This window comes from Gavia stellata, chromosome 9 (assembly GCF_030936135.1).
Source record: "Gavia stellata isolate bGavSte3 chromosome 9, bGavSte3.hap2, whole genome shotgun sequence".
NCBI classification, from domain to species: Eukaryota; Metazoa; Chordata; class Aves; order Gaviiformes; family Gaviidae; genus Gavia; species Gavia stellata.
In genome coordinates, this window is record NC_082602.1 from 8,179,609 (window position 1) to 8,251,697 (window position 72,089).

At 39.4% G+C, this 72,089-nt stretch overlaps 1 protein-coding gene across 2 annotated transcripts; it reads left to right on the plus strand.

Moving 5' to 3' along the window:
• Window positions 1–5,109: 5,109 nt before the first annotated feature.
• CCDC6 (coiled-coil domain containing 6) lies at window positions 5,110–57,638 on the plus strand. 2 transcript variants are annotated; one of them, XR_009484097.1, is made up of 10 exons: window positions 5,110–5,418; window positions 26,040–26,189; window positions 34,667–34,795; window positions 39,700–39,803; window positions 41,535–41,695; window positions 44,256–44,412; window positions 47,706–47,806; window positions 51,627–51,751; window positions 54,101–55,058; window positions 57,159–57,638. XR_009484097.1 is itself a non-coding variant. In XM_059821265.1 (9 exons), exons 1-9 carry the CDS (start codon window positions 5,110–5,112, stop codon window positions 54,290–54,292), a joined length of 1,428 nt encoding a protein of 475 aa, XP_059677248.1. In that variant the 3' UTR covers window positions 54,293–55,453. The 2 variants fall into 2 exon arrangements, 1 of the variants encoding a protein (XP_059677248.1); XM_059821265.1 differs by lacking the exon at window positions 57,159–57,638 and having other exon boundaries at window positions 54,101–55,453.
• The last annotated feature ends 14,451 nt before the right edge of the window (window positions 57,639–72,089 follow it).

The window sequence follows — 72,089 nt, forward strand, 5'->3', positions numbered from 1 at the left end:
GGGTCGCCTGGCTGAGGCCAGGGCAGGGTATTCGCAAGGAGCTAATTTTTTTGTGCTAGCTATGTGCATGACGTATGAAACAGCTAGCCCGGAGCTATTGCATCCTTGGCCCTGGGGTTGTGCACTGGGACTGCCAAGGGGCAATGGGAGGGGGTGGATGCAAACAGGACCTCTGTTTTCAGGGCAGATCCCACCAAACCGGGGCTGGAGGAGGAAGAGCTCCTGGCTCAGCTCCTCTCTAACCCCAGAGTGAGCGAGGGAGAGAAAACATGGTGACGATGATGAGGAAAATATTCTTGCTTGGTTGAAAGCACAGCAGTTTTCCAACAGAGACGCAGACCCTAAGGTAGGGAGAAGGAAGAAGGGAAAGTTAGACCCAGCCTACAACAAACGGCTTGACATGAAAAACAGTCCATTACTGGGAGCGAAGAAGGTTAGTGAAGGACAGAAAAATGAGCTGCTCAAGAAAAATCTACGTACGTGCCATATTTTTCATAACTGCTGATGCTAAAAACAGTGTGCTAATTGTGCATGGCTTCATTTATTTGACCCTAAGTCCTGGAGGAAGGCGAAGATTTATAATAAAAGTTTTATTGGTACTTTTCCCATCACGCTAATGTTCAATTATTGAGAGGCATTTGGGCTATAAAACAGCAACTCAGAGCGATCCCCTGTTCACCAGCTTCCTTGGAAGGCTTCCAGAGGCTGGATGTCGTTATGGCACGGCCCAACCAACAGAACCAACCTAGTACGAACTCTGTAAAAAATCCCCTGGGAGAGCAAGCATACAAAAGCAAAGCCCCAGAGCTGAAGATGCGTTAGCTACTGGGTGGCTGCCGCGCAGCACGTTTTCATAGTCCGATACTCTATTCTGCACAGAGACTTCTTTTCTAATACAGGTTTCAGATTAAGTAATTGTTGGTCAGAAAAGCAAAGCAGCATGGCATTATTTTCGCCCGAATTGCTTGTTAGAAAACATGTTTTATCCTGCATCAACAGACACCTTAATCCACAATATTAGCGAATTGGGGTTTTTTCTGCTCATACAAATATCTTTCAAATTGAGGTTTCTCCCCTTCAACAAACTTTCCACAATGGTAAAATCTCCACATATGGAATCCATTTTCCCCTTTGAATATTCCCTTGTCTAGAGATCACAATTTTTTTTTAATGCTGCTTCAGTTTATTTTCCTATCAATATTTTCCATTAATTGCATTTTAATATGACTTTGTCTTTCCTTTATTTTTATTTCCCCTCTATTTCAGTACTCTGAGTACTGTACAGAATTTTTCCTGGGGTTAATTAGCTTCAGTTGGTCTTTTTGTCTTCAGTCTATAACTACTGAATATTTTAATAAAATTGTATTGTTATAGAAGGTCTTCCAGCTGATTAATGGACCTCTGGAATTATATTAAGGATTACATTAAATCTCTGAACATACCTCTTCTAACCCCTCATGCCTAGCAATGTATTTTATACAAATATTTCTACTGTTGATGTGAGTTTATGAAACACTGTTTCTAATTGCCCATTACCTCCTGTAATGATAGTTTCTGTGAATAAATCCCTGCCTTTTTATTGCTTCTTCCCGACCTGCGTATCTGCTCTGCTCTTATTACAGTGCTGGAGACATTTTGAGATTCTTTATTTGGACCAACACCTCCCCTTGCCCCCTTATAGTTTTGCATTTCTTTTATGTACAATAAAAAATACTGGGGCAAGGAGGATGGGGACCTCGTCCTGCAGGCGCTGCGGTGGTGACAGGTTGGTCGCGGTGGCTTTTGCTGCCATGTCAAGCCCCTCGCCACCTGTGACGGGGGACAGGGCCCTGGCAGCGGCGCCCCGAGCAGCCTTGCAGCCGGGCAAAGCCGCAGTGCGGGGCAGGCTCTGCCGCGCGCCCTGAGCCTTTAAAAGGGGGTTTTGCTAATGGTGCTTATACCACATAGTCGTACTTTTTAATTGGTTTAGTTAACATCTTACAGATGTGCAAAGCATGTGATTTTTTTTGGGGGTGCTAATTAGGGTAAAATTTTCTCTCCCTGTTTAATCTATTAATTTGGAGTAGTTGGCTGTAATTGTAATTAAATATAGGGGTGATATTTTTTAGATGACTGAAATGCTGTTATGACAAGAAGGATGCCATCTCAGATCTAAACATCAAGGGCCCTAGAGTTTTCCTCCCACTCCCCCACTGACTCAGTGTTTGTCATTGGGCAAGTACCTCAGCTCGCTACCTCCCTTTCTTGCCTTCCAGGGCTATTGTGCGAATTAATTAGATAATGTTTCAGCACGGCTTTGAACTGTAGAGTGCTACAGAAGTGCCAAGTTATAATTTATTGTTATGAAAGCTGGCGTGCTGGCTGGGAGCGAGACCTCTGATGCAACCCCAGCAGAGAGGGACGGCGAGGCGGCGGAGGGAACGCTCCCCTCTCTCCTCAAGACCCCTCCTCTCCGCACCCGCCGCCGGCAGCACCTTCAGCCTGCTCTAGAAACGTTTGGCTGAAGGCAACACCAGCAGCTGCATGGTGTGATCCTGGGGACGCAGGCCCTGGCTCAGCCGACCCCTCCTGGCTGCTGGATTGAGGACATCGCCTGCACCTCCCAGTCTGTTTTCAGGCTAGTTTTTGTGTCCGAAGGAGCAGTGGCCATGTCCTCTGGAAAATAATAGCGCACCAAATCAACAAAGCACTTAAGATTAACATTGATAGGTCTGGAGAGTGGCTTAAGGTTAAGCACACCATGGGGCTTGCTGGGTAAGATTAGCCTGGAGCAGATGCGTGTTTTGCTGATGCAGGTCTTCAAAATATTTAGGCCTTGATTCAACAAGACACTCAAACATGAGGAGTCCCACTGAAGGCAATGGAAATAACTGGCTGATCAAAGCCGGGCAGCCGGATGAAGAAAGAACATTAAGTTACAAACATGTTTGTTCAGAAGTGAGTTTGCTTTGAGGAGCACGTCTGCGTGCGGACGGAGGTGACAGAGCAAACTGGCTTGCCCGCTGTTGCCAGCGCTGCGGAGCGTGGACATGAAATAACGCTTCCTCATGATCCGGCTGTGTTCAGCCGGCTTCCCAAGTACCAGCAGACCTGTTTAAAAGCAATTCTCTTGAATGGTAATGACCTGTCCAAAACAGTGCTCATTATTTGTTGAATCCTATTTTAATCCCTCGGGCTTTTTATCCCAAAGCCTGTGCTGGTGGAGTGGCTCAGCCTGGGCGCTGCTGTGGGGCAGAGGAGCCAGCGGCTGCCCCGGGCGGTGGGGCTTGTCCAGCCCTGCAGACCCAGGGGTCCCCAGGGGTTGCTGCGGGGGCATTTTAGGATGGCACCTAAAAGCTCTCACAAGAGCTGGTCTGTAGAGACCTGTGCATCTATAGCAGCATCTCTTGATGCCAATGCTCTTCTGGCTTGGGAGAAATCCTGCCCTAACGAAGCCCAGGGATGGGAAATCCAGCTGGGGGGGTGCAGCTGCCCAGGATGGTGCTGAGCGTCGCTGGTTCTGATGGCCCTATTGCATTTTAATGGCATCACTGGGCTCAGTGCAGAGGTAACGGGATGCAGGAGTACGGCTCGGTGTCCGCAGGGCCGGGCGGGTGGTGCAGGACCTTTTCTAGTCTTAAAAGCCCTGAGCCCATGAACCCCGGCAGGGCCAAGGCGGAGTTGCAGGGCTGTGCCAGCGCTGAATGGGGACCCCCATTCCCCCCCCGCCCCACCCCTCATTTTGAGCTTTGTTTTCATGGCAGTGTAACCTGCCGGGTCAGGCACACGAATGGGCGTCGCAGAAAATGGTACTCATGTCTGAAAACTATGAACGTCCCTTTTACTGCTTTTCTTGTGATTAAGAGACTGAAAATAAAATGACCTGCACTTATATTCCCAGACAGGCAGAAAGAATAATTACTTTCCAGAGATGGAATTCCTTCATATATTATAGCCATTAAAAAGAGTAAAATTTGAAATTTACTGTGGCAGGGGAAAAAAAAGGTAGTGCAGTTAGAGATAATGAAATCCTTACTTGTCATTAATGGAAAAATTACTGTTGTTAAAAGACCCCTTCATAAATAATTGAGAAACCAATTATACAGTCTTGGCGACTAATTTATCCAGGAGCAATACGGACCACATTATGCCATATAATGAACGGCACGTACACTCCGTTGTACCTCACGACAACTCGTGCCTTTATTCAGCTGCTCCACGAAGAAATAATAATTAACAACAACTAACGCACATAGTAATCAGAAAATACATTATCCGAAATGAGAGATGGGCGTTAATAGATCCTAATTTAAAGCAGTTTTACAGCAGTAGGGAGGCCTGAATGAAGACGCCGCTTTGCCCCTGCGGCGTGAAGGGGAGCAGGACTGGGGGGCCGGGGCCGCCACCACGCTCGCCTCGCCTCGGGGCGGTGGGGTGACCCGAGCCCCATCTGCCCGCGGGGCCCGGAACCGGGGGGCTATTAGCCGCTCCCCACGCGCGGGCAGGCGAAGGGGTCTCTGGCACCGCGAGGTACAACTGTGGGCCCGGGGCAGCCCTGGGGCCTCTCCCGCCCCACGCGCGCCATGCGTTCACTGGGCAGCGCTGCCGACGTCCATGCGTTATCTTATAGATAGATACATTTTATTTTAACAGAAAGGTTTTCGGTTGTTTGAATGGCGTGTAAAGGAACCCTCCAGCCTTGCGCTGCGATCTGGAGCAGGGCGCTGCGGGGCCGGCCGTGGGTTTTCCGACACGCTCACGGGGCTGAGCGACGAGCGGGTTTTCCCGCGTACTGAGGTAAAAACCCCAGGGGCTGCGCGCAGGCTGTTTGCCATGGACAAGTTAATATTCAGACCAAGCCTTCCCCGCAGAAGCCGTGCCACCGGGGACGTTTGAACCGGCGCCACAGCGGAATAACGTGGCACTTTTCACGCCGCTGACATGAAGCCCGGCGCGGTCCCCGGCTGGCGGCGGCGCCGGCGCCGGCCGGCAGGCGGCGCTGTGGGCGGGCGGCGCGGGCGGACGGCCCCTCTTGGCGCGCGGGGAGGCCGCGGCGCCGGCGCGCGGCGGGCACCGCCCCCTGCTCGCCTGGCGGCGCGGCGGCGGGCGGGAGCGGCGGCGGCGGCGGCGATGGCGGACAGCGCCAGCGAGAGCGACACGGACGGCGCCGGCGGCAGCGGCGGGGGCGGCGGCCCGGCGGGGCCGCTGACGGCGGGCGGCCCGGCGGCGGGGCCCGGCTCGGGGGTGGCGGGCGGCGGCTCGGGGGGCAAGGCGGGCGGGATCGTGATCTCGCCGTTCCGGCTGGAGGAGCTGACGAACCGCCTGGCCTCGCTGCAGCAGGAGAACAAGGTGCTGAAGATCGAGCTGGAGACCTACAAGCTCAAGTGCAAGGCGCTGCAGGAGGAGAACCGCGACCTGCGCAAGGCCAGCGTCACTATCGTGAGTGCGGGCGGCGCCGCGCCGGGCCCGGCGGGCGGGCGGGCGGTGTGTGTGGGGGTGTGTGTGGGAGGGGGGTGCCCCGCCGCGGGGGTGTCCGCGCAGGGCGGGCCCGGCCGTCACCGCCATCCCCTCAGCCCTGCCCCCGGCCGCGGCCTCGCCGCCCCGCCGCCGCGGCATCCCCCCCCCCCCCCCCACCCCCGGGTGCGGTGGTTGAGGCGAGTTTACCTCAGGCGGGCCCGGCTGTCACCGCGGCCCGTCGCGGGGGGGGCGGGCCGGGAGGCGGCAGGTGGGGTCACCCCGCGCCCTTCGCGCCGTCCCTGGGCCCTCAGCGGGCACCGGGCTCCTTGCGGGACCGGGAGGGAAACCCGCGAGGAACCGAGCTGGTTCCCCCCCGACCCGCGTGGCCGGCCCGGCGCTCCGCGGGGAGGCGGCCCCGCGCCCCTGCGCCCGGCTGTCCGAGCGGCGAGGGCTCGGGAAGGGGCGGTTGGGCTGGGCTTTGAGCTGAGGAGCGGTAAGGGCCGTGCAGGGGAAGGGCGATGCTGGTGTTCCCCGAAGTTTCTCAGAACAGAGATTTTCTTCGAGTATGAGTAATCTGCGGAGATTACGGATTAGCACTTCAGCCATTACCTCTTCGGCCACTGTGCAGAAACAGCGAGTTGCAGGATAGCGTCTTAGTCGCGAAGAAGCGTTTGATTTATTTGTACTGTTTTGTTAGCTGTGGTATTTCAAGAGGTTGTTTAAAAACTCATTTAAAATCAACCCCTTAAAAACAACGCGAGTAACACACACCGCTCTGTCCCGAGAAGAGCTCACCTACTGGTTTATAAGCACTGAGAGGATAACATGGAATTTATCATCATTTATATGATGCTGTTAAGCGTCAATCCTCAGTAAAGCACATTCGAAAATGCAATAAATATAATACTTTTTTCTTCTCTATGAGTTGGGAGCGTAGGAGTTTAGATTAGGGTGGGTTTTTTTTTTTGCTAATTCGGTGGTTAGAGTGATCGTTCAGGTGTTGTAATGATCATGGCCTGCACGCAAGCAAAGTAGGTAGCATGTTAAAGACTGATTACAGGTAACCCTGATACTTGTATATGCTGTCCTGGGCATCACTGCCAGCGCAGAGGTGCCTGGAGAGAGACCAATCCCACCTGCATGTGCTTGTTCTCTTCTCATCTGATTTTTCACAGGGGTTGCTTTATTACAAGCATAATACCTATTTTATTGATAATCAGTTTTTTCATTGTCGATATATCTAGCAAAGAAATGGAGCTCATTTAGGCAAACCTCTCGTCTGTTCCCAGTAGTAAGCATTCAGTGTCTAGCAGGATGTGGGCCGGAAGAGTGCATGAAATACAATACAGAAGTAATTTATTCAAGGATGACAAATACAGTGCTGGTCGGGGAAATGTGTATGTTGTTAATACTTTACGAGAGGAGAATGTGTCTTAATTAGGTAGCAGTGGAGTGCCTTCTGATGTTGAAAGGGGCTAAGACATCTTCTCAGTCAGACATTTTCTCTTTGCCTGGTAGAAAGGTATAGCATCTTTCTGAACCCCTGGTAGGTGTATAGTTTGTAAACAAATTGAAAAAATGCTTGCGAGATTTAAAGTTCTTTTGGTGCTGTCTCTAGGGACTGATTACCTTATATTTTCATCGGATATTAATTTACAAAAAGGAAGTATTTTTCTTAAATCTAAAACTTGGTCTGTATATTTTTGATGTCTTGGATAAAGAGAGAAAAGGCGTTAGACTTTTATAGCAACTTGTAGGCTGTCTGGAAAACCAGCATCTTTAGCAGACGCTCTGTCTTTGGTATGCTAAACTGTGTGCACGACAAAGTAAACCTCTTCTAATTCGGCAAGCGGTGAAATAATGAATGCAAAACATTCTTTTTTTTAATGAATGCAAAACAACTTTTTTTCAGGCCACGGAGACTTTGTGCTGTGGTTTACATAGTCCGTAAGGTAAACACATTTGCAGTCAAAATACTTTGTCGTGTTGCTGTAGTATACAAGTGACTGGGGATGAACTTTGTTGGAATGTTGAAATGTGTGCCATTTGCATGTAAATGTAATTAAATACAAAGTTTTCTGATTTTCTCCATTGTGATTCTAAACCTTCGTCAATTTAATCCTCCACCAGCCAGCTCAAGCTCCTTGCCGTGTTGTTGTGCTGGCAGACGGGTGCTGCATACCAGTTTCCTGTTGTAGACATTGTAATGTCACGAATCAGCTTTGATTTTTATCAGGTGTTGAGGATGAGCTGTGAAGCGCAAATGAAATAGCCACAATAGCAGGTGAAATGACTAAACCTGTGCGCTGTAGGTGAAGGTGACTCCTTGAACCACGCGGCTCTTCAGGTGTGAGCCTTTCGCTGTCGTTTGAGCTGTTGTGCGAGTGCCGCAGAGGCTCTTCACTTCCTTTAGCTCCTGCCATCTTTAATGGTTTGGAGTATTTTCCATTTAAGGTTTACCAGGTAGAAAGCGGTCATCTTCCTCCTTCCTCTTGTGTCCATGCTGGTGTAAGTGTCAATATGACATCTTTGTTTCTGTGTTTATGCATAGTATTATTGGTGTCAGCGTGGATGCGTACAGTTTGGGAATGATTTAAATAGCTTGCCTCGTAGGATCCTATTAGTTCTATTTTGTAGTTAACCCTCGTGTCATAGGGTTGAAAATAAGTGTTAATTAAGTGTAAGAGACCTATGTTAAGTAGTTGCATTTGGAAAACTGACTGAGAAGAGGTGTTGACTTGGCAGGCTTGTGTGCTCGCTAACTTCATATGAACTCTCATCTAAAACCTGTAAAAACAGATGCTGCTTTAATACTGAAATTGGTAAAACTAGCTCAGACTAAGTGTACGTCCAAAAAGATGTGCGAACTCTACTCCTTCCAGTAGCCTGAAATGCAAATTAAATTATGTTGTTGCTTGTGTGCAAGACTGTGAAATTAAGTAAATACACATGATAACTTTATCTCGCTTGCTATTATTGGTAACAAACTGTGAGGGAGGGAGCAAAGCGGGGAGAAAGCTAGGTAAATTTGAAGTGTTACCTAGCAGTGTGAGAGCATTACATTACAAGATGTAGAGTTTCAGATCAAGTATTAAGAAGAAATAACTAAGATCACTTGACCCAGTTGCAGACAGTTCTTTTATATGTATTTAGTAATCTTTAACTGTATGATCTCATGGTATATTTCTGCAAGGTCTTTTTTAGGAAATGGAACGGATGGTGCCTAGGGTGGTGAAAAATCACACACCTGAAAATCTGAGATGCTGTGTATTTGAGATGTGAAGTAGTGAGTTTTGGTTATAATGCTGCATTACCAGAAGTGGATTTCCTGTGTAAACTTTCTTAATTTTTTGGTGAAAAAGGTCTACCAGGGAGATGTCATATTTAACGGACTAAGTCTGGGACAGCACAACTTGTCTCGTTAAATAACAGTACCTTTAAAACTGGGGGGTGGTGGTGGGTTGACTGCTTTTCAAAAGATTGAATTGTTGCCTGTGACAAAAGCTGAAATACTTCAGCTGGGTGTAGGTATGTTTTGGTCAGGAAGTTTCTTTTGAAGTCGGTAGAACTTGGATTTCTAACTTCTTTTTTCTACTTTGCAGTGTTTGATACAACAAAGTTGTCCTATTTCAGTGAAAGGCATGTAACCTTTAACTGATACTGAAGCATTTTGGTTATCTTTGTTGCTGTTTTGAATTGACAGGCCTCATACAAACGAGAGTGCTTTTAATAACAAAAAGAGTTTTCGTCCCTGATTGCTACAGGTACATACATGCTTACTCTTGGATGGTAAATTCAGTAATTTAACTCGTGTAAATTGGCTTGCTATAGTCAGGCATCTTCTGTAGTGTTAGAAAATTAAAGTATAATAAGCCTCATTCTGTTATTTTTTTTTAATTGAGATTAAGATAGTGTATTTGAGAAGCCTTAATTTAAAAATGTTCCTGCTCCAGAATGCTTGATGTTGCAGTTTTAATGCTTTGTAACATAGATTTTAAAAAAACAGCTTCTCTTCCCCCCGCCGCCCCCCCCCCCCCCCCCCCCCAGTTTGCTTTGTAGGGAAGGGAATTATCCTAGAAATCCTGATGTGTGGTGCTGTGTGGATCCCCAACAGGATCATCAATTCAGATGAGACAGCCTGATCCAAAATGCTAATGGCATCAGTAACACTTGGATGCTGTTTTTTCTGGGCTTGCCATGAGTTACCACTGTCTGGCAGTGAATGTTACAGCGCTTGCTGGCAAGGGGTGCTGGGACACGGGACTGCTGTACGCAGCTGCTGTGGGTTGCGAGTGGCGGTATTTTACTGCGAGACCTCTGCTGCCCTTGTCTCTGTAGCTCAACCTGCGGCTCTGCACCTTGGCTCTCAGCTTGACTTTTTTTATTCCCCAAGCACTAGCAGAGGGCAGTTGCATCTCCTGGCTTCTCGGTCTCCTCTGCGTTTCTGCAGAGCAATGTGAACAGCCTCCCACCAGTTGGGAGAAACAGTGGAAGAAAAAGCCTTACTCAGCTCTTATTTCCTTGCCCCTTCTCACAAATCCTGGAGAAATTTGTTGCTTTTTGATAACAGCCATGTCCTGAAAACAAACAGGCTTTCTGGGACTTGCAGATCGGAAAAATCCTGTGTTACATTCTAGACTTGTTACAGTTTTCTCAATAAACAACCAGAGTTAGATGCTGGAAATAAATATGATTTTAGCGTTTTGTTCTCAAGGAAGTGTGCGGTGGGATTTGTGTGTGTGTGTGTATGCATGAGATCTGCTCTCGTGGGTCTTCATGGAGAATGTCAGCCTGGATAGATGGTTTGGGGAAGTGAAGGGGTGTGCTATGTTATCCAAAATCCCCTGCAAAAATGCTTTTTTAACAGCTTTTTTCTTTCCTGGAGTTTGCAGCAGAATTTCAAAGCAGAACACCTGTTTCAGTACAGAATATGGCTATTAATAGCAGAAGAAAGGGCAGGATAGGCTAACTGAATCGCAACATGAACCTTTAAAAGGTGCTCACTTAAGGGCAGGGGGATGAATGAAAGAAATCAGTTAGTAGCAGCTAGAGGTAAAAAGCAAACTAAGAAACCAGAGAGATTAATATTTTAAAAGAGGTATCTGTAAGCCTGTTATTTACTCTTTATTTGTAGGTCTTGCTTGTGTGAAAGAGGTTGACTTGCTGTTTTGTGATGTCTTCTGTAGGTATAGGAAACCTGCTTGGGGCTTTCGTATCCAGCTGCGTTGTTTGTCACTAGTTTGTAGCTGGACTAAACTAAAAGTCTAACTCAAAAATAACTTATTTTAGAAATGCTTTGCTTACCTGCTTTTTTGAGGAAAGACAACATTGTTGCTAAGATTAGCAAATTTATGCACAATGAAACTCCATCCAAATTTTTTCAGGAGGAGCGGGCATGTAGGAAATGAGTGTCTTGTATTTGAATTTTACGTTTGCCTCAGATTCTCAAGAAATTTCTATTGAGCTTGTACAAAACATCTGTAAAGGAAAAAGGAAGCTTAGTAATGCACTTCAGTGTTAACTGTTTTGGCCCTTAGGTTAACACGGTAAAAGCAATGCTACTTGCTGCGCAGCTGGCAAACTAATTGTGGAGAAGTATATTATTGTCTGCTTCCATGTGGTAGTTACGCACAGCCACTAGCATATGAGTTCCCAGGGAAAAACATTGTTGATGCGGTGGTAACAGCATGTTACTATTTGTCTGTGTTGTAGGCCTTCTTCAATGCTGGTTAAAAAAAAAACACAAAAAGAAAAAAAAACAGAGGAAAACTGGTAATGTTTCTATCCTGTGTACAACTTGATTCATACAGTTAATAAATGAGAATGCTTCAACACAGGTACAGGTGCTTGTACTTTCAGGGAGGGTTACTAAATCATCTGCTTTGATTTGGGTCACATCTTCGTGTTTCTCTGAGTTGTTCCTGCATTGAATCTTGTAACTCACCTTGAAATGTGTCTTTGGGAAGGGTGTGCAGTTTTAATTTGAAGGCTCACAGAGATGAAGGACCGTTATGCTTGGAAAGGCTCTGGTGTCCTGCCTCTGGTTCTTCCCGTCAGCTTCATCGAGGGTGAGCTGTTGGCTCCTGCTGTGCCTTTTGGCTAGGTTAATGAGTCTTCTGGATCCTCTGCTTTCTCCTTGTGAAGATACAGGCTGTGATAGGCATCTTCTAGTTTACTTCAACAAACTGAACTAAGCTTTCAGGCTCTGAGGTGCTGGAAATCTAATCTACTGGATCAAAAATGCTGTGGGTATATGATGCGCTCGTCTAAACACACTTTCCTCCTTCAAATCTGCCCAAAGGTTTCTGATAGCTTAAGTTGGAACTGATAGGCTTTATTTTTCTTTTTGTTTTGCGTCTGGTATCATCAGTTATCTTCCATGAGCTTACTGTTGTGTGCTCTGGCTAATTTGGCGGAAATGCAGTAGCATGCCTGTGCCTCTTCCAGTTCTGATTTGTGCTGCTGGGTTGTCCAGTAGCACTTGATTTGGTGCTAATAATTGTGGAGCCATAGTCTCAGGAAGGGTATTTCCCTTTTTCTGGGATTTTTTGAGGCTCTCTTCTGTAAACCCTCTGTTTTGCTTTACAAAGAGGTACCAGCCCCTGAAGTTTCCCCCCCCTGCCCCGTATCAATTTCACCAGTGCTACGTGCAGAAGCGAAGATGAGCTGTCTCTCTGTTGGACCTTGGGTAGCAGTCTGTGTTACAGCTTCATGTGTGAAACTAATACGGAGTTGTTCTTTGTGGTGTGGTGTTGGTCCTTTTTTCAGAAGCACAGCTTTAGTGGAGCTCAATTTGCTTCAAATGAAACAAAATGTGAAGGTGTCTGTTCTCTATTATTTTTTTTGACAGTCTTGCTAATCTCAGTCTCCCAGAGTTTATCAGAACTGACTTACTGAACACACAGTGAGTATCTTGAACAACATCATGCTTAGTACGTGTTGGTGTGAAATTTCTAATGAAATTTCCCATTGACAAGTGTTTTTGAGGTCAGTAAGCCACTTTGGAAATCCTGATGTATACTTCAGTTCTTTTATAACCATTTTTAAATAACGTATGGCATATATTACTAAATCAAAAAGTCATATGGGTGCCATGTACACATCCTACACCTTTGCAGTTATCTTTATTACAAATAATCCTTGGCTGAAAGATGAATCTATGCTTACCTGCAACAACTTGTTCTCTATAAAACCATGCTGAATGACCCTTTTAATGTTTCTGTCCTTTATATGGTAAATTAATTTGTTTCCAGCATTACCACTGGGTTGATACCAAACTGATAACCATCTCTGTCTTGCTTGCCTTTAAATATTACACAACAGCTCTACTTTTTTTATTCCGTTACTTTATTGATGTTCCCAAGTTTAATAATGGTAGAATGTCTTCAGTCAGTAGGTAGTACTGGTCTATTGCTCTGAATTACTTTGGGGATGGAAGTGAAATAAGAATTGGGATTTTGGAGTACATTTGGGAATTTTTAATAATGCGAAGGTTTTGGTATTTCTGTGGGTTTGCTATTCTGCATATAAAGTAATTTTGCTTTTCTCTTAAATGAACTTTCTCGTCGAGGTTGTATCTTGAATTGTGTGTCAGAACCGACTTATAGTTAGCTTTTATTTTAAGAACGCTGTTTAATGTTGGGTTTGAACATTTACTGAGACTAATGGCCATTCTTTCTTAGTGTGTCTCCAGTGGCTTTAAAACATTTTGAAGGAGAGAGTTGTTTCATATTTTCTGCATTGTGCACCTAACAGGTTTGCATTGACTGAAAAAAAGATATATTAATGTGTACTACTGCTGTATATCTTCTAGAATTTTTTTAATGATTGTTTTTCACTAGTACAGTACAGGGCACTCGCCCAAATGAGTATTCCCAATAATGAGAGTTTTGCATCGTTCATAACTGCTGATTTAGATGGTAGAGTAAAATGCTAAGTATTTTTAGAGGTTCTAGCACTGTTGCTAATCCCAGTATTGGAAAGCTAGTACAGACAAGACTTTAGGATAATTTTTAAATCCTGGAAGTTCTGTACACTTCATTTTAGTTGTGATTTTGACTGTAATGGAGTTTGAATTTTATTGCTGATTTCAAAGGATGAAGGAAAGTGATTTTTTTAAATTTTTTTTTTTTTTCCAGAGTGGGTACATGGTCTGTGGTTTTCTTGCACTTTTTAATTCCATTTACTTGGCCTCATTGCTTGTTTCCTCCTACTGCTGATACTGACCTCACTTAATATGGAAGTTGTTTTCAAAGTCCTTAGTTTTAAGTGTTGGTATACATGGGGTGTATCTTCATCTGAAGACTGTCAGTGCTAAAGCTCCTTGTAGTAAATGAGGAAATAATACTGTTGTGTGGCACACAGCTGTGGTGAGCAAGCTTACACATCTGCTAGAGACTTCAACAGAAGTGTTTGTTTTCGTGCTGCACCTTGTAAGGTGTGCTTGGGTGGGATTGCAGGTGGGGCCTGGAAGAGCAGAAAGCGCTCGGAACAGTGACTCCGCGGCGGCTGCAGAAGAGGCTGGTCAGGCAGCTGCGTCTGTGGGGTGCTGCAGGAGGACGGAGTGCCCGTTTCTCACAAACAGATCTTGAAATGTGGTTGGAATGAAGAAAGAAGACAGTGCTCCTCCAAAGGAGTGAAAATTGTCAACAGTAGACATCTGATGTATTTCAGCACAGCCTGGTAAAAGCTGTGAGAAAAACAGTTGCTTTGCTGCTCTTTTTTGGGCTGGGGGGTTGAAGGAAGTTGCTGAATTTAGCAGCAGAGCAAGAGGTGAATCCTTTCTGTCTTTCTCTTAAAGAAAAAAAAAGCTGAAGAAGGAGAATAATAGGGATAAAATGTACAGATTGAATTGTGCACAGGATTTGGGGTCTAAACAGAATGACTGGAAAAGAGGCAAAGGCATATTCTAGAAGAGAGGCAAAAAATACAATATGAAGCAAGTTCCCATGGATCCATAACGGAAAACACTCCTGTGATGCCTTGCTTCCAGCACAGCAGCCTGGGGACATCCAGAAGGGAACATCTCAAGTAACACTTCTTCAGTCAAGTCCTTCTGTCTGGCTGAAGAGGTGTCTAATTAGGTGGACCACCATTGCCCCATTTCAATATATGGCATGAGAGAATGAAGTAAAAATGAAGGCAAGACATTTGAGGAGAACTATTTCACAGTGAAAAGGCAAGTGTCTAAGTAGGAAACTCCAAAGCACGAATTACAGATGTCCAGGTTTCACATCTTTCTCTGTGGGGCGCAAGGTCGTATTGATGAAAGCTGAAGCAAGATGTTCACAGAAACATTGAAGCGATTTTTAACCCTGACACTTGAGTTTGTAATTGTTTCAACTTTTCAGTTAAAATACAGACATTGTAGGCTAATTGTTGCCTATAGGAACAGTCCTTTCAGCTCCTGAGAGTCCTCTCTTCCTTCATGTCTTCCATTGCAGCAGTTTTGTTCCTGGAAAAGAGGGTTTTCCCTCAGCTCATCAACTGATACTCTATGGATGGAGAAACTCATAGGGTAAGGCCTTTCCTCCCCCTCTCAACTCTGAATTTTACTTCGTTTGAAATTTCATCTTCTGTGCATTAATGTTACACACGATCTGTGTTTCAGTTTGGGGTAGGCTTAGTGAGGTAGATGAGTATCTCTTCAGCTATGCTGTAGGTCAAAATGGCCTAGTAGTGTTTCAGCTATCTGTAAAGTTTCCTCAGGTGTTTTAATTCTTTAAACTGCCTAAAAATGTGATGTTTCTGCTTATTACTGTAAAGCTAAGGTCTTTTTAGTACCTCTGTTGTTGTTGATGCTAATCATATTTAAAAATCCTACCACATATATAAACAATTCCCACAATGATACACTTTGGTCCTAAATAAAAGTATAAATGTTTCTTAACAAGTCAGACGTGATAAAAGCCAGAAATGTTTAATGGGCTGTAGTATGAATTTATGCTTCTTTCTGTGCCTTCCAGTTTAATTTCTACTTTTAACAGAGGATGTTGGAAGGTTTTTTGGTTTTTTTTTGTTGCAGTGGGATTTCCACTTTGTTTCCCTTCACTTTGAAATAAACAGCAAAAGCAATTACTATGAATTTTGCAAAATGTAGGGGGTTTTAATCACTGTTTTTCCAAGAGCTTTAAACAGTATGTGTTTTTCACATCTCTTAAAAATGAAGAGCAGAAATTTTGTCCTGGCTGGTGTGTCAGGAATTAATTCATTAGGCAAAAGCCCTGTCCTCACAGACCCTGAAATCCTGGTTAGGTCAAGAGGAGGGACACCTCCAGAGTAATTTTCCGAGAGTAAATGTAACCTGAGGTGTAGATCTGCAAAAACTCCCTTTTCTCTGACACTTGAGACATGTAACTGGAAGTTCTTGCTCTGTGGGTGGAAAGGTCGGTAGGCATTTCCTAAAAATTTCTGTGTTAGACCTACTTCTCCAGTTCTGTACAAGGTGAATATTCAGGGATGATTGTATTCCCCCCACCTCTTGCAAACCTCTGTTTGTGGAGATCGGAGACAGAGGAAAGGAGATGTTTTTTCATATTCCTCATCATATTTTCGTCCACTAAATTGATAGACTCATCTTGAAAGCCTGAAAAGAGGTTGGTTTCAGAATACTGTGGTATGTACTGTAAGATGTCCAAACTGTAGAGAAGGAAAAAGCAAAGTATTACTCCACTCACTGACTCCTAGGAGGGGTAAGCAAAAACACTTGTTTGCTGTGGTGGAGTTACAGCTATTGTGTTTTAACAGTGGGATGGACAGCGTGGTGTTTACTTCGTGAATATGTTGTTTGGAACAAGGTATGATTATAATCAATAACAAGCTTTGTTTCCAGCACTTGTGGATCACTGAGGAAGCGTTTCTCTAGAAAGCCGATGTGCGTAAGAGGAAATTAGGAGAGATTTTAAAAGCAGCGCTCTTAAGAGGTTAGTTACGTTGAGTGACTAGGGACACCTTGCTAGTGTGGGGAAATCCCTAATGCTTATCTAAGTTGTATTTAAACTAGTCATTTAAAACAAACAAACAAAAACCCAACTAAAAAAAAAAAGTTTTTAAGAAAGTGAATCAAGAATTAGATGGTGAGCATCTCATGCTGTAATTTTGAAACCCCAGACTGGATTTTGATATGGTAGTCCTCCTTCCTAGTTTTATTAAATTTAAAGGAAGGCAGGTTGATTGATGTAGATATACCACAGGTTATACACACCTGAAAGAAGGATCTACAAGTGCTGAAGGCCACTTGGATCTAGAAGAGAAGGATGATGAGTACACAGGCTGTTTGAGCTCAGGACCCAGTCTAGAAATGAGGAAACTTGCAGTCTTCTGCTGGGGAACAGGGAGGGTTGCTGATACCCGTGACATGCGGTCGGCACTGCGCGGGGGATGCTGTGCAGCAGTGGTCTGACACATTCTGCCTGGAAAAGCTGGGTATAACAGAATTGTACTTTGACTCTTATTATATACTCTGATGAAGGAAAACAAGTGTTTCATATTTGCATACTTGCAGTGATTCACCTGAGCTACATAAAGTGAGGTGGGATTTTCATGAAGATTATTTGGGGGGGTAACAATTAAATCTCTGCTCCCTGCTTTTGTTTGTGTTCTTTTGCCTTTGAATAGAGAAACAATTGTGACAGCAAAGCTACTTTTAACAAGTTTGCTGTGGTTGTGTTTTGAGCAGAAGTTTGTTATTTCAAAACACAGCTCAGTGCCTGTTAGCACCAACGTACATACCTCTGAACAGAAGCTGTGTAGTAAATTAGTCACCTAATAGTCTGTTCTTCTGCTGAATCTTTTGTTTTTCCTGCTCTGAAACTTTGGGAGTGTGCAATATTGAGTTTGCTAGTTGGTCAGTCCAGCAAAGTGTATTTTACAGTTAATGTGTGTGTACATCGAAGATAAACGGTGATTTATCACTGGGCAGGAAACAGGCAAAAAAAGTATTTAAAATATGGTAGCTTAAGAAGCGTTTATGCATTAGATGTCTGATATTACAGAATAATTTGGACTTATTTGCTGCAGTACTACATTTCTTGTAGGTTCTATTACTGAGTGGTAGTGTTGCTGAGATTTAAGCTGTTGTTGATTATTTGTTTCTAAGTAGCACAACAGAAACAGATTACATTAAACTTGAGTATTTTAGATGCAAGTCAAACAAAACCACAGCATTTTGAAAGGGTGGTAATGCTAATGATCATGCAGGGTATGGAAAATAAATTTAAAACAAAACAGTATATGCTACAACAGTAGCTATAAGCAATTTGATCTTTTTTTTCTATCTTTTATATCCAGAAACCTGCATGTTCAAAAATTCAGGCAAACTAAGCATGAAACTACAAATCTAGTTATGCTTATGTGTGCATCCTTATTACGCTTTTCAGCAGCTTTTATGTTGAGGCCAAACAAAAGCAAAACCTGTTCCACGTGCTTCTGTATTCTGTTTGTTTTACACTTATTGATTAACTGGCAAACTATTCACAGTACAAAAAATCACCAGTAAAACAGCAGTGTCTCTGGCAGTCAAAGAGTAAAGCAAAAACCTTTTTCAAGCAGTCATTGGTGCAGTATTAATACAGAGAGGTATTTCAAACTTTGATTCAGTGTTTGGTATGACAGTGTAATTTTATTTTCCGTTTTGGCTGTCTTTGTCAAAGTAAAGCTTTAGTCAATCGGTACAAACTCTCAAAAATGAGGAAGACCTTAGCAAAGCACACGTACCTTCTGCTGGAGTGGTGTTGCCTAACCTTTGTGCTGGGAATGGTCACTTGCCTCTGCTGGGCTGAGAGGGAGCTGTGTAACGCAGCCCCATTCTTACTGCCTTCCTGGCCGTGTTTGCACATGCAGTCATTACGATCCTTCTGAGGAACATTTAATGTGTATTTTGAAGAAATATTTTTGCTTGTATGTAGTGAGCTTGAAGACTTAGAGGAGCTGGGCTTGTCGCTTGTGTGCGCTACACTCATTTTACACATGCATCGGAAATCCGCTGCTACTGAAAACGCAAGAAGTGCAGGAAATGTGTACTTCGTGTGCATGTGCAGTAATGAGATGGAGAAACAGCTTCATGAAATAGAGCCATTTGGAAAGGTCTGTGGGCTAGATTTAATTTTCCTGCTAGGTCATTCCTGCCTTGGCCTGTAACTTCTGTTGGCTCAGGTTACAGCTCTTGTGTACTGCAGGCAGAGACGCCAGTCCTGATAACTGTCTGGGAGCTTGTTCTACATGATGATGTTTAAGTGACTGAAAAATAAGTGCTATAAAGCATATGTCTAATGAATAGTCAGATTGTTAAGGTTGTAACATTGAGCGCTCAAAATAGGAAATGTTTAAATATAAGTTTGCCTGTACAACCTTGCTACCTTTCCTTTGTGGTGCTTTATTACCATATACTCTTTAATTACATTAAGACTTGCATAACTGTGTGGTCATGATTAAACTGCTAAGTAAAAGTTATTTGAGGGTTGGTACATTTTTTTTTTTTTAGACCTCCTCTTGACATTTCCTTTGTCACAATGGCTTTTTCATGTGCTGCATTTTTATTAGCTACGTAAGGCCATTTTTTTGATACAATAAAAACCCTTGAAGAGAGCATACTGTTTTTTTATCTGTTTTGAAAAGAGGCATTGAAATTATTTTTAATTATTTTAAATAAATTCAGGAATTGACTGTATTATTTATTAATTTCATATAGCTTGTTATACCTTGTTTGTAATGAACCAAATGCATTAATTTTATAAGTATTTATGTTTGTGAAATGAGCCTGTTTTCATAACGTATTTAATTTTCACCACTCGTGTTTCAGTTGTGCAAGACTCTTGGAGGTCAACATCAAAATGCAGAGAGGGAAGCTATTTTAAGTGTTTACAAATCTGAAGTGGAATGGAATTGCATACCATCAAACAATTTACTTCACTGCTGATGCTAAGAGATTATTTAGCATGTACGAATACTACTGAACTTTTGTGTTTAGGAAGCTGGTCAATTCTGAGGGCTCCTTTAAAGTGCTATTCCTTGTGTGGCTTTCCAAGCTACAAGATGTATGCACCCATGTCTTGAAGGTAACTGAATTTTTGAGAGGAGGTCTCATAAGGCTGCATCAGTGATGCTGAGCTGAAAACATCTGAGCATGGTTAAAACTGCCTTGGGAGAAAAATGCATGTCTTATGTCATTTGACTCAGCTTATTTCTCTAGTCACTGTGTGGCCATTGCACGTTCATACGGCAATATGCTGGATTACTTGGTAGGTATTGAGTGAAAAACTTGCTGTGATTGGAGTTAGCAGTAGGAGTGTTGTGGCAGAAGCATTTTGACATGTCCAGCCAAAACCTAATTGACCTTTTAAAAAGGAGGGGGGTGGGGGGATGAAGGCAAGAGAGAATTTCCAACTATAAATGGAGATTAAAAGGAACTGTGTTTTAACACTTTAAATAATTGCTTGTCATACAGATATTCCTTTATTATTGTAATAAAAACCAGGTATCTTTTTTTTTCCCCCTTACAGCAGAACTCATCTACTGAATAACTGAAATGTAGTAGGAATTGTGCTTTGAGGCAGTTCTGCACGTGGCTTTAATGTTACATGATAGGTAACATTTAGAGTAGTTGAAGTTACGAGGCTGAGGTTCAATACTGATTTTTATTTTTTTTCTTCATTAGTGTGTTTTGGAAATAACATCTGGTAAGCCTGTAAGGTGCGTTTTGTTTTTTTTTTAAACAAACAAAAAAACCCCTTTCCTCATGCACCAGGTTTGTGTTTTTTAAAAAAAACCAAAACAACAGCTTGGGGTTCTGAAGGAAACATACCAAGGTATTACTTCTTGTTTGTTTGTTTTCAAATGTATGGGGCTTCTAGGAGATAATTGTATACCCAAAGATAAAACTGCAGTTCTGCTATTTGAGTAGCTCTGTCACTCCTGAAAATGCATCTTGAAGAAGGGAAAAGGAGAAAAAGAAAAAATGAAAAAGAAAAAAGTACTTTTATGTCAGAACTGAGAAAGTGACCCTGGGGGTTGCTGTAGATTAAACAGGAAATCACACTACAAATTGAACCCAGAACTTGCGGTTAAAGCAGTGAGCTGGAATTCAAGAGCATTCACTCTCTTTTCTCTGCAGACAGGCCACCCAACTAAAAGTACCATTACCTGGGGGGAAAGCCGCACCCACGTCTTGCTGGGACTTTGGTGGGACTTCCTTGTCCTTCAGCCCTTACAGATAGAAGCGTGCTGCTGGGCAGTCGTGGTAGTTGGCAGAAGTGTGAGCCGTTAAGTCTCTGAGTTACTGTTGACTCTGGTGGTTCATGTTTCTCCTTGTCTGAAACACACATTGTGTGCACTGTGTTCATTTCAGGTGCGGCTGGAAGGTTTGTAGGAAAAAATAGCTCCAGCCTGGAAGAGCTGCAGTGTAAAAGTTCCTCCTGTAAGGGAACAGTATCAGCTCACTGGAATATTTATTGCATTTGTAGACCAGTAGTTTTCCGTACCATTTCAAACTGGTGCCAGAAAGTATGGCCAGAGCTAACTTGAGTTAGTATTGCTAGAGGAGGAGTGCGTACTTAAGGAGAATTCGGAAACTTAGATTTTATTTTATGTAAGAACTGCATATTCTAAAATCATGCCATTGTGACTTTCTGCACTTCACACCCTTTTTACCTCATCATATTTTTTAGTAGGACTTTGGGAAAGGCTGCTTTCTGAAGTGACAGCTTTAGTTCAATGTAACACATGCAGCAACTGAGATCATCTCTTCCCGAAGCTGCCCCAACCTTTCAGTCTATATTCAGTAACAAAGATTGAGTTTCTAGTGTGCAGCAACCAGATTAAACTGCTCTTCAGCTCCATCTGCAGGCTTATATTGTCTATAGGGTCCTGTCAACAGAAATTGAACTGTAAAAAGATGGATGAATGGTAAAGAGGTCATGGTGGCTCTTGCCTTAAAGATGAGGGACCTTCAAGAGTGGATTAGATCAAAACAGTGCCTTGTAGACTGTTTCAAACAAGATCCCCTGAAATCTAGTGTCACCTCTATTCTGGGTGCTACTGGAGATGCTTTGTCAGCATGCAAGGCAGGCATGCTTGGATGCGTGGCATCTGGCTTTCAGGTGGTTGAGCGTAGGTGACTGGAGCAGTTTGTGAAATGCTTGTTACTGAAATTGTGTCTGAATTGAGAGCTGAAACTAAAATGCAAGAACTTGTTCATGTCGGATCACTGATAATGTTGTACTGATACTGACTAAGGAGTAGGTATTAACTGTGATTGTTGAACCTGCTTAATTACTGTGCGGTATCAGGAAGGTTTGTGAAGCTTTTAGGAGAACTAACCGTGGGGAGAAGGGAGTGTGGAGCTGTGAATTTTTTTTAATTATTTTTTTATTATTCTTTGACTGTGTTCAAGCTGATGCCTTATTGGAAATACTGGATTTTGCTGGTTCATAAAATACTGCCACTAGAGCAGTGTGGTTGGGGTACAGTCCAGTGGTACATGCAGCAGCTTCTGCTTTCTTTCTGTACTAGACGCAAGAGGCCAGAGGGAAATCTAGCAGTGTGAACTTGGTCTGCTAAAGATATATTTACAGGAAGAAGAACTGAGAGCAGAAAAAGATTTTAACACTAAACTTCTCACAGTTTATGCTAGTATATGCAGCAGCATGTGGAAAAATAACTTCTAATGAGATTCACTTCCTAATATGATACTCAGTTACTATATAAAGTTCAGGAGAATTATGTTTCTTAATTCCTTTAAAATTAGCTCATTGGATTGTAAGCTCACAAGGACAGGTTTTTACAACACTTTGTGCATCAGCTCTACTAGTGATCAGGATTTCACATGCTACTGCAATAGAAATAATAGGATTTTTCTTCCTAGAAAATGTAAGAGGTTTTGTGTGTTTTATGTGTATGAGGTGCTTTCCCCCCCCCTCTTCATTCTTGATTTCTTGCAAAGTAACATGATAGACTTTGCCATTTATGGTCTTGACCACAATAATTACAGTTTTTCTTTAGTGGATGCATCCATGAAATGCTCTGAGTTAGCTATACATGGAATTTTGAGACACAGGAGACAGGTGGATGTGACTGTGGTTATGCAGAAAATCTGTGGTGGAAGTAGATTGCTTGTTTCAGGTTTCAAGAGATTGACTGATCAGGTGTTATCATTTTATATCACTCAGTGCCTTAGCAATTTATTTTGTAATATGGTACACAGAACAGAGTGAATTGCTGTTAGTGTTTTTGGATGTTGAATGTGATATGGATAATAGAGAAAACCCAAGACCTCTGTACCTTCATAGAAAACCTACTGTCTCTGATTTCCATGCTTAGTTTATCTTTTTTTTTTTCTGATCATATCAGACCCTCTTTTCAAATGCAGATACTTAATAAAAAGGCAGATTGTCCATATGGAAACACAATGTATACGTGTCCAGAAAAATATTACAGTGACAGAGTCTGTGTAGGAAATAGTATTAAAAACTGTTTTTTTATGACTGTTTAAAAACATCCATTTGATTATGGGCTAAATCAGTAACAGGTTTCAAGATTTTAGGCAATATTAAGGTAAACATGGATTATTTTATTACTTAAGATAATTGAACTATCTCCAAGTAATGAGTAACAAGATGAAGGGAAAGTTTCAGAATGAAATAATGTGGATTTAGAAGAAATATGGTAATGCATCATGTGCTTTTGTACCCAGTCCTAATAATTGTGTGATGGGTTTTTTTTTTGACCGAAAAGTTTGTGTTGAAATTGCTGACGCTTGGGTAATTTAGGTGGGATTAATTGTATTAAATATGATGTGTGGATAATCTGGAACTTACAGTTTATACTTAAATTTATAGGGTTCCTGTTTGTTCAGTTGAGAAATATATTCTTTGTATAATGGAGGCAGATGTAATCATACTCAGCTGAATGCAAGCTGGTGTCCTACACACTGTGGGCAGAGGGGGTTGTTGCAGAGCAGTTTGAACAGGTCTAAATTGTGTTCATTCTTAGTTTCCACGTGCCAGCACTCTGCCTGTGTGGTACACCAGTTGAGAAAGTGGATCCAGGAAAAAAAAAATGGGAGGAGGAAGGGAAAGGATTAGTTTTTGGGTGTCTCCTTCTGCCTGTGCTGGCCTGCTGCCTGGCCGCATGAACACCCATGCAAGCACAGTGGAGGGGCATTGCTGTTTGGGATCTTGGCAGCCCGTGTTCACGTTGGCCTAAGCACCCATCATTAATGTAACACCAGGATCTAGCTACGAAGTGTTGTGCAGGATTGGTGCTGTAATAATGTGATTTTAGAGCTTTTGATTGGTGCAAAGCATGAGTAGAACAAATCTGTGCAAGTTAGAGATGAACAGAAATCAAAGCAGAAACACCGTGATTTTTTTTTTGCTTTTTTGAACCAAGTGCTTTCTAATTTAATTTTAGGTAAGCTTGGTCTGTGTTACTGTCTCTTATTGTCTGAACCATTGAAAAGCAGACACCAGTAGAAATCCTGTGTAGCAAAGGCAATGGAGAAGTTGATTTTGGAACAGCATGCATGAATTTTAACGATTTGGTGACAATGTACCCTTGCAATTTGACTTGTTTACTCTGTTCCGAAATGTCTCTGAAGACATAAGATTGTTAGTAGCTCTAATTAAAGTCACATTTAGAAAGTGATAGATGATGTTATTGAGATCAGTTAGATTCCTTGAGTTTTAATCCTCTGAGATGTGAGCTGACGATTTAGCATTTCTTCAGAGCTCTTGGACAACTCTACGTTGTCTTGATGTGATAAGTCATAATACTAATGCTGAATGTGCTGGAGTAGCAGTTCTCTGCCATTGAGATGCACAAACATTAGAGAAAAGGTGGTGTGCAGGACCTAAGCTCCTAAGCTAATAAACTGTGCTAGACCTTTTTTCTTTTTTTTTTTTCAGGTTGGGTTTGTGCCAGCTCTGCTGGTGACAGGGAGAAGGGAGCTGGTGGCAGATAAATAGCAGGAAAGGGCCAAGAAAAGAAAGCAATAGAGATGGAGGAAGACACAAGAAGGCAGAGCTAAAGATGTGAAGAGAAGGACTTGATGGAACGAGGACTCAACTGAGAACTGTCCAAACTACCGCTTTAGATTTTATGATACTGGTGATACCATGAGGAAAATTTACAATTGTCCTATTTTTCCACCAAATTTAAAGACATTTATGTTCTTTAAGTAACATTTCTTGTAGGCATGGAAGGTGTCTCTCTTTAAGTAACTGTCTCTTGGACTACTAGGGAATATACCATTCCAGTTAAAAGATCACTGACATAATGAAATCTTTTGAGCATTTTCCAGTGTACAATACGTATAGAGATGGTTATTTTGGCACATATTGGGCAGAAGATTATGGAAGCTAAGGTTTCAGTAAAACTGTAGTTATGCTTCTGTTTCAGTTCTTAAATTTTCCTCTATCAGATTTTACTGAAATAAAACTTACTGAATCTTTACATATTGTAAGCTATAAGCTGGAATCGTTTTATTAGAATCAGGGCAAATCACAAATCTGCAGTTCAAGTGATGTGGATTTTATTGCAGGGGATGAAAACACTCTTCAACACTACATTGTTCTCATTTGTTAAAGGTGGTGGCTTGGGAATTCTGTATTTCTGTCATTCTGTTGTTCTGGGTTCTGTTTGGACTGTGGAATTAAGAGTTGGCTCTACCAGGTTGTAGCTGTGATCTTTCATTTGCCCATTTGAAATACCCTTCGTGGCCTTTTAGAGCAGAATTCCAAAAGATAACTTCTGTGTTCAATTTATCAAGTTTCTAATGTGTACATTAAAAAAAACCATACAAACATATGAAGTGTAGGGAATGCGAGGGAGTGAGCTCACAGGCTGCCTTTCTGTGAAGCAGTGCCTAGGTGCTAGAGGAGAGCTGAAATGGAAACTGTCTTCTCTAGTGATTCTTCATGGGGAAGATTTCCTGAGTAACTCTCCTCTTGTGAAATTTGGAAATCCTCAGGGTAAAGCTACCACGTGGCATATTTTAAAGTTGGTGGTGTATGTAGTGAAGTAACAGTTCTGAGAAGTAATATAGGTATGTTTTCCTGGGCTGGTGGTTGAGTAGAAATCCTCGTGAGATGAGCCGTGCTGCCTGTGGCTCAGAAGCAAGGCATGTCTGGGTGAAAGAATAAGCGTGTTACTTGACTCCTAGAAAGCAGGGCTGTAGTCTGAGGGATCTGGAAAGAAGGCACAGTGCTGAATGCAGCAGTGTCAGAGCTGTGCTTCGACTTGTAATGGAGAATGTTTAGACAGGAGTTTGGTTTTAGGAATAGAGTGGGTGAAAGTAGGTATTTGTGAATCAGTAATGCTTTTATAAAGTTTAAGAGGTTGGGAGGTTGTGCATTTGGTTGGGGGGAGGCCACTTTAAAGCACCAGTGTAGTTTCCCAAGTTGAAAGATGGGGAACAAAAAGGAAGAGAGATGCTATAAAGTTAGAATAGGGAATGGTAACAGCACTTAGATTTAGCCTACTGTTCTCCAGGACGATGGGCAAGATGAAAAAAAAGAGGTGGGGGGCATTTAAAGGGGAATGGAATAATTGCAGCTTTTAATGTGGAAACTTGCTCCCTTTTTTCTTAAAACTGTGTCTTTATTTCACAGCAAGCAAGGGCAGAGCAGGAAGAGGAATTCATCAGTAATACTCTATTTAAGAAGATTCAAGCTCTGCAGAAAGAAAAAGAAACACTTGCAGTAAACTATGAAAAGGAAGAGGAATTTCTCACTAATGAGCTCTCAAGAAAACTGATGCAGGTAACTGGTGCCTTTACTGATGTTTTCCCCAGGAGTCTCAGGACCAACTGGTGGCTGAACTTTTTTGTTAGTGTGACTGCAGTCAGAGGGATGTGGTCAGGTTGTAGCTGTGATAAAGCTGACACCTGATAAAAGCAAAGTACAAGAAGTGTAGTGGGTGTTTTTTTAATGTTTCTTTAAAGTTTGCATCTGCAAACTCAGTGTTGAGAACCTGAAAGTTTGTATAGAGATGCAAAGAAATGGATGTAGCTTAAAGTAAATGTTAACTGTCTTACAGAAGAGAGTTACTGATTAATTTAAAATGTTAGTGAAACAGACACTTTTTTCTGGAGTATTTGATATTTAACAGGAGTCCTGAAATACTAAACTTTATATACAAGAATGTGCAGTGATGCTTGAAGGAGACTTTATCTGTAAGTTTATCCATACTTTTAACAAAACCGTTGCTTCTCTTGAATTTAAACACTTACATCAGTCAGGGGCTAAAAGTAAAAAGTTGAAGATGCTGGAACAGTTTATGGCAGAGAAACTTCTTTTCATTATCCAAGTTGCTAATTTTTGGAAAGTGGGTAAGTATTTGTTGAAAGTGTTGTACATACTTGCCCTGTTCTGATAGACTTGCCTAAATACCTGCTTTTGGCCTCTGTAGGAGACAGGTTACTAAGTTAGGTGAATGTTTGGTGTGATCCACTATGGCTTTTTTCATGACATTACTTATAAGCTTTGTCATGAAAACCTAGTCAATTTTAAAGAACCTAATTGGTATGTTGTAAGCATTTCTTATGTTCTGCAGCTGGAGACTTAAGGCATATTTAGCCCTGCAGTTAGGAAATACACTGTTTGGAAACATTAGAGCTAATCCCATCTGATGCTTTTGTTACTGAAAACTGGGACTTCTATGACTTTGTCTATTTGATGCTTATTATCACATAGTAAGTTAAGTATCAAGATAACATATCCTTGATCTGGTATTACTATTTCCCCTTGCTGTTATTGAGGACTGACAAGAATGTTTCTGAAAAAGATGTACATTTGCTTTCAAAGTAATATATTTTTACAAAAAATAGAGAAGCAGATGATGGTAAAACAGGGGTATCAAGTGTTCTTTTCTACTTGAAGTAAGATGTAGATATGACTATAGATAAAGCTTTTCAGTAAAGTCTCTTCCAGTAAAGGGAGAAATGGTATGTTGAGCAATGTTGTTTAATTGAAAGGGATATATAGAAATTGGTTACAGAACCAGGTTACCTGGGACTGTACTATATATTCTGTAGAGCAAAGTAAAACGTACTTTAAAAGTAAAAGCAACAATTACACTTGATTTAGCTGAAGGGTTTTGAACTCATACAATGACCTTGCACACAAATTTGTACTGCACAAGTTCTGCAGCAACTGAATTGCTGTATCTAGTAATTGCTGAAAATATGCTTAGCCTTTTTCCTAGAATTCAGCTGAGATTGCTTTAAAGCTGTATCTTTAACAGTTCTTAAATTACTAATATTATGCAAAATAAGTTCACACATAGCAAAGGTAGACAGGAAGCTTATATTTCTCTGAAATGACAATTAATTTTTATTCATTTCTGCTATGGACTTTCAGCATGTATCCTTTGACTGTTGCCCCAAATTAAGGAAAAAGGTAACAATCTACTGTTCTCAAAATGGCCAAGGGGGTGCTGTGTTGTAATTTATGAAATAATGCAAGAGCATTATGCTGTTTATCCATTGGATACCCTTAAAAGGTGTAACTTCATTCTCACTCATTTCCGGTAACATCACTAGTGTGAGAAAGATTCAGCGAAGCACATATATCTGAAACAGAATGCAGGCATAAAACTAGTGAAGTTATTCTTGCCTTTTGTATGGCATGTGGAACAAATCCTCCCATAAATATTATCCAGCTTTCAGTAGGCAAGCTGCAAGTTTCTGCTGAAAGAAAGTAATTACATAGCCATAACTACAACAAAATGGAGGTAAAATTCTGAGCACCGCCTGCTTTTATTAAACAGTATCTCAGCCCACAGCCTTATACTTCATTTCATGTGGCCTTCCTGTAAGCCTCATTTAGTGTTTGATAAATGTGGTCATGTCAGCCAGAAGATTTTAAAAGGTGACAATTCTTAAATGCATCTGTGTTCCAAATTGTTAGTCCTAAACCTGTGTAATTTCTCTCAGCATCATTAGGTAGCAGGTTTTGGAAGTAAATTGTGAGTTTGTCCTCTATCTAATTATTAAATTATCTAAATATTAACCCAACTTACTTGAAAAAGAGAACAGCTGTCAACATCCTATCGATGTTGGTGGCGGTTGTGCCTGTGAAGGGTGAGTGGCATGGAATATCTTGCTTACAGGTTCACCTGTTAACTGCAGTGCACAGAGGAGAAGGTAAGGGATGTATCAAAGCTCTAGTCCAAAGCATATTTTAAGCTGTGTCAGAGGAATCTGCCTGATCAGCAGGTTTTGTAGTCCATACATCTGGATGTCTTTTCATACCTTTACAGTGGCTCAAGACTTGCAGTACAGGTGGAGTACTTGTTTGTTTGTTTTAAAGAAAACAGTTTAATATTAAACCTATTATTCTGTTTGTGTGTATGCTGAATGCAGATCTCATTTCATGGCTTGATTATGTCTTTGATGTGATAAACTTGCTGTGAAATGCAGAAAATGTGTAGTAATATATTCTCATAAACATTAGTAACATGCCTAGCAGCTTATAAATTATCCAAAGGAAATGGTCGCTTTGCCTAAAGAGGTTACCTGTAGAATTAGGAATCATTTTAATATTACAGTATGTTTCCATGAAAACTATTTTCTGTCTCTATAGTGCTCATGGATTTAGTAAGTTGATGTTAGAATATTGGTGAGTTGCATGCAATTTTCTTAAGTAGCAAAGAACTGAAAATAATATTGACATTGATTTTTTTTTTTTTGTTTTGTTTTCTGAAAGCTTATCTGTTGTTTGGAAGTTTTGATTCTTCAATTATGAATCCTGGAAATTATACCATGTAGACTGCCAGATAAAAAATCTGAGAAGAGAAACTCCTGATATTACAAATAAACTTGTTTTGTGGAAAAGAGGGCATTATTAGCACACATCACGTGGTCAACTTAATATTTATTACAGTATCTTTTCTGGTTTGAGATACTCTTTGCTAAATTTCTCGCTAATATTTTTCAGACAAAGAAAGTTAAGATAATTACAATTTACTTTTTTGAATTTCCTGAGATTTGTGAGTGCCAATACTTACCATTACCTACCAGAATGTAGCAATTCTCTCTTTGTTAGAGGATGCAAGACTCATGAGGCATTTATAAGGCTAATAATAAATTGATAAATGCCCACTTCCATTTTTTTGGTATCTTTGCTCTGGAGAGAATTCTAGCTAAATTAGATGCAGGCTTTGGATGATGACTTAACCAGAAATACAGTAGTCTTCAGTGGAAGTGTGGGCAGTAATTGGTTGCTCCACTGTTCTTTGCTATTTGGGGTTAAACTTTTAATCTCTTTTTTGCCAGGCAACATTGGCCTGACCTGGAACTAGAGTTTCAAAATTCATGCTGTCAGACATTGTGCATCAGATGGCTTCCTGCTTTTTGTATGACTAAGAGGGAAAAAAAAAAAAGTATGGATCTGTTTTGTCTAAGACTTTGCCTTTTGGAACAGAGAGAGGGATGTTCTTCTGGTAAACTGCATATGATTTGTAGTCTCTTCATTTTTCAAGTATTTACTAGTCTGTGGCTGTTTTGAAATTACTGCCATATTATTCAGTTGAAAGCCACCTAGTAGAGGGACTTTTTTCATAGTGCCTATGTGGTTTTTTTGCTTTGTCAAACCTTCGTTTGTCACAATTGTAGGGGCTTATGCATAGCATTCGGAGTGGCATCTGGAATGAGCTCCCAGAATGTTAAAACATTTTAAATGTGAAAGCTGTTTGCCGGAGCATGAGCTGCAGTGCTCCTCGGTAACAGCCTAGCAAGAATTTCCCAGTTCAGCATGATGTGCATTACTACTATAAAACAGAGAGTTACATCAGGTTTTGAATATTGTAAGAAATTTAGTTTTGAAACATTTTACTATATGCCAGACTGATTCTAAACATACACACTAGCGCATAAAAGAAGGTGTTTTCACTGGAATAATACTGTCTTCCTGTTGCCAGGCTTTGTGGTGCCATACCATTACTTGATAATACTTGTTTATAACTGTGTGGCATTAGCTTTTACTGCCTCTACAAGCCCAATAAATAAGTGTATGCTTTTACTAGTTAAATTTCCTTTGTTTAGCATAATTTTTAGTTTTCTAGGCTGAATGCTGAAGGACCACATGCATCTCAACAGAGGTTTTGAAGTAAAGCAAAGCTTTTCATCACATACATTCCTGATAACATTCCTAAGTTCTATAAACCTCATATACATTCACTATATTTTCCCATGTACTTACTCTAATTATATTTTTGTCTACCTGACTAAGTCTCTGGAAAGTTTGGAACAATAGTTTTATAGAGTCCTCGATATCTAGTCATTATAGCATGGTAGTAATATTTTGCAGTTAGTCATTAGAAGTGTTTTGATGCAGGATCTGTTCTTGCAGCTGTGGACATGGACTAGTTGAGTTACTGTTTTGAAATTTAAAGTAGTAAATCTTGAAAATTTCTTTTGTGATACAAGGCTGCTCAAAAGAGTAATTAATTTTTAATATTGTTTGAACTTAGAAAGTCAATTATTCTTTAAATTGTGCCACAGTCCTTTTTCAAAATCAAATACAGGTTTTTTTTCAATACCCTTATATTTTTGAAAGTACAAATTGGTCCAAGTAGCTGTCCTTGAAAGTAAAATGTTACAACATACCAAGATAATAGCATAATATGTAGTCAGGCAGATTAAGTAGTTGGGAGGCTTTACAGAACTGTTTCTCATGCAAGTCTGATTTTTGACAATTTCAAAAATTGTAAGTCTGTAAACATAAGCTATTACACTTCCTGCTCTCCAAAATACGATGCGTCAGCTCAAGGATGCAAATGTGATTGTGTGGAATAAACAGAGTCAGCTCATCTATCATTTATTTGATGAACATCTGGACATAAAGAGGAGGCAAACTGCTGATACAAATTTGTTGATAAATAGGACTTTCAGGATGCACGAAGGAGGAATTGGACAACTTTTGAGGGCTGGAGTACTAAAAATAGACTGTTCAGTAGAATGTACAAGGTCATAGTCTGGGGGATAAATGAGGGTTGTTTTTTTAAGGGGGAACTTCATCCATTACCTCCATTATTTCATAAAAGCACTTTTCGCTGTCCCAGAATAAGCCAGTACAGTAAGGAAGTGAGGTAAATGTGGTCCTACCTTGTATCAGGAAACTTACTTCTGAGAGAGAGAAGGATATTGCTGTAGTTGTGTAGGACTTCCTTAAACTAACGCATGCACTCTTTCTGCTGCTAAACTTTGTATTTGATAGCCCCATTCTCACTTTAAAGTATTAGCTGTCTCTCTTGCACCAAAACCGTCTCTGATCTTATTAGCTGAAAATTCCCCCAGTATCTCTTCTACAGTTTTCATATGCAATTCAAGGTCTAGAAGACGTTGTCATCAAGGTGACATGTCTAAAACATTTTTTCCTTCTCTTTAGCTGGCAGCAGCAGAGGTATCTGTAAACAGTTGTTGCTATAATTGCCTATGATTAAAAACAGTTTGAAAAGACTCTCTTACTTTACTAAGTATAATAAACACTATCTACCAGTGTTTTACCAGTGGGTATTTTCTCATTGTTAGCAATTCTCTTTTTCAGCATTAGGGTTTCAGCATTAACTAGTTTTTGTTTGTTTTGGTTTGTTTTTGTGATCAAAGCCAATAAAAGGGAAAAATTATTTTACTGAATTATGAGTGACAGACACCATTAATGTGTATTTTATTTTCTTCCACTTTGAATAATGAAGCCAAAAGGGTGAAGGGGAGTAGCACAATCAAGTAGGTTCATCAGAATGTCCGAGAGAGCTTTCATGTTATAATCCCTTTTAGCACTCCAGGGGAAAGTGTTTGTGGGTTTCTTTTTATTCCCAGTCACTTTGCTTTCTGGTGTATTTATGTTAAAATCAGCATAGAAGATATTCCTGCAATAGATCTCTCCTGGCTTCACTTAGTAGCTTTCTGATCAGCTGGAAGTCCTTTGGCTACAGTATGTTCACACTTGCAAGGTAGGGTTTAGTAAATCCTACATAGCAGCTACAGATCTAACAGGTAAGCCTCATCAGTTCCTGTGTGATGGAAATTCCAACAAGCTTTAAAAGGAATGATTTGACAAGCAAGATTGTGCGATTGTAGCTCAATTTGTTTTAAATGATAGGGTAGTTAAATTTGCATGAAGCACACAACAGCAAGAAACAGTATTTGTGGTTAGGTTAGTCTGAGGTGCCTTCACATGAGTATGATCTGCCTGACTTGCTGGACTGCGAATGCTAGCAGTCCCCAACCACGCTGTTGGCAGCATCTGGCTTTAGGCCGAGGAAGAGATTCTGGCTATGTGCCTTTTCACACAGTTTAATATGCTAACTAAATATAAGCTGATTACAGCAACTGGCTTTGGTCTCAATTTTTAGTTAGGTGGAAAAAAAGCATCTAGCTTTTTTAATTGAAGCTAAATGAAGATTGATGTAAGTGCAGCAAGTACCTTCAGCTAGGTGGTAATTCGTGCACTGTCTGCTCCTTGGGCTCTTCGGCTGTCTTCAGTCTTAAACTGTAGCTGCTGCATCGGGCTGGGGAAGGAAGGGAGAGGGACTTACGAAGTTGTAAGACTAAATAATGTCCTTTTCTTACTAAACCTGTTGTTTTCCAACCAAGTTTAACAACAATACTGAAGTAAGAAACTTCAAATTTTTGATTATCAAACAACACAAACAGCATTTTGATTTAAAAGTGTGAATATAAATTTTTCTTCTAATGAAAATCTCACTTAGCAGCCCTGCGTATTTGCACACAAGAAATGAAATGGTTTTATTTCTAACTGACAGTTCAATAAAATTTCCTAACCATTTGATCAACAGCTGCCATAATATTCTCAGTGATTATCATGTTGGAGTCTAGGTGGCTTCCTCACGTGGATGCGAATTTCCATGACCATCAGGGGTGTTGGAAAATATACTGTAATTTAGCAAGTGAAAGGAATAAATCTCATTTATTTTTTAATTATTATTCCGGTGTTTATTTTAATTTGTGAAAATTAAAGTCTCGAAATTGGTAAGCCCTGAAAACACAGTTAAACTGCAAACTTCTCCCATATATATCGCCAAATGGTTACTGTCTGCCTCTCTCTCCACACAAACCTTTCTGCTCTGAACTCTCTGCCAGGTTTCACTTCACAGACCATTTTGTCTCTAAACAGCAGCAAAAGGCACTGAATTAATGAACTGGCAATTTTAGCTTGTTTTAAGCTTCACTGTGGATATCCAGCAACCTTGACTTGTGTCAATGAGGTTTATCTCCATTTCCTCAGATTTTCCTCACTCATTTAAATGCTATGATCTTATGTATTGTTATGTGATAGCTGGAAGAACTGGTGTAGAAAATAATCAGGTGGAAAAAAAGTGCCTGCAATTTTCAGTGGATGGCCAGAGCACAGTGTGTAATTACACCATTGTCTTTTGGTGACATTTGCTTTTCCCCAAGTTAAATTCACATGTTCGTACCATGGTGTCGGTCATACTGTTTTATCCATAGGAAGACTTGGATCCCTGTCTCAGAGGGATTCCATTGTGATTTTGACTTTAATATTAAAAGTTACTCTACTCCAAGCCATAATTTATGTTAAAATTTGGTGGGTTTTTTGTTTCCATCTGCTTGAGAGCTTTGAGAGTAAAGATTTTTTTCATTGGAAATATTAACTGAAAAAATTTTCCCTGGGGTGTTAAGAAAATTTATAACATGGATCTCAAATAACCAGTGTTTTTATGTCATCAAAATATTTTGATTCTTGATAGCATAGGAATAGAAATTAGATTTATTTTTTTTACTATCTTGTCGCACAGCAATTTTAGTGATATGACTTCAGTCATGATTTTAAGCTTTCAGCTGCCTGGGAGAAGGAAGTGCTAAGACCTGCATTTTATGCTTTGGGTGCTTTTGAGATGATGCATTTAAATTCAAATTAATGCTCTTGTGAACATCATGATAGATCTTTGACTTTTGAAATGTCTATAATTATTTTATGTGCTATATATAATGTATGTATTTTGATTTGACTTTATGAAATGTTTTGAAATGTAGTTTACTTCCATCTGCTTTGTAAATGGAACACAGTTTAAAGTGTTGCTTTTTGAAGGGCTCTTGGGTGTGCTGTGCATTTTGAAGTCTTTTGAGAAGAATTATCAGTAGACAATTTAACGTGCAGTAAGAATAAATGTGTAAATAAACATATAAAAGGTGCATAATGTTTCATACTTGTATTTGTGTGTTTAAATAATTCCATGTCTCCTAAATTTTTAGCTGCAGCATGAGAAAGCTGAACTGGAGCAGCATTTAGAGCAGGAACAGGAATTTCAAGTGAACAAACTGATGAAAAAGATTAAAAAACTGGAAAATGATACAATTTCGAAGCAACTCACCCTGGAGCAGGTAATTCTTTACTTTCAGAATTATATGACTGTAAAACAATGGATTCTGAAAAAAATCCAACTTGTTTTGTATTAGATTTGACTTAATTTTTTTAAGTATGTAAGAAACTGGGCAATATGAAGAGTATAGAAAAGTCAGTTTGACTTTGAAAGCAATAAATCATTAACATAATGGTCTCCTTTTTGTGGCAGCTTGGATAGCACAGGACTTGAACTGTGAGATGTCAGCTATGTGTATACTTAAAAAGATTTGAGATTCGACTACATCCAACTCCCTTTCTCCCTAGACAGTTGTGAAGATTGCAGAGATAAAACAACACTTGTTTTGGTCATGTTTCCACTGAAAGTTTAGACATTGGGACTGCTCTTATGTCTAATTTTAGGCATGTGCATCAAAGCATCTCAGTGGCATTAGTAGGAGTCCTTTTGACTTAAAAGGCAAACTGATGAAACACATATGGTCTTGTTAAAGAAATTGTTTTTCTGGCTTGTGGAAGTCCAATAATGTGGGTGGTGTAAATATAGTACATCTGTGAATTTCTTTGCTTTTCTCATCAGATGTGGAACTTTTTTGTTTTGTGCTGGTAATCTGAATTTCTACCGGTTTTGTTTGACTCTCCTATTTCTGTTGGCATTGTGGATAAATTAATGGCTATCTTAATGATGAAATGGGTTTTCTTGATTCTTATGCTAACATTCTATATGGAGAGTTCTATGGAACAAATTGAAAAACAGAAAGGTAGGAAGATGTAGTTCCCAGCAAATCCTTAACCAGCATGGAAATTAACATGAGATTGAAATAACTCTCTTAGCCACAAGGTGGTGGTGGTGGCCACTTAATCAAAATGCAGAGTAAGCTCACATATTAAGCTGTTTTAGTTTTTGAAATGTTAGCAGGAGCCACAGCTGAAGTCTTAATGGTATTTATTTTTGTATCATTTTTCTGGGCAGACAGACTTGTGAAATCATAAAATTTGAAATTTCTTGCTACATTTGAATATCAATGATAAATTGTTCAAAAAGCATGGATGCTCAAAGGTCTTTCTCTTAAATAGCTGACGTTGAAAACTTACTTTGTTTTTGAAGATGTTAAATTTGGCTGTCAGTCTTACTTAGAAATTTCGTGCACATTTACATGTAATGCAATGTATACCTTTGTTTTCTCTTACAGTAAGCTATAGTAAAGCTCAAGTTACTTTGAACTTCAGCATGCTTTCTTCTCTTGCACAAATTAAAAAAAGAAAAAAGCTTATTGTGCTAATTGGCCAGCTGAAGTAACAGCCTTTGGGGCATGTGCCAGACCTAGAAAGAAGCAACCAAAAGTTGTGAGCAGAGCAATGTTGCCTTTATTGTACACACAGGGAATTACGGAAAAGAGATTTCCACAACACTTTGAGAGACCTGTTAAACAGGGCTTGGAAGGAGTACTTCAGCAATGCTTTGAACATAATCTAGGACTGCATTACTAGATCTATCATTATAATCAGTGAGCTGATAGTTACAGCATATGTTCACTAAACTATTATTTTTAAAATATGGCACATGAATTATCTATGCTTTGTGTCCTTCCTCCTTTGCTTTCTCTCATCTGAGCTGCTTATGCCACAGCTGATTGGTAGGTAGCCAGTTAGTAGCAGTGGTGGTTGCGTAGAATGTTATTCCTAAATAAAAAATTAAGTTGGATCTTAGGGTTCAAATGTGACCTGACTTAATTTTCTTAAGTCAGTTTGAAGCGGCAGAACATTCTTCTCTGAAGGCTAATGGTGAAGAAATTTGCAACATGTGACTATTTCATTAACTGAATGTCTCAGGTAAAATGAGCAATAATGTTCTGTGTTATAGTTCAGTGGTTTGACAGGAGAGAAATAGCTGTCAGTTTTGTCCTACAGAGGCCAAGTTTGTGTAGTCTTGCTGTTACTCTCTTTAATTGCTTTTCTATTTCATATAGTACAGTGAGAAACCAGAATTGATGCAGTTAGGAGATGATAAATAAGAACTAAACTGCTAATAATCATCTCCTACGTCTGCTTCTTTGAAAGGAGAACAACATGAAATGTGTAAAATCTTCCGGAAAGATATTCTTGGAGAGCAGCAAAGAATTAAAGCTACAAAGGGGGAGGGGCAGATGAGAAGCAGAGAAGTTAAATTGGGGATACTGGGTTTAGGCAGAGATCATATTCAACTTTCATTGATTTGGAAGATCTCCATTTCAGGAGGGAACAGTTGTGCTTGTTAGTGAGTTGGTAAGAAGACTGAAGAAGCGGTAATCCAGGAATACACAGACAATAGATATTTTAGCTGCATTTGAAGTAAAGTATGTGTATGCGTGAAAGGGAGAGAGGCACGAGAAGAAAGACAATTGGATGATGAGGAAGGTTAAAGGGTTTTTCCCCTTCCTCTGAAGGGAAGATTTAAGGTCCAAAAAAGCAAGCAATACTTCCTCATTTCCCTGTCATGATGGTAAAAATTAAATGATGTTTGATTGGAGTGTAACTTTGAACCCATATAGAATGACGCTAGTGTTGACAGAGCTGCTGGTTTGGTCTTGAGATATAATCCCATCCTGCTTGTTTTAGTTCAGAATATTACAATGTTCCTAATAAAATCATTGACTAGAGTTAGACTACGTTTCAAAGTACACCTGAAACTACCTAGTACAGAACAGATAAGCCTATTCTCTGAATTCACAGCTCTGGTCAGGAGGCTGCAGTTGCTTCTCCTGTAGGTTCAATTCAAGGTGTTCATCCTCAAAGCTTTAATATCCTGATACTGGGAAGAACTGGGACAAAACTCAAGGTCAGGAAAGGAAGATACTTGTTTCCAGTGTGTTTTCATATTGCTGGAAATGGGGAATTTTCGATCTCTGTTTCACAACCTGACTTCTTTGGTGTTTCATCAGAGCATGTCTGTCAGCCTTCAGGGCACAACACAAGCCTCATTTGTATATTGTTGCTTATGATTTGACTTTACCATTGTGCCTGCTCACCTCCATGCAGACTTCTAATTAATGGATTCCGCTGCCTTGGTGGTGGTTGCTATAACACTAAATGTAATCTTAGTTTTTTCAAATCCAAGGTTATAAATAATTTACTCTGTTTTCAAATTCCAGTGTGCTCTTCTTACTACCATTAAATGAAATAGTTTTATTTTCACCAGTATGTTTTTGTGGGTTTGTTTGGTGCTAGATTCAATAACATAGTTGTAAAAAGACTATGTCAGAGCAGGTGTGTCTAAACCATGCTGCACTGAAGTGATGCAAAAACCATGGCTGCAGGAGTAGTGATCTGCAGTCAAACCTTTTTCATCATGTGTTTGCATAGATAGCTATGCAATGTAGTGAAGGTCTGTGTGTTGATAATGTAGAAGCACGGTATGCAGATTTCCAGAACGTTTTGTGTACTTTCTTCCCTCTGAATGCTGTCAGCCCCAAGCGTTGGCCAAACTGGCCAATGAGCAGTGCCCTAAGGCAAAGAGCCCTGTATTTCCCGGGGCTGAGCCCCTTGCCTTCGTACCACTCCAGCTCCTGCTGGTGTGGGGAACGAAGTGTCGGTCGGGATCCAAATTCTCATCCCTCGTGCGAGGCTGAAATGTGTTGCTCCTGACTTCTCTTTTATTGAAGTATAAGTTCCCTCAACTGTTAATGTGCATCTGGAAACTCAGACATGGAAAAATTTACTGAAGAGTGTTTCTTTTTCTAATTATGTTCCCTATTACTCATCAATATGTCTATTTTTACTTACAGTAACTAAGTCCTCTAAGCTTTAAAGAAGAAAGTTGTACATTCATTAAACTTGCACTGTTACCTGAAGTGCGTAAGTTTAAATTTTGTTTGGGTATCTCAATATTAATTTAGCGGTTAGCACAGAGCCCTTACAGATTTAGATGCTGTGATAGCACTTCATCCAGTGATGCAGTAAACGTGCAAGGAAATCACTTAATCTGTTTTCAGTGTTTCCGTTTTGTCATGTGGGATTATTTGCCCATCAGGAAAGAGGTGAGTGTGAACTAAGGCTTGGCTGGGAAAAATACCTCTGTGCTATCTTCCACCTGTAAAGGTATTGATCTATTCCCATATGTTTCATTGTTGCTAACTTCCAGAGTTCAGCTGCCAATCTTACTGAATAAGGTCAGCTGTGCCTCTTAGTATTCTAGTATATTCTTATTAATATTTGCATTGTGTTTGTACTAAAATACTAATAATAGATTTCTTCATGTGTAGTTCTACATTATATCTGCTTTTATTAGCTTATAGTAGAGTCAGGAATGTGTTCACACGGTAGGTGAATGGGAATAATATCAAGTTAAGCGTTTACTTTTATAAAGCCTTTGCTAAGATAGAAATACATTTGTTTGTGCTAGTAAGGGCTGATACAGTAACGCTTAAGGCAGTTTACATAAATTTTTCTTTACTATTTTTATGTCACTCCTTTATCTAACACGAGGCAATCATGGCTTCTCTTCCATTTCTGGCTTACTTAACTGTGATTCTTCCACCAAAAAAGTCTAAAATTTTTCAAAAGAATAAATGTTGGTGTAGTGAACAGTAAATTCAGTTTGAACTTCAGAGGCACATGGAAGAGGAAATGTCATTGAATAGGCTTGTCGTGTCATCAGGGACCACATGTCCGGGTTTCAAGCTCCTCCTTATTGGCCAGAGACAAGAAGTCCTGTGAGGAAAAATTTCTGTTAAGGAAATGACAATTGTGCAACTCCTGAATCTCTTAATTTTTCACTGACTCTGTGACTGGTGTGTTGTACTTGATACTTTTGTCTCTTCTTCACCTTCTCCTTGCTGTCATAGAGCATCATGTAAAATGGTGTTGTTATAGCAATGATCTTTCCTAATGACAGTTCCTTGCAAAAAATGTATTTCCATCATTTTCATTGGTTGTTTTTCTTCCCCAGCTAAGACGTGAGAAGATTGACCTTGAAAATACTTTGGAACAAGAACAGGAAGCACTAGTGAATCGTCTCTGGAAGAGGATGGATAAGCTTGAAGCAGAAAAACGGTTTGTCTTGTTGCAGTGTGTTTGTTATGGTGGGAGACATATCATTTAATACATAATGTTCTGGATTAAATATGTTCATCTCTGTCCCATAAGAGTTGTTTAATTTATGAAAACCTGGAAGTTAAAGCCGTTGTAAAGCTCCTTGTTTACATGATGCCACATCCTTGATTGCTTAAAGTAGATGAAACTAAATAGTATAAGAAATTACCTGGGAAAGCTCAAAGGAATTTGCTGAGTTTTTTCAAAGCTTTTGTAAAGCTTCTGGTTTGGCGTCAGCTTTGTATTCGTGGCCCAGAGAAAATAACACAGTATTTTAGTTTATTTGTTACATGAGAAGCTCTTGTTTTTTCCCTATCTGCACGAAGAAAACTTCAGCTTTTTCTCAGTGGTGTGCACTCATGTCATTGAGACTTCCTGCTGCTTCTTCAACAGAAGTTAAAACACTGAAACTTTTATATTCCTGGGAAAGCTAAGATTAAAAATATTTATTAAAGCAACCCTCTGTTTAGGGCCATATTACAAGAACTCTGTTTTTGTGGTGAGTAGGGGAGAAAACATGATTAATACCTTATTTTCTTCTACATGTTTAAGGACAGTTATGTTAGTGTGACTCTGTGAATCTTGACTGGGGCCTCATAAAACACCTGAGCCTAGGTGAACTGCAGGTTTTGTAGTTTTATTTTAGAGTCCTGCTGTGTGGAGGGTGCTCTGAAGAGCTACATGTGATAATTCAACAGTGGTAAATCCATAGCGGGGTGGGTCTTTGGTAGGATTTTTGTGCATCTTAGATTTAAAGCCTCCTTTAAGCCAAACCATTTCTGGTTTAATTTATCTTATGCTGTGTGCCTTCTTACGAGGAGCTATGGTGGAGTCAGACCATACTTTAGTACCACCTTGTATGGTATGTGTGAATACTAGGCCATGCAAAGAGTTGTGCTTGCATAGTGCTGTCCCTGCTCCTCAGAGCAGAGTTGGATCTGCCCAATCAACATGTTTCTAGTGAAGAACAGTTTTGTGCTTTCAGGCTGAAAAATACTTAATATGTTAACTACACAAATCATAATTTAGAACATTTAATATCTACCATATGCTTATTTCATTGTAAGAGAAGCTCATTACTCCTGAATTTACAATCAGTTATTTGAGGTATTTGAAACCTCGGCAATATGGAATAGCTTTCTGTTTTGGAGATTTTAAAAAAAAAAAAAAAGAGACTATTTGACTATGCTTCAGAAAATGCCTGTGAAGTTTTCTCTTTTGGTGATGGTGAAATGCAGAAAAGCTTGTGTTTCACCATAGACATACTTTACTTATTTTTTCATCTTGAATATGTGTTCTTCATCTAAGAACATAAATGTAAAAACTCATAACAGATTAAATGAATTTGCTTAGAAACGATTTTGTAGAATAAGTAGCGTTTGAGTATAAAACTGAGGTAACTATATATAGTCCAGAATTTGTTTTTCCTGAACTGTATGCAGAAATATTGGGGAATGTCAATGTCTGAATATTTTAGAAAATCCATCTGCACTTGGACAACAAATTTTACCTTTTTTTATTTTGAGTTAAAAAAGAAAGCATTATAAATTCTCCCAAAATTCTCTGCCCAAAAACAGTAGTTAAAGTAAATCTTATATACCTGTCAGAATCCTTGCAGTGGCTTTCTGGGGGATTTAAGGGATATTCTTTTCATTAGAATTGAAGGTAAAGTTTGAACTATTTTTCATACAGAATTCTGCAGGAGAAATTAGACCAGCCAGTATCAGCTCCACCGTCACCCAGAGACATATCAATGGAGATAGATTCTCCAGAAAATATGATGAGACATATCAGATTTTTAAAGAATGAAGTCGAGAGGTTAAAGAAACAACTAAGGGCTGCACAGTTACAGCGTGAGTAAACAACTTGTTTTAAATCGTTTTAAGTTCGTGTAATGTAAAGTTTTTATATATAGTTTCATGAGTTTGAATTTAAGGTAGAACTGGAAAAAATAGGGCAGGTTTGGATTAAAACATTTTTATAATTGCAGTGTTATTGCTTGTTGAGGTATTTATACTGCAGTTTGGGGGTTTTTTAGCTTTATTTTAGAAGGGTGTGTGGGAGAATCAACAAATATTTCTTGAATATTTTGGGCCAGAAAAAATGTTTCTATATTTTTTCTTTTTTTCCAGAGACTTAGCAGCATTTCAACATATAGATTCTTCAAAACATACTTATGGCCTACTTTGTCAGAGTCTTGTTATAAATTAAGAATTACTCAAAAGAATTAACAGCTAGCAAAATAAAGTTCAGTTTTATATATGAATTTCACTTGTTTATGATTGCCGCTACCTTTAAATAATTGTTTGTAACAGTTAGACTAATTGTTCAGGCAGCTATTTGACTTCACAATATAGCAGAACAAGTGATTTTATTTTGCTCTTACCTATGTAAGATTGCTTTAAAGGGGACCAGAATAAATTGTAGTTGTGTAGAAGTCCTTGTGTTTCTGTTTTGAAAAGTGTCATGAACCCTTGACCAGAAGTGGAAAGCCTGCTTTTTGCCCTGCCTTTCAAGAGAAGAGGCTACAGCTCTGAGCACATGGTCTCAGCTGGCAGGAAGGTCGCTTGCACCTTCCTGTGATCTTTGCAATGCCAATCCTTCGTGCTAAAGCTAAAATTTCTATCTGAGTTTCGTCAGTTCTGCCTAATTCCTAGTCAGTAGCATTATATTTGAATTGATATGTAAGTAGATACCTAACCATATAGACAGAAAAATTTGGGCGAGTGGGAAACAGGCAATATTCTCCCCCTCTAGTGTGCTGGTCTTAACAGGCTAACTGGAATATTTCAGCCCCCGTTTAGAGAAATAGCTTGCCAGAGGCAGCAGCCGTCCTTTAAAGACAGAGATGATGAGAGAGTGCTTTTTTGCAGAGGCCTTGTGCGCAAGTTTGTGGTATTAATAATTTGTGTCAGTTAAAAGAAGATAAGGACTGCTAATCTTTGTACTTGCCAATTCTGCACTGCAGCCTTCACTTACTGAACTTCAGAACGAGAGCAAGGCCTTAGATTTAAAGTACTCTTTGTACAAATCTGGCCTAATTAATTTCATTTCAGGTATTCTTTATTATTTTAAGTGGTTTCTTTTTGAATTACTGTGATTTAGAGTAAAAATTTAGAAGCATTTAAAGTCTAATTCTCATTGACAATAAGATCTAGGTTTAACAGTACTCTTTCCCTTTGTAAAGAGATTAAACAGAGCTGCAATATGAATAGCAGTACTGATAGAAATGGTGGATGTGCTAGCCTGCAAGCAGAAGATGAAACTGAAATACAGTTTTCAGTTTGGTGTTTGCAATATGTGGTCATTGGAAAACCCCTGGTATTATTCATAAATACTTAATAAAATATGCTTACTATATTCTGATACTGGTATTACATTTTGTATTCCTGAAGCACTTACTTCTATTCTAGGAACTGTTTTGGTATAATAATAGTTTTAAGTAAGTGCTACTGTTACATTTAGAAGTGGTATTTCCACAGAAGAGAGATATATCGCGTATTGTTGACAGTTTGGGAACAGTCTTCTAAAACAGGAATATTTTTTTTATTGAAGGGTGCTGCATAAAGAATTGATCACAAAGCATGATGAATCGTAATTTTTTTTTAATGTCAAGGAATTAAGTATAACCTTGATCAAACATTAGAAAACCTCACAAAATACATTGTGTGTCGTAAGTCTTCATCATGTGTTCCGTTTTATTTAAATAATCTGTCAAAATGCTTCATAGCTTTCCATAATTTGATTTTGTCACTTTAAATAGCCTGTGATACCAGAGCATTTAAGTGATATTTGCTGAACTTGTTTAGAATAGCAAACTCAAATCGCCCTTTGATGCAAAGAGTAAACCACTTGTTGGCTTTTAATATCAGTACACGTTCTGCTGGCCAATATCTATGATAAAATGTGTAATTGAAAGAATGCTATACATATAAGGTAGCAATTTAATACAAGTTTGTGTGTTTTGGGTTTCAGAACTTGTTTTGTGCTTCCTCCTTTGAAATGGAAATATACCTTTAAAACAATTTCTAGTGTGTTGCAGTAAAATCTTTGTAAATGTAGAATAGCGTTATTTTAATGGAGCAGGAATCATTGTATTTCTTCTTTACGGTTTTGGTTTTATTATTTTCTTCATGACTTTTTTCCTTTCTTTTCAAATTCATTTAAGTAACTACTTAAAACCTTTTTTACCTTTTATTTCCAAAATTGCTGTCAACCAGTAATTTATTTTAGTAGGTACTGTTCTGAGTTAGGCTTTGAACTAATGATTTAGAGATGAGAATTTTGAGTGATCCATCCTGAGCGTTTTCTACACCCTCATTCTTGAAGTACTGGAGTAGAATTAGGCACAACATATTTGCCTGTCTGTGAAATTGAATTTTAATCAAGTTTTAACAAAATTCCGAATTTCAGATTCGGAGAAGATGGCACAATATTTAGAAGAGGAGCGACACATGAGAGAAGAAAACTTAAGACTTCAAAGAAAATTACAGAGGGAAATGGAACGTAGGGAAGCACTCTGCAGGCAACTGTCAGAAAGTGAATCTAGCTTAGAAATGGACGATGAAAGGTTTGTATTTTCTATCCATCCAGATATGTTGGCATTGAGCTTATTAATCAATACTCATACTTATTTTTTAATATTACAGAATAAGTATTAATAGAAATAACCTGTATAAGGGTTTAATATATGTATAAAATTTCAGCATGGTCCAGGAATATCTTCAGTAGAATTGTATCTTGCATAGAAATTGCATTAGTTTTAACAGTGAGAAAGAAAATATTTGTATTGGAAGTTTGCTTAGGGTTTGGGTAATGTGTATTGAAATAAATACAGCTGTGGAGTTGAGATTCACGATAATTTGATCATAGTACCTTTGTCTTGCTCCTAACTTGGTAACGGCAAGGAATTCTGTGAGGTAGGAACAATATCTTTACTTGGAGCTAATTTGTCCTTTGCAGAAAGTAAAATGTGTTCAGCCAAATACAGAGGGATACTGTGTAAAAAGCTTTAGAGAAAGAAAGCATTTCCAGAACTGCCGGGTTGTTCTTGATGTCCAAACCATAACATCCTTGATTTTTTTTTCTCTACTGCAAGCTGCATTGCTTGCACTGACCTTACAGATAGTCTTGAGTTTTTCATGGTTTTATATGATGCCTTTTAGTGTTTTCTCACGTCATAGTCATATGGCAGTGTTATATCTTGAAAGAGGTTTTTAAGTACGCTTTGAATAAAACACTCATTTCTTATCAAATGCTCATTATTTTCTTGTACTGTTTTACATTATTTTGGATTTATAGTGGTACTTTAAAAAAAAAGTCGCCCTGTGCTGTGTATTCTTCTGATACTGAGATATTTCTTCTTGAGTCGTCAGGATATTTGTTATAAGCCATAATTTACCAGAAACAAAGTACCAGATATTTTGTTTCAAGGAGCACCCTTAAAGTTCAAGGTAGTGTTTTCATTTTAATGAAATACTAGTCAACTGACATATATTGCAGCAGCATCTGGTATTAAGATATAGTGAATGCTATATAAATTAAGTTGTTAGAAATACAGAATTCTGGTATTTGAGTCTACTTCTTTTAGCCTAATCTTTTCTGCCAGTATTTACATTGTAATGGAAATACGGTCAAAATCTAAATCTATGTGAATTACCAGTATTAATCCAAAAATGTAGGGTATCCTAACAATTTTTTTTGCCAAACAGTTGTAGGTAGTGGTAATCAATAAAATGCAGGAAAATTTGATTAACTGTTCTGTACTTCTAAGAAATTTCATTGTCCTGTTGATTTTCTTGGTATCACAAAGGCATGACAGAATCACTCCAAAACAGGTATTTGCAGTGTAAGTAATAACAAGTAAAGGGAAGGACGAAGCAGGTGTTAGAGTGGCTAGTCTTAGGAGAACTGTGTAGACAAACTAATTGTGGAACTACATGCAGTAATGATTTTAAAACATAAATTTTTGTCAGCTTACATTGTCTTCCTAAAAATGATGGTGGTGGTGGATCAGCTATCCAGGTTTTTTCAGTTGCATTCTGTTAGTTGATATTATTTTTTTTATGTGGGGGTAGATGAAGGTGCTTTACTGAATGCAAAACATGCTGCTCTCCCAAAACTTCTTCCTCCTGACTAGTAATAGCTTTGTCTTCTCAATCCTCCATCCTATTCTCTGGAGTAGTAGGGAAATATCTGAAAGCAGGAAGCGTAATAACTATGTGCTGCTATTCCATATCACCTGATTCAGCTACTAGGATGACTTACAGAAAATTGTCTTATGTAGAATAAAATATGATTAAATCACAGAGACCACTGCCTTGCTGTAATACGTGTACTGTCTGCATTACAAGTTACTGTGTGTTGCAGGGGTAGCCTAGTCAGTTCAATTTCGCTAACCTTGCTACTGGTAGCTCTTTAGAAAATTTACTTTTAATTAAACTTTAATTTGCCAGTTTGGTAATTTTCTGTTGTTCTCTATTGCAGCTACTTTTATTACCTGATCTACCCAAATTTAAACCAACTTTGGTACCACTATAGTGTACTGCCTGTGTTAGGTTTTGTGGCTTAGTAACTCTGAATATCCTGGTTAAAAATCATTAAGATGCAGTGTCAAAACATGTTTCAAATAGTTTGTGAACTGGCTTACAAACCTTGAAGTAGTCATCATTGTGAGTTCCATGCTCCACGTTGTGTTTTTTTTCTCTGGAAATAAATGTAGCTACTAAGAATTTCTGAGAACACAGTGGTAGAAGGGGAGACAAGTAAGAGTGAAAGGGCTGTTAGGTAGCTCATTTTTCCTGCTGCTTTGCTGTATCCAGTAAAGAAACACAGCTAAATGTAATAATATAAACCCAGGTGCACTGACTTGTGACTGTAAGTGCAGGGGAAGGCGAGCAGGGGAACCTCTAATCTAGACTATGACTGAAAATTCTAGGTGGAGAGTGCATAAGCAAGTCAACCTGAAAGCTGCCAGCCTAGTGGCACAGCTGCCAGCCTAGTGGCACAGCTGCCAGCTGTGGAAAGAATACATAAAATTACTTTTGAGATATAAACAGTAAGTGGCAAGTAGGAGCAATTGGTATGATTTTTATCTCCTTCTATAATAGCACTTGATGGCTGTGAAGAAGCTTCGCTATACTCAGTGAGTAAAGTACAAATAAGTACCACTAAAATTATTACAGGTGGGGAAAAATGCCTTGCTTGAGGTTCTAATCTGTTCAGTTTATCACAGTGAAGTGTGGGAGGTGTTTTGCAACAAAACCTTGAAATATCTTCAGTGGGAGAAAGTCCTGGGTTCAAAATGTCTCTCTGTTCCAGTGGCAAAATACCGATGAGCAAACGTTGAGACCAGAGGGATTCGAGTAGGAAACAGGGCATGTTTTTAACTGTGAGGCTGATCAGCTGGTGGAAAAAATTATCAATACTTTAATGATTTCCTGCCCTCCCGCTTTTCATGATTTCAGATTATTGCTGAATGCCCTTCTGCAAGATACACTCCAGCCAGACAAGCTATTGAGTTCAATGTAGAAATGATGTGTAAAGTGCAAGAATGTGGTATAGGTCAGATTGGATAACGTGATTTATACCTCTGGCCTTAATATGTACTATTCTAATCATGTGCAACTTGTACAGTTTTAACTGCAAATGACTAAGATAAGTCCAGCTATTTCTATTGAAAGTTAAGCCAATATCTGAGCCTTCAGCGGTGCCGAGAGTTCCTGTCATGGCTTCCTAAAGGTGACTGGTCCTTCATTAATCTGATGTGATTTTTATGGGAATTGAAAAAAACACAGTGAAACATTTAAAACATGGCACATTTTAAAAGGTTTGATCTAATTATTCTTTACCTTTTTTTGTTAGATATTTTAATGAGATGTCTGCACAAGGATTAAGACCTCGCACTGTGTCCAGTCCTATCCCTTATACACCCTCACCAAGTTCTAGCAGACCTATATCACCTGGTAAATATTTAACCCAGTTTCTAAAATTATTGTATGCATCACATAATAACGTGCCCTATTAATATATTTAGGTCAGTAGCCTTTGAAAGCTAGTCTGGAGAAAAAAAACTGCATCATAAATGTAAGAATAATTTTGCCTTAGATGTGTTCTAGTGCAGCATGTTTTCGGATGGTTCTGTTTTACACTGTGAACAGATATTAAAGGTCAGTTAAGTAGCTATAACTTGAACTTTTCTTTCTTTTTTTTTTTGCTCTGTTTTTCTGTCTTACCGTCTCTTCTCCCTCCCCCTGCTGAAGTTGCCCAACAGGATGCATAGTTCAAACAGATTTCTAGAGTTTGGTAATGAACTAGTAATGAGACTGCTATTGTGCTCTGAATCAAAACTTCTTATAGAAGTCTGATCTTGAACGTGTTGGAAAAAAGTCAATTTCCATTTCTGTTTAGAGAAGTGGCTTTTGTACTTCTGCTAATTTCTATTGTAAAACAATAACTATAAAATTAAGAATTCCTGTGTCTAGTACTTTGTATAACAAGGCAAACTAACTTTTTTTTAGTTTTTAATTAATGAATATGTCTTTTTAAGTCAAAAGAAGTGTATTTGTGTTACTAACACATTTATTGACTGCAATTTAAAAATCCCTTAAAATTGCACTCGGACATTCATTAAAAGTTGTTGGCCATGAATGTTATATGGCAATGACAAACTCACTTGTACATAATGAAGCGAATCCTGCATACCGTGCTTTCCCAAGTTCACCTTTAGAACCTGTTGGACAGAGTCCTACAGTAAGGGCAAATAAGATGTGCTCTATATTGACACGTTCTGCAAGATGGGATTGAGACATTTTATTACACAGGTCTGCTAGAACACATAAAATGTCTTAAAACTCTTTGGTTTTCAAGATTTGACTTTAGTTTTTCAGAAGGACTCAATATAGTTTTCATCCAGGTGTTGCAAAAGGAGTAAGCAGGTGTGAAAACTAGCTATGGCCATAAACCATGTTGAATTGTTAGAGATGAACATCATGACAGAGTTTTTCAAGTGGTTTTTGGGCTTCTGAAATGAGCCAAATCACTTGACTTTCAATGTTTTGCAAGGTACATTACCAAGACAGTGATAGATGTTTTCTTATCCTTTTCCTGTAATTGGTTGTACGGAAACGTAGTCATGCTAAGAACTGTTCTGGAGTAACTACTGTGGATGTTCATGGTTATTCATGTGCAGCCTTCGTAATACAATATTCAACTGCACATTGTATCTGCAGTCCACACAGTGTTTATAATTAAAAGTGTTGGAAAAATTATCTGGTAATTTACAGGCTTGCATCCCAGATTACCTAGAAATGCGCCCAATTTAGACACTGATGTGTCAGTGTGGGAGTACTCTGTCAGTTTGTTCCTACACTGGGACTGAAGCACATTCCTTGTTCCCTGGGGACTTCACTTCCCATCAGTAGTTGATACAAGAGTGCTCTGTTCTAATGGGAATTATATTCCATAGACAGGGGATGCTGAAACACAGTCTGAAGCAGAGTTAAAAATAGCACAACTGAAATGATATTTCTAACAGAGTTCACAGTTTTGGTAATGTTAGTATAGTAAGTGTTCCAGGCTAGCACTTCTGCACAGGTAGCTACATTACTGTCCTTCACATCTGGTAAATTAATATCCACAGTGGGGAAGTTTCAGACTTCAGAAAAATAGAAGAAGCAGTTTGTTAGAGAACTAATGAGATCAATAGGGAATTTTGTACAGCTGTCTGGGATGTAAGAATGCAGTAATAGATGAAAACAAATAGTCTTTGAGAGTACTTTATATCTGAAGTAGTACACTAAGACACTGTCAAAAGTATCAGCACAGAATAACACAACAGTTGTATTTTGCATCAAGCAATTGTATGACTTGACATGTTTCGTTTGGGAAATGATGTGCCTGAATTTGTAGAAACATCATGTGAAACCAGTTAGAAATGCTATAACTTCATATGGATAGCCGGTCAGGTTTAATGGGTCAGATTCTGGCTCCTGAATCCCAGAGCCTTTTGTGCTTGCATGGCTTGTGAGGCTGCTTTTGAGGACTCTTTCAAGCTGAGATACTGCTGAGATTTCTAGCACAGTGCATGGAACTTTGGAGATTGTGGAAGTATTGCTACTCCTAGGCAGCTGGGGATTAGTTACTGTGATTACCAGTTAGTCTTTAGTGTAGATAAAGTTTGATTTTGGGCTGCAGAGATGAGCTACCTTGGATGTACCTGCACTACTCTGTTATTGCTTCTTTAACTGCCATGTAGACTTTTGCATTTGTAAAACTCTTGGAGCTGGTTTATCCCAAAGCAGTCCAAAATTGTAATGTTGCAAAGGTGACATAAAGCGTATTTTTTGCCTTTTATTGTTCTGGGCTCTTGTCTCTGACTTGCAACACATTGTCACCTACGTGAACATTGACTTGTTTCTGTCCTTGTGCTTACAAAAGCAGTTAATTATAAAACACGTGCTGTACAGACAATTAGATTGTGTAGTCAAAAAGCAGATTAATTTTGTTAGTCTGCATTGTTTAACTACTCTACAGTGACACATATTCCATTGGAATCACTTGTAATTTGCACCAAACATACATTGGGGATGTAGCAGAATCAAACTTAGAATTGAAGGAGGCAAGGGGAGTATGTTTTCTTATATGACTTTATTAGTGATTTGAGGCTTGTTGGGTTTATTCTCCCAAGATCTTGTCTCATCAATTGTAGGCACAGAGATACATGCAGTTAAGGACAAAGCTGTGTGTTGATGCATACTGTAGCTGCAGTGGCACTGTTTTGCATTGGTGTAGTGTTGAACAAGTGTGAAAACTGTTAAATCCAATGTGGTGTTACAAAAGTTTAATAGACCTTTAGACATTCTTTTGGTCATAATTCTCCAAAGCAGTTGCTAGTGAGTGTCTAATACTAAACAGCTGAGAAAAGTCTTGTCTCCTACCTTACTGATATTTTTGTCAGAAAGCAATAATGAACTAAAGGTCTTGGAAAATGTGCTGTTTTGAGAAATACTCAAAACACTAAAAGGTCTGAACTTTAAGCACTCAGCAGTTGCTGTTTCTGTTTACCTTGGTTTGCTATACAGGTACTCTGCATTTTTATAAATTAGTTCTTACAGAAAGGAAATATTTAGATGGAAGAATTAGATATTTGCACTTCTGAATATTAGGCTTTCCTTAATGTGGATAAAACAAGTTGTAGTTTTAAACGTTTGTTGCTAGCCTAGTCCTGCTAGCAACTAATCCCAGAATGTTTTAACTTCACAGCCCCAACGATCTTTGGGTCCCTGCCTATATACACCAAGGCAACAAAGGAGGAAGCCTGGGTATGGATTTGGTATGCCTTGGAGGAGCCACCTACATACAGTTTCTTTGCGGAAACTTGTAGTGGCCCAATGCTAGATGGCTTCTCCAGGCACAACCTCTCTGCTTCTTCAGACTGCATTTTGTTTAGGGAGCCATTTCCTCCGAGGAGAAATGGAAGGCTGGATGGAAATACTTGTGGATTAAGCTGCCAGGGGAGCCTTACACCATTTATGTTAAGTGAAAAGTTATATTTAACATTGTGTAATGTATGTTTTGAAACATACTGTAGTTTACTACAAGAAAAGAAATTAATTTTACATCAGCTTTTCAGTACAGTGACTATTTTCTAGGTGTCTACTCTGCCAGCAGTTACCATTTCTTAACCTGTCATTGATTCAGAACTAAAAAAAATTTTAAAACCTCACACTTTAGTTTGTAGTATAAACAAAAATGTTGATGTTACCTTGTTCTAACAATTTTTAGGTCTGTCATATGCAAGTCACACAGTTGGTTTCACACCACCAACCTCACTGACTAGAGCTGGAATGTCTTACTACAATTCCCCAGGCCTTCATGTGCAACATATGGGACCATCCCATGGTATTACAGTAAGTATTTAATATAATAAATACTTGTTACCAATGTCAGTTTGGTTTTTAAAAGTTATGATTGCTTGTCCTTAAGCTTTTTTATAAAACATTTTTGTAAATGTTTGTTTTTGTCTCCTTACTCCAAGATATCTATTGCTGCTTTCTTCAGCCCTGATTTTCCTCTTCACCCCTCAGAAACTGATTCTTTTTGGAGAACCTTATTTTCTGCAAAAGAATAGGATGTATTATCATCTTAAGGACAGTAATAGGTATCATCTTATGGATCAGCAGGCAGGGTGTGAGAAGTGATGTTCTAAGCTACTAAGCCTATCCCAGGAAGTAAAAACATTGCTTTCATTTTTCTCCTAGTCTCCACCATCTGACGGATGAGTCATCTGAGGTTGCTCCAAGCTCAGGTTTTCTTCAGGATGACACACAATGCTACCACCATGTCACAGGCAGTTAACTCTTATTTTCTCTTCTCATTGGCAAAGAAGAAAGTTAATATAAACATTTGTTAGGACAATCTCTCATATCTTTCAACTGGATTTATTTCCTTTTTACCTCTGATGTTCGATGCATTTCTACTTAATCGTGTTTCTTCTAAGTATTTGTGGAGTTCATGAGCAAACAGAGCCCAAATATTAACCATTTGGCAAAATACCTTATAGTTGTTGTATCAAGACCATTTTGATTTTTCTCAATGGGTATGATAGTATATAAATATCCTGCAGTGCTTTTGCATATACTTGTCATTCTCAGATGTGAAAACATGTTTCAATAGAATTTTTAGTAGAATGCTAAAATATGGCTGCTTAAGAAATCATTTAGGTGAGTGTGCAAAGGTAACTTAATTTCATTGAGCAAAGAATGGTGGGAATGCTACAATAGTGGGTAGAACAGGAGGGAGGCTGGAGCTCAGCAGGAAGGTAGAATCCTGATCTGGGTTCAGCTCACTACTGTGTGTCACATGAGTTAGTCACAGGAAGATCTTTATGCTTCTGGAAAACCTGGAACCTAATTTTATAAATAAGTTTTTCAAGGAACTTGTTCTGTTCAGTCTCCCTGAAATACTACTCTTTCTGAAACTGTAAATTAATTGGTGTCACACTGAGTCACTATGAAAAAGATGATCTTCAAGACAAAATACTAATTGTTTTGAGGAAGGTGTTCATAAGTAGCGCTTGGCTTTGTCTCGATACTGAAACCAGGTCCCTTCATATTATTAGATGTACACAAATGCAATAAATGATTTTAAGTATTTTGGAGACATCAGACAGTTGTCAAGAATCCCTTAGCTTTTTGCATAGAGCATTGATCCATTGTACGTAGTTGTGCAGAAAAATAGATACAATATATATTACTTGACTAAACTGCAGTTTGATACTTGACTCTTCATTTTTTTATCTCCATTACAGAATAAATTCATTTTACCTGTAGTACATTTGGTGTAGCACTGTAATTATGCTTCTTCCCAGAGTTGATCACCTTTGGTTGATTATTAATTGTGGGTGGGTGGTTTGTCATGCCATGAGGTTCGTGATTAATGCTAACTGGATCGGTAAGTAGTGAGCATTTTGGTTTCAAAAGTGCAGAAGTTAGCATTGTGCAGTGTAATTTATATTGCAAACATTAAAGGAGATTCCTCACCCCCCTCTCCCCCTCAGTTTGCAAAGGTAAAGTGGGTTTTAAATCTTTGTGTTTAAACGTGCAGGTTGTTGAAAATCTGTGGTTTCTGTTGAGGGGAGCTCTCTAACAACTGGGTCACTCTTGCAGCTCAAATGGTTGTAATCTTTTTTGTTCTCCAAAGAAAACTTGTGTTATGCTTTGGTCTTGCTGCAGTGTGCAGGCGAAGAGTCTTTCAGAAAGCTAGAGATTCTGGGCAGACTCTGTGGCATTTGAAACATTCCCACCCACGCTCAGGTACCACGTAGTTGGACTTCATATGCCAGCAGTGTAAAATTAAAGGTTCATCAGCACCTATTGGTTCAGCAAGCACAACTGGGAGGTGCTGTCTCTACAGCATCTCTCATTTCTTTTTAGGTTGCTGGTCATCATAGGTAAACATATCTTCAGGATATATGTCTTGTTCATTTCCTGCAAGCTGACAGGAAAGAATGCGTGTTCTGTTTGATCTGAAAAGTACTTCCCCTTTTCTTCGCTACTCCATTTCAGAGTAATGTTTATTTTATGTAAAAGTTGTATTGTGATTCTTGCAATGTTTTGAAAAGGATTCTTCCCAAATAATTGTTCAGATTTTTTTGTGGTTTTTTTTTTCCTTTGTCAAGCTCAGTACATTGATTAGAGGACTTGCACCTAAAGTTGTTCAGGAGTGTGTTAAACATAATTTCAATATTTGTTCTGCAGAGGCCTTCACCACGAAGAAGTAACAGCCCCGACAAATTTAAACGTCCCACTCCTCCTCCTTCTCCAAACACGCAGACCCCAGTGCAGCCACCTCCGCCACCACCTCCACCACCTGTGCAACCTACGGTCCAATCCGCAGCATCGCAGTCAGCCACTTTTCAACATTCAGTTCATCCCTCCTCTCAGCCTTAGTGCATGTGCTCAGCAGTCTGTATGTCAGAAGTGGACTCATAACATGGAGCAGTTTACTAAAAGCCAAAGGCTTACTTGGCATATTTGGATTTGACTTATTTGCACTGAGGTTATATAGGCTTCACTGTTAATTGTGTTGTAAACGTTTGTATAAAATGCAGCCAGTGTTGTGGGTCTACAACACTAACTTAACAAAGTTTTCCATCAGTGTTTACTTGAACTACATGTATGTCCATTCTCTGGCTGGAACATTTGCTACTCTGTTTGGTAATACGGCATTATGTCGTTTTGCTTGGCTCCAAAGCTTCATTTTCCTGGCTTTTAGGTTTGTAAAATTAAAGGGATACCTTTTTATATTTTTTCATGACAATTTGCAGAAAATTAAAGGCATGATGGGCTATATGATAAATTCTGAAATATTACAGTGTTTACCAAGCTTATGGAAAATCAGCACTACGTTTCAGTCATTTGAAATAACAGCTTCTAGTGCAAAAGTGAGTCAGACACTCTAATCAGTGCCCAAGACATATACTCTATTGTATTACGTAGTAAATAAGCTTACTTCAGCACACAGGACACATCCATACTTCTCCTGTTTAAAAGCACCTCAAACGTATGGTACAGTCTGCATTTTACAGTGAGGGAACTGGCTTGTTGGAGTCTGTGGAATGTACAATCCGTGGACCTTAAGATTTGATGATTTGACTTGACATTTACGTTGACCTGTAAGCTGCCCATACTGTGTGATTGGTCACAGTTAACTTCGGTAAGTGTGGTCCTGCCCACAGGTTACTGATAGCTGATTGAAGTGTGCTCTTTGATTTTTTTGCTGCAGAAGGCAATGTGATTGTAGAGAACAGCTCATGATAACTTTTTTCTTGTTAAAATATATTAATTGTGATTCCCCTGAAGCAACGTTTGAACAGGTAATCTAAATGTTCAAAAGTCTGTTAGAAAATAAGATACAAGATGAGCATATAGGAATATATTGGCTAACAGCCAAAATGTTGTATTGCTTGGTAGAAACAGAGTACAAGAAAGTAGCACAAAATGGCACTAATGAATGCTTATTTAGCAGCCTAAGCCGGTACAATGTATAAAGAAATGTATTCTGAATACATTCTTTCCATTCATTTAGCACAATAAATTGGTTTCACCTTGCAGTGGAACAAAGTGTCACTTCTTGATATTGACATCTTACTCAGTTATGTTTTTCCTGAGGTTCCTGTTGAGTACTGCGGTTTATATATTATTGATGATTTTAAGTGGTTTACCTCATATATATGGATATGTGGGCCATGGAAAATGACAAGAGAATGTTTATTTTATGAGAATATGTATCTGGCTATAATCAGAGCAGAACATGAGTAATTTATCTTTTGTTTACAAAAGTTTGTTTGACATGCCTAATGCTTTATTAAGGACACTTTTAAGAAGGAAGTACAGCATTCTGGTAGTATACTAACACTTGTACATATATTTTCATGTTTGCTGCTCACCTATTCAGTAAGAATTGCAAACTGAAAATCTTTATAAAATTAGTGCTCTAAAGCAAAATAGTAAGTTAAAATAATGTTGGAAAAGGTTCAGTTTAAGGCAAAACTAGAATTTCTTCACTGTAGCTATGTAGTTTCAGCTCTGAGAGAATTTAGAGAAATGCATATATAGTCTATTACACTTCTTAAGTCAATATGGGATCAAGTGCATTATCAAATTACATTAGTTATGGTAGTGACTCTCCAATCAAGTGTTTTTCAAGATTGTGGCAGACCTAAAATTTGACCAGTGCTTCCATCTGAAAATAATTGACTGTAGCAGGTGGTACCCTTTCCATAGAGGAAACTCAACTGTGAGCATTGTAATTAAACAGAGCTCCTGAATCAGTGGTAGGATTGCATGTGAGAAAATTAGACAGTCAGAGGTGGGACTAAGGTCAAGATAGGATTGGTTTGGTTTGACGCTTGTCCTTTTGTAAACATAAGACGAAGAAAAAATAGGTTCTTTTATAAGTAGGATTTCAGCTCAAATATACCACTATTTAAAATTGTGCCCTCCTTTCTGAAGTGCTTTGAGATTCTTGGACATACGGCTCTGTAGAGTTTGAGCTCATAATGGTGGTATATAAATGCGGGGGGAGGGGAGGGGCGAAAGCCTTTGACAGTGTTAAGATTTTAAAATGGAAAATTGCCTAGAATAATTTACGTTTGAAGCATATTCTGAAACTAAATTTGTGTAACCCAAGTTCAGCTGCTGTTACAAAGTGTCTTAGTGAACTCTCCTTACTATTCCAGTGGGACTGTTACCAGAGGAAAATAAAGAACTGACAAATGTATACTAAATCCTGAAAGTGTAACAAGGCGCTAAGTCGGCCTTACCTAACTAAGAACATTGAACAAACATTTGCTTGCAATCAGAAGTGTTAAACTCTAGTTGTAGACTTTTTGAATAAGATGAGGAATTGTGCACAACCATCTCCTAATAAATGTAAATGGATTTTCGGTTTTCCTTGTGAATCATAGTCATGAATTATGCTTCTGCAGCTGTGATTTTTTCAGATCTCCTTTAGATTGGAGAAAATCATGTGACAGTGAGGTCCAGCTTACCATGAGGGCTTAAGTACTTGGCTTCTTTATCTCGGAAGCACCTGGGTGGGTTTCTGCTGTCCTTTTCATTACTAATGCCTGTCAGTTGCACACTGCGTCATCACTAGTTATGTAAGGCCATAGAAGCAACTTTTAGCTGTGATGAGCATTTTGTGAGTATATCCCTTTACAGCTAAAGGTTTAAAAAAAATATCTTTTAGCTGTTTCAGCAGTGCTTTCCTCTCTGACAATCAAGCAGTTTTCTTTTTACTTTTTCTCTCAAGGGATCTGGCTTGGACACTGGAATGCAGCTGACACTGTAGAGCATTAAGAGTTTATTTTATCCACGGTTTGTTCCAGGGAAGTTCTTTGGAAGAAGAGGTAGGACTGTTTGGAGATAGTCTTCCAGCTAACAGCCAGATAAGATTGTTTTAAATACATGTACTCCTCTAAGAGCATATTCCCAAGGGCAGAAAGGAATATCAGAGTTTTTCAAGAAAGTGTCAGTGCTTTTCCATTGGTAGTCGCTGTACTGGAGCTGAACAGAACAGGATTCCTTTCCTGTTACAGTGTTCATGTTCAGGAATCTGTCTGCTTGGGTGGAATCCCTGTGTACTTCAGCTGAATGAAAAATGCAGTCTTGGAAGCAATGAAAACGAGAAAGCTTCCTGGGATCTGTGCGAGTTGCACTGCTGACAGGAGACAATTTAGACCCCATATATTTTGTTAAAGAAATGGAAACTGATCATGGAGACAAATAAAAGAGCCTTGAATACTTTGTCAATCAAAGAACGCAGTCTCTCGTTCTCAGTATTGATTATTGCTTGCTAAGAGGATGCATCCAGGGACCTTGTTTAAGTCTTGTAGTGCTTTTTCTAATCCTAATGCTTAGTTTTACAAGCAGTATGAGTTCTAATACTGTTCAACTCTTTCTGATGTTTCCTTTTTGTTTCAGTCATGGCAGTCTATTTCTTTTTGATCCTTGGGAGTCTACAGAGCATGGACTATGCAGAGCATATTTCTCCAGTTCAAGCCATCTCATAAGAAAACAGAAGGTTTATGAGTGTAAGCTATAAAATTGTAATACATGCATATGTTACAACAACCTCCTTGAGGGGAAAGATCTGTCCTCTTGAAGGGAGAGAAAGAGAGCCCCTAAGTACTAAATGGACTGTATGCATAGGGGCAATCTGGTTTCTCTAGTTCCCTGAGGAGCTGAATTCCTCTCCCAGACCTTTTTGGATTTGGACTAGACTTCTTAATTTTTTAATTTTTTTAAATTCCACATCTCACTCTAATAAGTACTCAGGATATCCTTCATGTTCCTTTTGGGTAATAACCACTAGTCCCAGTACAGAGGTTAAGAGTCATTGCCACTTTGTGGACTGGAGGAAGTCACTGAATGTGCCAGACTGTGGCCTTTACGATGCAGTCATAGTTCAAGTGGGAGTGTGTGCTTGTATCATGATTTCTTTTTTTAAGCAGCTGTTGCTGTTTTTGTAGTAGTGTGCCCTGAAGAGGAGATAAAACTATGGAGTTTGGCACTGCATTAACAGACAGCTGCTACATTAGGGAGAATAGTGCTTGTTCCTATTCAACTAGTTAGGCTCCAAAGAAAAGTACTACCTCATGTTTAGGTTGGGATGATGTGGCCGCAGGGTCAGGATAAATGTCATAGCTGTGCTAGGTTTTGTTCTGCATGTATTACCCAGATAGGAGACTTTCCTCATTGGAACTGGGCTCTGGAGGTTATAAAGCTTTCGTAGAGGAGGAGTGGGGAGTTAGGACAGATGGTAGAGGGTTGAGTTTGAGAAAACTCTGTGTCCCTGTAGTAAATTGCTGCTCAGAATACTCTTTGGCTCGGCCTGGGAATTGCCTGTACTAAAACTGCAATTTTTTCCTTTCAAAAAGTGCTGTGTTGCAGTTCTTTAAGTTCCTGACATTGGTATATAATTAAAAAACAAGAAAAGCAATTGCCCTTTTTACAGAAATATTGGAAGTAGCCTTCTGCGTGCCAAGGCGGGTTTTCTCACGATATAAATTAATACTGTATCTATAAACGAAGGTGTTCTGTTCTAGTGGTAAAACCTAAGCTGTCCAAGGCACTTTAGTTTGTGATTGCTGACTTTTGTTTTGGCAGGTGTTTCAGATGAAATCTAAGCCTCCTGTGGAGGAAGAAAAAAATCACCTGACAGCTGTAGACTGTTCCTTTCCTGCAGAAATACAGCAATTTCCTCAAATGCAAGTAAAAATGGAACAAGCATCCTTGAGCTTTTCTGAAGCTTATATTTAGTTTCAGTACCTTGGTGATTACTCTTGTCTATTTAGAGAATCTACAAAGCCTCATTACAGGTTGGCTGGGTGTCTAGCTGGTTATTCCTATGTTTTCCTGATCCTAGTGAAGGAAGCCTGTTCAAATTCAGATCAAATTTATAAATCCACTGGTTAACAACAATGGTCAAAGTGCAGATTTGTTGAGCATGAATCCAAGTGATGACTTTAAAAGCATTACGCTGTGTTGGTGTGAATTGGAGCTTATCGTTGAAAGAACCTCGGATACAAAGAAGGGTTTTTTTAGCAGGTTATATTTTATTCCTGTATTAGCTGTATTATTGCTTTGTTGTATATCTCAAGGTGTTTACATGTATTTGTAATTGTTATGATGTGTCTGTAATCAAGCTCATCTGTGCCTTCATGCAGACTTCCAATAAACACTTGATTTTTTTTGTATTTACTTGTATGGAAGACTATGGGGTGGATGTATATTTCCTTCTATCTGTCAGCCTGTAATCACTGGGAAAAAGGAAGAAAATGAGAACTAGGAATCGGAGAAAGATATGTGCTTGTCTTTGTTTTTGCTCTCTTTGATTCTAGTTGGGTCATTTCTGGTATTTTCACTTAAATGGCAGAGTGGGGAATCTGGGGATTATTCTATTTACATAATAATGTTTGCATAGGAGATACTCCTCCCTTTTTGATTAGGTGAATATTCGATGTATAATCATCCATGCTTGACTCCATCAGTTTTGCTTCTATCTTGGAAGAATGTAGCTATATTTCTTGACCTATTATTATGGGAAAATTCCAGAGTATCTTTCTCCCCCTGAATTAAACATGTATGTTTAACCTTTTATAACTGCCTTCCAGTGAGAGTTCAAGCTTTTTTTGCCACAGCAAGAACTGCAGTATCTTTTGTTCTTAGTAGGCCTGCTTACTTTGAGGGCACTTTCTGATGATTGGGGAGTAGAACAACAACAGTGTTTCATCTTTTTTCTAAGCTCATAGGGATAGAGAAGTGTATTTGTACAAAGTTACAGGAAAACTCATCCTCGTGTTTCCAGTCAAAAGCAGTATACAGCAGTACAGCTACTTTTCTAATCTGATATTAAGTGTGAGAGGAAGAGAAGGGGGAAAAAAAAAGTTTCCTTGCCTGTGTTAAGGGGTGTGCTATATATTTTGTAGTTCAGATAAGAGTGCTTTTGCTGTTTCTTTGTAGTAGTAAAGGTTATGGTATCTGGTGGTCTACTTCAGCTTTTCTTTTTTGTAATCAAACCTGATTACAGTTAAGTAGTTCCTACTATTGAGGGAGTCAGTCATTTTCTAATGGAGATTTGTCTTAAAAATCCACTGTGATTTCTACTGTTTTGGCATATTTTCTTATTAAAACATTAATCAATTATTATATTTAATAATATTAAAGCATTAACCAATTTGAATTTGTGTATATCTTTTTTAATTGTAGTGAGTGCTTTCTTGATACTGGGACGTCATATTAACTAAGTTTGGAAAGAAACAGAGAGAAGAAAAGCAGGCATAGTGTACTATAACTGCAGTGTTATAGTTGAATTGTAAACTTTTATTTTCACAGTTGAATTGTAAACTTCAGATGCCTAAAAATGATGGTATGCATTTGTGAAAATTCTGAGTATACTTTGTTGTGACATCCCTCGTGAAATCTCTGGTTTTGTCATTTTTTTGTTGTATGCATTCATTCATCAACTTAGCACAAAGCTCACCTGTGTGGCATGCTCAATAGCTTTTTTAAGTATTATTTGCTGTACCTGGCTGTATTGCCAAGTTTCTGGGCTTGGATCTTAAAGTCTCAGTAGCACTTACCTATGCTTATCCTGTATTCAGTGTCTGAGTCTTGCTAAATTCATTGGTTGAATCCACTTGCCTCCGTCTTGTTGTTCAGCTGCCACTCAGGCATATCTCTGTGACCGCACGGTCAGCTTTAGTCAGCACAGGCCTCTGCATGCAATATAAAGCATGCTATTCCATTTAATCTGGTGACAGTATGACCAGTAAAATCCCTGTATTATGATGGCTGCTAGTTCCTGGGCACCAGGCCATGGAAGTACTTCAGTGAATGCTGTTCTAGCTGATCCATGTTGTTCTCTGTTCCTAGAACACATGCAATATTTCTTAAAATGTATTTATTCTCCTCTCTCCACTGCTGCCAATGCTGAGCAATCAGTAGTAGTAGTTCTGCCTGTCTCCTTGTGAGTACCATGCCTGACACTGACACAATCAGTGGGTCTGTGAAGTGGATGAATGAGCTGTGTTGATGCTGTCTGTCTTCATGCATGTTATCTGTTTTCTCTCTGACATTTGTCTGAACAGAAATGAGTCGCTTGAATACTTTTAGAAGACCAGGTGAAAAGGGAAAGATGATGCACGTGACTGGTTTAGTTTCAGGTTGCCTTGTCCAGGTGATCTCCCCTTTGGATGGTTCTTTTGTATTTCTTCTGGTGCTTGTACCCCCTTATAAAGTAAAGCAAGTTCCCCACATTGCAGTAGTTAACTTAGCGGCTGAGAGCAGGAGAAAGAATGATGAATTAGAAAGCAAGCAATTTTATAAGCCTAATCCTTCCTGTATGTAAAGATGCTGGCTTGGATATCAGTCTGTTTCACGTGCTTTTGAGGCTATTCCGTACCTTTCAAGATACACCATATATCCTTCAGCCCAGAAGCAAAAAGGGGTTGAAGTCAGTCCTGCATTTCCCAGATGGAGATTGAAGGTACATGTAAAGACCGTTAGTTCACTTGAATGCAGCAAACACTAAAGACAAGTATTGGGAGACTGAGATGGGAACCTTGCTTTTGAGCCTCAAGGTTCTTCATGAAAATCAGCTATGGCTTTTCTCTACTCCTGCATGGGGAAGAGTCTCTTTGTGCTAACCAGTGAACTGGTGGTGATGCCTGCAGTGACAAACGTTTTTTCCTTTGGGTCATATAGAGCAAGAGTTGGAGTTTTTACAATGAAGAATAAAAAGTGGAAGCTAGATAGGGCTTGTGTTTGTAGACTGGAACAAGACTAATTCCAATTTCTTTATATTAATACAGTATGCCCCATATTTTTTTCTCTAAGGCTTGAACAAAATCCGGCATGTGAATTTAATGAAACCAGAACAGTGATCTGTGAGAGTCTCAAGTATCTGTTGTGTGACCTGTCCATCCTTCCTAAGAAGGAGGGAAATGTTGATGCCTAGGGGGACTGATTTAAACTTCACAGCATGAATGCTTTTCTTTGTTATACTAGAGATGAGTTGGAGAAATTACAGGAACCTTATCTGGGTGTAGCCAGCTGTGTTCAGGGATCACAGTATGGTAGAGAGCACTTTCATAGCTTGAGATTCCCTTTATAATACATGGAGTTTTGTTTTGCCCAGTCACAGTGTGGAATGTATTTTGGGGGCTGAACTTGCAGAAGTATACCACTCCTACCTCCTTTCTTCCTCAGTCCCTATAGTCCCACTCTGGCTTTTCTCCTGTAACTGAATGCCCCTTTGATCCAGTGTGAAAAAGCAGTATTGCAAACTGCACTCTTGCTGTTCCGGATCTGAGTGCATTTTGACAGTTACTGCTGAACGAAACAGGTTGTAACTCCATAATGAATCTTAACACTGTCTTGGCTGTCAGCAGCAAAAAATAAATGGAGAAGAGGTCAATAATGAGCAGTTGTATCTTTCTGCCTGGAGATGGCAATTTAAAATCTGCTGTGACCCATCTTTTTTCATGTTTCCTAAAAATCATCCTAATTTTTCTCTGGCTCTTCAACACATGCTATCTAATTTTTTTTATTTTCTAGTGAGGGAAGGAAGAAAGGTTAGTAATACGAAGCAATTTTGCAGTTCAGCTGAGATTGTTACCTGACTTTCTTTGGAATATGCAGATTTGCTAATCTGCATCACCAAATAAAGCAAGTTGTTTTGGATCACTTGTATGTGAAGTTTTGCGGTCATTGTGATATGAAAAGGGTGGTTACTTCTAATTTATTTTTTATTTTTTAGTAACTGCCTTCTAGGTGTTGTTATTCCCCTTTCTGTATAGCGGCCTGCACTGGGACAGTTGTACTGTGTTACTCCAGAGCAGACTGATGTCCTCAGGACCTTCTGAGCCTTCAGGTGTCGTGCCCCATAGGGTGGATCCAAAGCTTTGGAGGCCGTTGGTAGAGGAGTGTAAGAAAGCCTTCCTCCACCCTTGTAGTGAAGTGTGGAATAAGGTGGAAACTGGAGCATAAAAAAGCTCAGCAGCCCTTTCCTGTGGGCTGGAGTTGCTGTGCTCTGCAGCTCTCTGCCACAGCACAGTCGTGCCTGATGATCCTGCAACCTGAGAACAAACCAAAATGCCATGATGGCCAAAGAAAGTACCTGTTGATTTGAAAATGGCACTGGACCCAATCCTGTATCTGAAAGTGTGTCTGATACCGATGTGTGACACTGATAAGCAACTGAAGGAGGATGTTAGAATGTCGTGCTCCCGTGATGAGCAGGAGAATAGATGGACCTGGTTGAAAGGGAAGAGTGGCATTTGAGGCTAATAAAGGGGCAGAGAGAAAGTAGGACAGGTATTCAAATATCTTTTGACTAGGCCTTTCCTCTCTGCTTAGCTAGAACTCCAAAACCAACTCTCTACTGGCTGTGAACAGCCCTAAGGTCAATAACAGTAATGGAGTTTGTTTCTGTTATGCAGCAGTGCTGGCACCAGAAAGTATCAAAGCAAACTCCGGTTACATCAGAGAACCAAGAGCTGGATGAACTTCGGGGAGACTTGCTGGAAAGCCAGGAGCAGACACAAGACTAGAGGGCACTGCCAGATGGAGAAGTGTAGAAGTACTTACCAGTAGGGAAAGGGACCCTTGGGAATGAAGCACCCTTCTTTACCTGAAATAGGTTATGTATTGATGTATACTTAAACAAATGGGGAAAGAAAAGCTTGGCAGTGAGTTTTGAGGTTATTCTCCTGCTGTTGCATGTCTTGTAGATCTAGAGCTACATTTTGAACAAATCTATCAATTACCTAGGCCTCAACGTAAGTAAAAAATATAGCACAGCCTTGGCAGTGGAGAAATTGGGGTTCCTAAATATGATCAAATCCACAGCTGCAGTGTTACATATCGGCAAAATCTTAATTTTCACAGAAACCATAGCTAGAAATGAGTTTCTGTAGATGGGTGATTAAAACAATTGAAGGCTTTTAAACTTAATACACTCTTGTGCTGCTTTGGCTTGTTAGAACATATTTCTGTATAATTTTAAAAACATCTATTCACTTTTCCTGCACAGAGATTTTTGCAGCAGATTTACTGAACTGTAACTGTCATAAGTTTTATTTGAACTTATTTTCCTGGGTTTTCTTTCCAAAACAAGTGCTAGCCATGACAACATACTAAGGAATTAAATCTGTTAAAACATTCTGCATTCCTCACGCTATTAGGGAACTCTAGGATTAATCTTGCTGTTGTCTTGAGTGTTTAATTAAGGATGATTTTAGTGCTGTTAGTTCCTGAAGATAATTAAGGGTTTTCAAGTTAACTGTTTCCTATTGTGAAAAGTCATTAAGTTTCTTTAAAAAACTTCTGTGTAGACTAAAGCGTCTCTTACTATTAAGTGTATATGTATTGACTGTATGTAACTGAAATTAATATCTGCACTAAGAGGGGAACCTATCTTTTTAGCTGAAACAGTCCAAGAGCTTCCCAGAGATGCTCTGGGAATGCTGTGCCCTTGTTCCAGCAGTCTCCCTGATCTAAGGAATGATGTATTGCAAGAAAAATTTGTGTGAGTCAAGATTGCATGATAAAGCTTTGACTTTTATTTTATGGTATTTTTTAGGAATCCTCCTAACTGAAATGATGGCCCTTTGCACTAAAATTCATGTTAACTATAATTTGAGCCCAAATCTTACCTAGATTCTTGGGAAAACATGGTCTCTTGACAGCAATAACTCAGCTAAGCTTGTCTGGAGCATAAGGATTTTTTTTTTTTCCTAGAGAGAGATGTTACTAGGGAAATCTCTGTGCATGTGCAAACGTCATTGGAAATATCATTAATGTCCTGCCAGTTTTACCACTTAGCTCTGCCCATCTGCCTGATCTGTAAGAGAAAGACAAAATCAAACCCGTTTTGGATTGAACACTACAGCACATTTTTAGCACTGCCAGCGTGGAAGCAGGAGACCAGCATGGAGACCGCTCGTGATAGGCTCTTGTTTCAGAGTTAAACTGTTTCAGGCTTGTTCCTATCTTTGTCTGCAAAGGGTCCAAGGGGAGAGACATACGGAAGGAAAATGGAAAGAAAAACATGAAGGAAATAATCAGCTTCTGTGAAAACTATCTCCCATGTCTACCAAGAACCCCCAAAGGGTTTTTACACTTTGAACTTTTAACATTCGATATGGACCACTGTTTCCAGGGCAGGACTGTCAGGCAAGGAAAGAAAGACTTTGTTTCTGTTCTGGTGTTTAACAGCTTAACTTAACCACCCTCCATTTTACAGAATGTTGATTTGAATAATGAAACAAATCATTATGAGCAATACATGAAAACAGTTCGGATGTGCCAGGGGAATACCAAGGGCAAAGAGAGCACCATGTGAACAGAATGCTTGCCTTTGCATTGCCTAATAACTGAGTGAGGGGGAAATCCAGCTTGTTTTCTAACAGGAAATGGACTAGGTTTTGGTACTTTTGCTAGAGTTAAATAGCTTGGTTTTTTCCCAATACTTTCACTTTACTCAGTCTTTACAGAACTCTGTTCTTTTGAAATATTTGGAATACTCTGATTCTGAAACTTTTTCTCAGTTTCAGGTTTCTGTTAAACGTAAGAAGGTATCTCCATTTTCCCAGGTTACCTCTTTGAAGAAAACGATAACAGTAAGCAAGTTGCTTTCCCAAAGAGTCCTAATGTTTAATTGATCAGAGTCAGGATGCCTTATAATAGTAATAAAATTTGCTCAAGATTTGCCAAAGATTTACTAGGTCAAGCTATTAAATGTTGAATGAACTATATACCATTAGGACTGATTGTGACTGAGATAGTCTTTCAGGCTACAAAATTCACGTCTTGAATAGTTTATACTGGCTCAAGCAGCCAAAATTGTAGTCTGGTACTTTTTGTGTGTGTGCAATATAATGAAAATATATTTAAACCTCTTCTATTCATTGTTTGCATTGGGTGGTTTTGGGTTTTTTGTTTTGATTTTTTTTTTTTTTTTTGTTAACATGCTGCCAGGTTTATTTGTCTGCTACTTGCTTCTCGTGCAAAGCTTGCTCTTTGGTCCATACTGCATTTTGGCAATCTCCTATAATTGCTGGGGCAGCTTTCCTTTACCACTGCAGAACTAGATTTTAGTTTTTTCTTTAATGATACAAATGTCCTGTAATTTACAGATGATAATGAACTTGCCAAGCTTAGCTGTCATGCTATAGTAGTCTCATCTGCTGCTGACAGTACAACTTCCATATTCTCACATTCTTTTCTGTTTTTTTCTATATTCCAAATTCCTGTTTTAAAAAGTGTTCTGGAAAGACGAGTTTGTAATGGTTTGCTTTTTTTACAGCACTGCCACTTGCATTTATGAATTGCCACCTGGTCTTATTTAAAATGTATTAATGCAAGGAATCTTTTAAGATTTTATTCGGCAAACATCAATGAACCTTTGATCAGTTCCCCAAAATACTTGGATTTGTTGAGGGCTGAAATTGGCACTTACCTAGATACTGTGTGTCAGCTGTTGTTCACACTGATGAAATAACTAAAGTGAGGTTATTTTGGACTTAGACAAGCAGAAATGAGAACTGAGTTTGATTGCGAATTCTGAATGGATGAGTGGGCTTCAAAATTAGCTTTGACGTCTTCTACACCTTCCTGAAAATTTTACAGTGGTTTCTAAACTGAACACTTCCTCCAAGCCTCAGATCTCAGAGTTCAATGAAAGGCACAGCAACGTTATTCCTGCAGGGTCAAAAGGAGCCAGGGCACGATTCTCTTGGCATTTATGCCCTGATATTAAAGTTGCCCACATGATGCTTAGGCTTCACTTTCTTCCTCCACAACAAAACCCAAAAAATAGAGCAGACAACAAAAGCCTGACACTTGCTACAGCTTTCCTATCCAAGTTGGCCTAAGGCTGAGGTGGGGGGAAGTTTCAGCAAAGAGCAAGGATTCAGCAAAGACTTTTGTTTGTTTTCCCCTCCCAAGTGCTCTGCTCAGAGGCAGGGTTCCTGGCTTTGCCTCTTCTGTTTCCAGAGCAGTTACATAATTACTGCAGGACTTCAAAGGTAGGTTAACGGAAGCCATTAAGGATGTTTTCCATCTCTGGACTGGAGAAACTTAAGGTGGTTTGTCAGCCTACCCTAAAGCAGAAAACTTCCCTTTAAGGAAAGTAATTATTTTTTGCAAATGCAGCTTTAATTCACTGTTGACCTATTCAAATTCAAAATTAATCTCTCTTTACCTGTTTTACTTCAAGTCTTTCAATGAGGATAAATCTGCTTTAAGATTATTCTCCTTAATGGTGGGTATGTAAAATAGTATTCAAAAGAAAATATTTCTGCAACTTGAAGCAATGGCATTTTCTGTGAAGACCCTGGCCCTGTATTTAAGATGCTGTCTAGTTGTATACAAAGTCTATGCCACTTGGCCTCTTGGGCAAATTATAGAGATGTCTTTTAATGACTACATGGGGAGGGGGAGGGGAACAGCAATGAGGAGGAAAATGGAAGAGGAAATTAATGTGTCAGTTCACACACCTATTAACTTTGTAGGAATGCTTTGGGTGTTAAAAATTCCAAGCCTATGTAGAGATATTTAAAACAAACTTTGTCCAATGTCTCGACTATTTCCAAAATACAAAATTAAGTATAGCCAAATGAGGTTAGCTTTTTTGTCAAATGAACACTTTTTTCTTTGTCTGACTCTCAAATCCTTTTAATATCTGTGCAGATATTATGCCTCTTCTGAGGCATTTCTCATTATCTAGAAGTAAGCCGCATGAATCAATGGAAAAATAACCTTTCTCTGAGGCAAGTCTCATCCTTAACAGTAGAGAAAAATCTGAAGAGCTCAGTCCAAGCCCAGCCTACCCCTACCTAAATTGCACCCCATTGCAGAACCTTGTCTTGGCCCTCAGTCTCATGTCGTAGTCATGGGTCTAACTTGTGCAATCCCACAGTTCAGTGTAGGACTGCTTCCTTCTTTCGCAAAGCATTCTAGATTCCTGCTGAAAGTGGTTGTTCTTTGTCTTTAATACATGGGTTTTACTTTGGGGGGGAGGGGAATCTTCTCCAAAGCCTTGTGAATTCAAGGTAGAGGCTTCACTCTGTATCTTAGATGAGATGTGGTCTAATTTCTAACTGCTCAGGCAAAAGCTTCTCGGGTTTTAATAGCCATTATAAGGGGCAAGAGGATCAAAGCAATCTCTAGCCAGAAACTCTCCAAATTAATTTAGACTGGATATGAACATGCTACAAGTTTTCCAAGGTGGACCTATTTATGCCTACTAGAGTGTACTTCAGTGTTCTCTAGTGACATTGTCTGGACGCCATCTAAATCAGTCCCTTGGAGCATTGGGTTTTCTAAGATTGAGGTCAGTGAGCTGGTGGTTTAAGCCTCTCTCTGCTGATCTCACTGTCAAGGTGGGAAGCTTCTACTTTGGCATTGCCTAGTCTGAAACACGCTGGTAGACAATTTGCCATTTGACGCCTTGCTCATATGCATGATGCACAGACTGTTTCATCCACTGTTTCTGAGCCCAGAAATTCTGTAGCTTAAAGGAAACCAACACACAATAAATGCACTCTGCACTTCATATCCTTAGAGGAGGGTGTTCTCTTGTGCCTCATTCACATGTATCTTTTTGGCCTGTTGTACCCGTAAGTCTCACGAGCATCCCTTGTAAAATAAGGATAACACCAACTGTCCAAAACTCAAGTGCTATAAAGAAACTTTTTCTGCCTTGTTCAAAAGTGAATGAATGTTTCCAAACATTGACAGCAGTTATGGAGAACTGATCATCTGAATGATTATGTCACTTCCACATAATTTTAGCTGCTGCTAACAGTAGGCATCTGATGCCTGATTTGTAGTGGGCAGCAGGTGCTCCATAAGACTGTTAAGATGCCCCAGCCTGCCATGTTGTGTAAGGAGTGTTATTTGTGACAGGTGTCTGGAGTCTTCCTCAAGTGGGAAAAAAGCCACAGACAATGGCAATGGAAAGTAAACAAAATCCTGATGCTCACAAAATGATAGAGGAGTACTGTAGGGCTTTGGACAGGACTTGCTATGTGGATATGTTGCATTGAAAGTATCGTTTGCAGCACTGAGAAGAAGAAACCTTCCATGGCCTGTTTTCAGGACAGGGATGAGTATGTAACATGCATATATTCTACTGACCATTTGGTTTTCTAATTTTTCTAGTTGTTCCCCTACTTGCTGTAATTACTGGACAAGTTAGAATACTCCACTTCAAAGTAGATTGCAAAGGTTTCAAAGGTAGATCTTGTTACATAGTTTAGTTGCTAGATGATGTATGTCAGAGATGAAAGCCCCTCTAGGTTCAGCTATAACGCTGCCGTTTGGAACCATCCCAAATGCTGACCCTGCACAACTCTGACTCCGGGTCAGCACAAGAGCACAGCATTGACAGATCTTGGGCTGCTAGCCTATTGAAATACAGCGTCCTGATCCTTTCTTCTGGCAATCTTTGCCACATGCTCTTGAAGTAGCAAAGCCCAAAATCCAAATAATGTTTAACACAGGTACAGTTATACATTTATGTCTGGTTTATAGGGAAGTTATGGAGGAGTCCCTGAGTTGTTTCAGTGAAGACGTACTTTTTTGTGTTTGTACTTTTTTGGTAAGAAAGCTCAAATGATCAGTAAACAGACAATGGTTTCCAATTCTCTTCACGGTCACTGAGGGGGATGATTCACATAAACTTGGAGAGAGTATCACATTGCAGTGGTAGAACACACCGGGTATGTTTACATTGTAGTTGTCAGAGCAAGTATATTTTACGCTAATTTATTGATGGTAAATTGTCCAAGCTCTTTGCAAATGCAGTGAGATTACCAGTGTTTGAGATAGACTGTTACAGTATAGTGCAGTATTAATGCTGCACAATACAAAGATTGATGATTCAGAGGAAGCATTAACAAGCAGAGGACAGGAGTTAGCAGGAAACCACGATACGGATGCCAGGAGTTCTGAGTGGCAGAACAGTGGACCCACACCTGCCCGACGCAGGCTGTTTCCTGCCTTGTCGCATGTGAGCCGGTGCAGAAGCTCAAGGAAGAGGTCTGTGCAGCCCTTGCTTGCCTGTCCTTTGCAAGCTGTGGTGAGTTGAAGAGCTGGGCCTGAAAGCTACAGCCCCTTGGTGAGCTTGCTTCTCATCTTGAGAGCTTAGATGACGAAAATGTGATGCCAACAGGAGGAGGTAAGCTTTTCTTGGTTAATGTTTCTCTTTGGATGCAAAAACTCACTTACAAACTATTTCTTCAGGAATTGGTTATGATTGAGAGTTATTGTGGGCCTGGGTGTTGAATCTAAAGCCTGCTTACCATTGCTGAGTAACTCTGCATGTGTCTGTAATAAATGCAGACTAAGGGTGTTTACAGTGGACAAATCTATATTTAGACAAGCCCTGGTGGCAGCTTACCATAGGCTTAAAATAAACCTCTTCCATTGTGGAGTCTTCCTTTCCCTTTTGTCCCTCCACTAACTGAGTTTGTCTTGGCAGTACACAATTGAAACATGTAGGCTTTTCGGGACACTTTACAGACATTTGGAGATAAACTGTGAACTGCTTTAGCGTGCGCTGTATCGCCAACAGATTGATGCATAAGCTTAACTACAAAAACGCAGCGTCATTTGGAATTGCGGTCAGAGCCTGTGAAGACCCAAGACTAGGGTAAGGGCAGTACTGGAAATAAGACTACATCTTAACTGGCAGAACTGCATTATACAGAAAAAAAATTGACAACATTTGCATTGAAATGAGATTGCACAGATGAATTTAGGTTGCTGGCTGTTTCATGCTGCTACTATTAGCCTCTCCATTTCATTGACAGAAAATAAACGCCTTCCTTGGTATTTTAATGTTGTTAGATAAGTGAGGGGAAAGCTAACTCAACTCTATTAAATGAACTTAATACTCAAGCAAGATGAAAAGTGTATGCCTGTACTCTGCAGAGTCTCATAGGAATGCGTTATGCTACTTCTTGTCCTGATAAATGTGTGCCATTAAACTTCAGTATTCTCTACTGATGAAGTACTACTTTAGATGAGTTGTCTGTGGGGAGTAAGCAAACACTACTACTGAGGAGCTACCTCCAGTATTAATGCTCTACCTGTTGACTACCTCAACAAGAACACTTGCCTTTGATATGCTGAGATTGTCATCTTCCTGCTGTGGAGCTGAAGTAATCTACTTGGCCCCTGTTTGCAAAGGCTATTTTACATAGTCTTTACAAAGTCTAAAAGCTGTCCGCCAGAGGGGAACTGAGGATTTCTAAAGCATCCGACTGACACAATATTGTACAATCTGATCCCACTGGGAAATTGGCAGGCATGTGATGTGGTTGGTAACAGCCCTCTCCACCTCATGTGGTCAACAGGCAGAAGCTAGAGCTAGTTCTGTGTAACAAAACATTATTTTCTTAAAGGACATTCTTTAATGTATTTTTGCCACTTCATCATGCCCTCTGCCACAGGTCTGATTAGTGCAACCATCACCCAGGAGTTAGTAGCATGGGACTAGAGGGGACATTCTGGTACCTGCCTTGTTCCAGTTCACGCTGCTTTTCAGCAATACTAAGGATCCAGTTCTTTATTTTCTGTCTATCCACTGCTGATAGGTGCCCATTTGCATCGTATTCTTTAATAAAGATTGTTATGCTAGCCTTTTAAGGCATGAAGCTAATGCAAAATAGGA

Excerpts from the sequence above, each read along its gene's own strand:
- CCDC6 (XM_059821265.1), top strand. The coding sequence starts at position 5,110 with ATGGCGGACAGCGCCAGCGAGAGCGACACGGACGGCGCCGGCGGCAGC. Across the intron at positions 26,190-34,666 it reads TCTCAAGAAAACTGATGCAG|CTGCAGCATGAGAAAGCTGA; the intron begins GTAACTGGTGCC and ends CTAAATTTTTAG. Across the intron at positions 39,804-41,534 it reads AAGCTTGAAGCAGAAAAACG|AATTCTGCAGGAGAAATTAG; the intron begins GTTTGTCTTGTT and ends TTTTTCATACAG.